Raw genomic sequence first — 55,617 nt, 5'->3', positions numbered from 1 at the left:
AAAGTCCGCGTGGGGTTTTTTTACGCTAATTTGGCTACCGCTGTTTTCTTCCTCACGACCCCGTCCTAACGCAGGACAGCACTGCTACGAAACTTGCACACATTTAAAAGTCTCACATTTAACTCAGCCATGTTAATAAATCAGTTTGTAACAAATGGACAAGGTTACCTGTGTGCCACTTCATTACTCATGACGGTGTGTACAATTAAATTGAAGGCTGAATGGCTCTAACAATTACCAGGAGTTTCAACAGGACCATTTGTTTTGTTTTTGCCAAAAGTCAGGCATAACGTTATCATTTATAAGTATGTAATTATGAATTTTGGATTTATTAAAGTACTCTTAGTGGTTTTCATTTGATAAAACAAGTACTTGTTTTGATTAGTATTTTGAGTATTTTAACTGCACTAAAATTACGCAGCTGCTCAAATGACTGAGTACTGTTATGCTATTATAGTACTGGACTATTATAACTTTTATGCCCTGTGCCCTCTTTCCTTTGCATTCTGCTTTCAAGGAGCCAGACTGTCTTTTAATTTTGCAGTTATCCGAGAAATAGTTCTGCAAGATTTTCAATGTTTTTCTTTTGAAATTGTTTATTTTTTTCACTCTTTTCCAATCCAGTTGGTGCACCTGAGCATTTTCAGAGAGATGCTGTTTTTGTTTGTTTGGTTGGTTGTTTAAACCACTTGACTATGACTCATTCAAGCATAAAAAAGGCTCTTAACTCAATGGATGAACCGGTTTCATATCTACACATAACAATTTAGCAAAGAACTGTTTTTAAATTGTTAAAATGTTATTTGTTACTAGCAGTCTGTTGCAGAATCACATAATTTGTTGTCATTTCTTTAATTTAATTCACAAAAAAATCCCAAACATAACAGAGTTTGACAGGTGATTGCTAACGAGAGGTTAGTTGACAACTTGGCATATCTTGGTGTGGTGTGCAGTGTATCCAAAAAACAAAAACAAATGTGAGGAAATTGGACAAGTAGAGGTTGAAAAAAATGATGAAAAAGCCTAACACAGGACCTGTGAAATGCATCTGACCTTCAGCTGAATCATCTGTTGTTCAGAGAAGCCTCATTAGAAATGGTCTCAGTCGTAGGTAAGGAAGGAAAACAAGGAGAAAGAGGGAGAGCAAGAACTGGACTGAAAATCAGTGGCAACAGGTCTGATGGAGTGCCAAATCCAAATTTGAAATTTCTGGTTCAGTTATGAGAGAGAGGTATGACAGCGAGGATTTATAGCCATCTGTAAAATACAATGGAGGCTCTGTCATGGTTTGGTGCTGCATTTCAGTTGGTGGTGTTGTCATGCATGGAAGCTGTCTGACTGTCAACAGCTTCATTTTTCAGTATGGCAATGATCCCAAAACAAACTGCCAATGCGATAAAAGCATACCTGGATAGAAAAACACTATCAGTCATGGATTGTCCTCCCAAGAGCCCAGACCTCAACATTATTAGAGCACTGTGGGATGGTCTTGACAGAACAGAACAAAAAGCAGCCAACAAGCAAAGAATAGGTTTGAATGCCCTTCAGGAAGCCTGGAAAACTATTCCTTAAGACTACCTGAAGAAATGACAAGAAAGTTTGGCTCAGGGAGTCCAGGCTGTGCTGAATAATGAAGGTGGTTGCACCAAGTATTGGCTTTAAAGCTGTACCTCTGTCTTTGCCTTATATACTGTATTTATATAGTTATATAAGGTGAACCATATGTGTTTCAGTTAATCACTGCACTTATTTCCTATTTTCCGAGCAAAATATAAAGAAACGAGTGGTGGCTCAAGACTTTTTTGTTACGTATATAGGTGTGTGTGATAAAAGTGATTTCATTTCTGGGGCTTTTTTTGTCAATCCACACTGCTAAATGGAGTAATGTTTTTTTTTCCTTTTCTTTTACTATTTATACTCTTTGTTTACACTTTGCAAGAAGGTGTTGTCTGCTTTGCTTTCTCCTCAGCCACACTACCCAGCGGCACGTCGGGTACACTGAGACAAAATGGGCACAAACAAAATAGTGCAAATGTAGAAATACGGAGGTTTCGCTTTGATCTGCATGGCTGCCCCGTTCCCCTCCAGCAGTAGAATGGATGCGTGGCCACAAAGGCGTGGCCTGCAGACGGTGAGTACATCAAGAGTTTCTGTTGGTTTTAGCCAAAGAAAGAAAATTCCATAATTAAATAATTAAAATTTCCGCGAGCTGGGACTTAGTAGTAGTAATTATCTTTCCTTTTCCCCTAAGATGAACCTGCGGTCAGTATTTACGGCTGAGCAGCAGAGGATCCTGGAACGTTACTATGAGAATGGGATGACCAATCAGAGCAAGTCTTGCTTCCAGCTAATACTGCAGTGTGCTCAGGAGGCCAAATTGGACTTCAGTGTTGTCCGGGTAGGCCCATAAAATGTGCTTGTGCGTGTGAACGAGCAGTAGGGAACCCTTTGCTATGATTTATGCTCTGTTTCGTTTTTATTAAGGAATGTTCATGTAATGCCGCAGCAGGTAATCAAGGCAGTGAGTCAGATCTATACTATGCGAGCTCTTCATCTAGTGTAGAGTCATGAGTTATTGCCCTCACTTAGCAGAATTAGTTCCCCTAATGTTTTGCAGAATGCTTTTTTAAGTGATGTTACTGAGCTGATTGCTCTCTCCCTGCAGACATGGGTTGGCAACAAAAGGCGTAAGCTCGCCTCCAAGGTTCCCCAGAATGGAGGGGTGTCTCATTCCTTATCTAGTCATGGACTAGCTGGGGGAATGCTCTCCAATCACACATTGGCCGGAGGTGCTTTGTCCAATCACAGCCTAGCAGTAGGAGCGCTGCTTCCTGCTGACATGACTGCAGCGCGGAGCATCCAGAACCGCGTGCACCTTCTCCCTCCATCCTCGTCCTTCCCTTCTGTGTCGTCGACACCTTCCCCGCCCTCATCTTCCTCACCCCTAAGCAGTGGAAGCAACAACAACAATGATGTAATACTAACAGGGATCTACTCTCTGAACCCTGGCCCTCAGTCCCGACCGAGAGCCGCGGCCCCACCGCCTCAGTCAGACTCTGACCTCTCTGCGCACACATCCTCATCTCTGATGAACCAGGTGCTGCAGATCAGGAACAGTTCCTCCTCCTCCTCACCCGTCCACTCCAAGTTAGTGTCACTTTCTCAGAATCTCCCATCCCTCACTTCTGCCTCAGGGCCTTTAGTCTACACTGCAGTCAGAAAAGGCGCTTTATCCCTTGGGGAGGGGGGGGTAAGCGCAGGAGCAGGGGTAGTACCTCACAGCTGGACTAGACAATACGGTACAGCGCAAATTCGCCCTTGGTCCTCTTCCTCACAATCCCAGACTCAGCTTCAGCCCAGACCTCACTCCAACCCACAACCTCAGCCGCCTGCTCCGCAGAAAACTCGGGTCTCCTTGCCAGTTCACAACGCCGGCCCCTCCTCTGATCAGACACCTCGTATTCAGCAGGTTTTCACCTTGTCAGAAAAGGGCGACAGGGACCGCCTCAGACCCGGACCAAAATCAGCTCGTAAAAGCCAGGAAACCCACAGGTCAGCACCTCTGGACACCAGTCATAACTTCTCCATTGCCATGGAAACTGGAGATGAAGAAGATGAGTGGCAAAGGGAAGAAGAGTTGGCAAATATGGCCGCTCAAACACACATCCGCAGGGAGCAGACGTCAGCCAGCCCAATCGGGGCCGAAGTGTCTGTCGTGCGAGGAAACCACACACCTCCGATGACGAGCTCCAGACCCGCATTGCTTCAGGGCAGCTACTCCCTCACAGCACAGACCTCACTTACAGGGGAATCCAGCTCACAAGTAGGAGCGGTTTTATTGCTGGTACATTCGTCCCTTTAAGTGAGTTGACAGATTTAACCTGCGTGTCTTTGTGTGCAGACTGCAGTTGGTGTATCTGCTGCCCCCTGGGTTATTAGCAACTCCAGAAAGAGAACAGTAAGCGCTCTAAAGCACCACATTTATGCACGCATGTAGCATGCTGGAAATAAGTAATACAATTATAGATGCGAGACATGTAGTCAGACAGGTGTTTGTGTTTTCAGCTGCAGGATCGGACCCAGTTCAGTGATGGGGATCTTATCCAGCTAAAGCGCTACTGGGACCGAGGCATGACCAGCCTGGGCTCAGTGTGCAGGGAGAAGATCAGCGCTGCAGCAAACCAACTCAATGTAGACACTGAAATAGTCAAGGTAGCCAACTCAACAAGAAAGAAATAGCTTAATGTATTCTAGGTTTGGAAGAATCAAAAAAGAGACATGGCATTGCATACGCTACAAAACAAATGGTAAAGCTTTGGGTCTTCAGTTGTTCACTTATTTATGACATTTAGTGGAAACAGGACTATTTAACTTGTCTGAGCTCTTGAGGGCTGTTAGAAAGGAGAAAAGAACAACTTTTCTGGGTCAGGTTTTCTAACTTACTTGCACAATGTTGTGTAAAAGTCATGCTGTTATATATCAGGGGCACAGCAGGAATGCTGGTAGACTAAATATAGTCTCTAAGTCCTGACACACACACATGACCCTGTGCCATCTCACTTACAAGGATATTTATTGCAAGGAATAAAACTTTTGCCTTCAGAGTTACAGTAAATTAGGACTATCTTCAGATCACTGCAAAATAATTTCCTTGCTGCAACTGGTGCAGTTCACCATCTGACCTTGCCTTCTGACTTTGGTGATTGGATGAATCAGTGTTAGAGAATCTTGTTACAGATCAAAGAGGCAGTCCATTTGTTTAATAAGCGCACTCATAGAAAATCCGGGTATGGAAATATACCGGACACCTGCTGATACTTATCCCGGTCTCCCATTTGTTCTCACATGATTTACAGACATGGATCAGTAACAGACGGAGGAAGTACCGTCTGATGGGTATTGAAATCCCTCCACCCAAAGGTGGGCCTGCTGTATTCACAACCTCATCGCCAGGAAACCAATCGCCAGTGTCCCTCAGCCCTAACGAGGAGCGCCTCAGAACCCCTGAAATCGGAGATGACATGAACGATGGCGGCTCTGTGTGCCTGTCTGAGGGTGAGGCCGCTGATGCCGTCCGCACATTAACACATCCTGTGTACAAACCGGCATTTACGCAGTATCTATCTCAAACCTAGATGGCACCATCGATTCACAACACAGGGATGGAGAGGATGGAAACGATCTGTCCAATGCTGCTCCAATGGCCAATAATGTGGTACTTTATGAGTTCTTCTTTATATTAGAGCCTCATTAGCTTTTGTGATTTGTAGAATTCATATTAACATGTAATGATATGAGTTTAGCAATTAGGCTGAGAGTTGTCTGCTAAAACTGAAGCTAGTTTGGTTGACAGCAACTATAATTCACTGCAGTATTAAAGGGGATGCTTGGAGTGCAGTCTGTTTACCAGAAAGACTAAACCGCTAACTCCTTATAATGTGTTTCAGTACAAGCTTTAAAAATGTTGGAGATCTTAACATGCAAGTCTGTGGATGTCAACTCACTTTTAGAAACAGCCTCAGGTCTCCATTAAAGGAACTGCACATAGCAGTGGCTACATTTTTCTGAGTCTTCAAGGTTGCTACCCGGTGACTCGCAAACTTACATCACAATGTGCAATGTGCTTAGTCAGCCTTTTTTCAAAGGGGACTTTTCAACATTATAGTAGAGCTAATATTATGTTCATACATTAAGCTTTAGAGGATTTTAATTAGTACCCAGGAGAAATGTAGCAGTGTATAAAATCAAAAGCAACCTAGTGACAAATACAATGCTTACGAATACATTTCTTGACCAATCGCAGGCACATTTTTTTTTATCTTAGCTTGTTGTGATTAAAGGGTCACCATGTAGCCAATAATTGTATTTATTTTTCTCTGCCTCAGCTCATTTTTCTAAATAATAGTTCTAGAGCACTGATTAAGATGACTGTTGGGTTATTAGGTTTTAAATGAATTAGTTTTAAATAATTGTAAAAGCCTTTTCATTCTCATTCTCTGGATTATTTATTGACGAGGATGATGGTGATGTATTGTTTACTTAATTGAGGAGAGGCTTCATGTAATGTGTATAAGGGTATAATTATCACCGAAACTGTTGGAAATCATTTTTCTTTGCTCGTTTCCAGAGTTTAAAGTGATTTGATGTCTGTGTTTTTTAACAGAAGATCGAAGTGATCGATGAGGACGAGGAAGCCGATGAGGATGAATTAGTGGCTTCGGACCTTGAGCAAATGCAGAACCTGCTGGAATTCAAGGTGAAAACACCCACACAGACTGTGACACATTCACAAAGCATTGCTCACGGTGCTGTAAAAGCGGCAAGGATAAAATGCACGATGCTAAATGTGCTGTAACCTGAATTAGCATTATTTTAAATTCTGAATGGATTCTTTGCCTTGTTTGGATCCTTCTGTTTCAGCATGAGGAAGTCCAGTTCTTGGAGAATGAGCTAGAGAACCAAAAACAAAAGTACCAGGATCTTGCAAGCTTCACAAAAAGCCTGCTCAGTGCTGTGAGGAACAATGACCTGGAGAGGCAGCAGGTATGTTCACAGTCTTGTTTATATGTTAAATGAGAAAAGCTTATTATCAGTGTCTAAGCTGAGTTGTGCCGTGCATGTTTAGGAACTCATGGCCAGTCTACCTCAGCCTTCAGACCAGGAATGGGACATGACCGTGGACAGAGGAGCCCAGTCTCCTGCTGAGTCAGCAGATGAATCCTCCAACCACAGTAACCCCCAGGCAGCCTGCGCGAGCTTCAGAGACCCTCAGCTGGCCCAGGCAAACGAAGTCCCGCTGGTCACCATGATCAAAGATGATACTGATGTTGCCGAGCCCTCTGCATCAGAGGAGCAAATGCAGGAAGCAGAAGCAGAACCAGAGTGACACAGACACACTTATAGAGATGTTTCCTCACTCCAAAAAGAGGCTTATTTCAAACTATAGAGACTGTAGTGTCTAACAATTACAAAAACACTCTTGGAAAAGTCACACTCCACGCCCAGTGCCTGTGGATTGACGCTTCACTTATGACTGTTGGGCTTTTTTACTGCATATCATTCGCCTTGAGAGAACAATAAATGACCTCTAACTTAACTTTGTCTCGTGTTTTGTTTTTCTCATGTATTACTGAGTATGAGTAGGAAATTATGTAGGAATTTAAGCTGTAAAAATACAACTTCTTAAAAACATTAACAAACTTGTAACTGCAATGATCGCAGCTGCATACACACACACTGCTACTGGAGCGCCATCAGTATGAGTTCAGTTAATCAACTTCAGTGCATCCAGAATGCTGCAGTGAAAGTACTGACGGGGACTCCAAGCATACAGGCTTGAATAATCAGGCCCCATCTATCTTCATCTTATCTCACCCCAGTAGAGCACTTTGCTCTCAGGCTTTTGGCTTACTACTGGTTTCTAGGGTATTTAAAAGTAGAATGGGAGCTTCAGCTTTCAGGCCCATTTTCTGTGGACGTAACTCCCAGTTTGGAATCGGGACACAGACATCCTCTCTAATTTCAAGATTAGGCTTAAAACTTTATTTTTTTGATTAAGCTTATAGTGATGGTTGAATCAGGTGACCTCAAACCCTTCCTTAGTTACACTGCTGTAATAGTTGCAGGCTGCTCAGAGTTGGGTTGAGCCTGGTTCTGCCAGATATTTCTTCCTGTTAAAATGGAGATTTTCCTTACCACTGTCGCCAAGTGCTTCCTCAGGTTTGATTGTTAAAATACAGTTAGTCTTATTGCGAATACTGGTATTTATTAACAGATTGGCACGTAAGTTTTGACCTACTGTATCTTGACTTGTACAAGGAAGTATTAATGGCCAAATATGTACACGAATATATATTTAAATAATTAAGCTGTATTGTTTAGACTGAAGAAATGCGTGTGCCAAATCAAATAGACAAATCCACGCATGTAGTCGTTCACTACAGAAACACGGAGCATTTGTGGGTGGGAGAAAGCTGCAGAGAAAGCGGAGAGCGTTAAGCCTCTTATATGCACTTAAACCAGGGATGGAAAGGCTTATGAAACAGTGGTTTTAAAACGTACAGCTCGCACTGTTAAGATCGCTAACTTACAAATCGTTTGCGCTTTAATTTCATCATGCGTCAACAGCAAGAAAAAAGCAAAAAAAAAAAAAAAATAACTCCCTGCCTGCCACAGTCACGGTGACTAACTATTTCGGTCGCTAGCAAATAGTCCATCAACCGGATGTGTGCATGTCACACACAGCATCAGGTCCCCGCGCCACCACGTCCACTCTCCCTCCTCTCTATCTCGAGACCTGCTGCTTTGGTTTGGACGGGGGAAATCCTTAACTGAATTGCGTCATAAATACGTCAATAAAGTCCCATTCACTGACGATCAGGTACCACGGTAGCCGCCATATTCGCATCTATGGTAGGGTAGCGGTGCTTTCGGCGAGCGTGTGATCCAGTCATCAACATCGACTGTTCCCTGCGCCGACCCTCCAAACCTTTCCTCGGAGCGGCCCGCGGTTCCACAGCCTGCATCGGAGCATCGAGGCAGAAAAAAGCCGGACTTCCACAGAGGGTGGTTGGGGGGAAAGACATGCAACGTGGAGCGGGGGTCTAGGTGGACTACGATGCCTTAGACTTGGAGAGGAATCCTGGTACAAGATGGAGGTAAACAGCGTTAGTAGTGAGGTGAGTTGACAAATGCGTGTTTTGCATGTTAATCTCGCCGCGTTGCTTCTGGTTTCGTGGTGTCCCGTTAAGTTATCTCGCCCCGCTCGTCTCGGCAGAGCTTAAATTCGCATCACGACCTGCAGCGCACCGTGATGCATGCTAACGCACTAGCTAATGCTAACAGCTGGTTAGATGTTTGTTTTTATTGCACTGCCCTGATTTTTTTTTTCTTATTAGTTTAACACTTACCCGTCCCGTCTTTCGCAACGGCTCATCATTCCGCACCGACACTGGTGTTTTTACCCAATGACAGGTGCCCGTCGCGCATCTTTTTCTTGTTATTTACACTTCTCAGGAGGAGTTTACCTCCTAGCTAGCTTAGCGCTTGTAGCATTAGCAGCAGCTAGCTTGATAGCTGACAGCTTGCAGGCTTGAAAACTTGGGAGCCAAGTTGTTATCCAACCTCTACTGTTTAAGTAATAAAAGGTTGCTAAAGTATTTTAGTCTGTGTGTGTAGTAGTTAGGCAGCGCATGAATCCAGCCACTGCAGTTTTTTGTTTGTTTTTTTTGTTTAAAGTTTGTCATTAGCTGCGCTAAATCGGTCAGTCGTGTTTACTGCTGAAGGTTGGCTTGTCAGCAGTACTTGTGAATTAGTGATGCTGTTAATAACTTAATAACAAAAACGTCTGTGCGCAGCTTTATAAGTTATAATTTGACCAAAAAAGTGCACTACGCGTTTAACAATGGACTGACAGCGGCAATAAAGTGACGACGCTGTGACTGAAAATTGCGCAATATGGAGCTGTACTATTTATCACTGTTAGTACAAACCAGTGATACCTTTTTGCAATGACATCCAGAAACAGTCTTGTGATAGCTGTGGGAAGGATTCAATTTGCTTTTGCACGGGCTCGGTAATAAGGTTTTCCAGTTGCAGCAAAGCCAACTTGACATCCTAAACCTGATTTCTGGGATTCTTTGCGGTCCTTTCACATTTACACACTGAAAAAGTCCGTCTGGCAGACTTCTGTGACTTTCGTAAAGTCAACAGAAAGTTACTGAAACATCCCGGGGTTGTTTGAACTGACCCTTCCATTTTTATTGAGGTTTCTCTTGGAAACTTTTAAAGCTTTTTGTTAATCTTTCATATAATACCTTTTATAATAACTTAATCAGCTTCATGGCCCAAATATTACAATGCTTTTAATAACAATAATAATGGATTGCATTTTTATATAGCGCTTTTTCGGGACCCCTCAAAGTGCTTTACAATACCACTATTCATTCACTCTCACATTCACACACTGGTGGAGGCAAGCTACAGTTGTAGCCACAGCTGCCCTGGGGCAGACTGACAGAGGCGAGGCTGCCATGGCGCGCCATCGGCCCCTCTGGCCATCACCAGTAGGCGGTAGGTGAAATGTCTTGCCCAAGGACACAACGACCGAGACTGGGGCTCGAACCGGCAACCTTCCGATTACAAGACGAACACCCAACTCTTGAGCCATGATCGCCACTTTTAAAAAGTTTTACTGCAGACAAACACTTGAATTTGCTGTTTACTGTAAGCTGCAGCTTTGAAGACTGTGAGATTACAGAAGTAAATATCAGCTGAGCTACCTAAACCAGAGCAGTGGTGATGCTGGCTGTTTAATCAACACTGTATCAGTTCTCACATAAAAGACTTCTTTTTTCTCAGGCCAAACCCTTGTATGCCGGTATAAGTGTATGCAAAATGATATTATGTAGGATTGTCAGACATCAGATGGCTGCAAAAGGCTGGCCTGGTTGCGCTGAGTGTAGGCTGCACTCCCATTACAAGCTGTGATGAGCCACAGCAAAGGTGGGAGTGAAAAAAATCTATGTGTGAATTATGACACAAGCTCTGCCCTGGCTTCGGCCAAGCTTGGATGTTACCCTTCACAGATGCACCGAGGCGTTTGCTTTCAGCTTTATTCTGCGTTGTTTCGGCCTTTGCGGTGTCTATCTTGTCAGATTTTTTTTTTTCTTTTAAATATGTTTTTCTTGCCAGTGTTGCGCTGCTGCAGCAGCAGTAGCAAGATATTGGAAAGTGGTTTTGCTGGCCTCCGTTGTGTGGATGTACACGAGTGTATGTTGGTGGCTCCACCCACTGAGTGGGTTTGCGTAGTGCTATGACTCATACCCCTCTTCAGAGGCTTGATGGAATTCAACACACACAAACACAGTGGACTGAATACATAATGCAGGCTGCGCTTCAGCCTGTAACTGAAATATTCAGACCTGGATAATGTTTTTGTGGTCAGTCGTTTGATTTGCAGATGCCGAGATATCTGACATTCCTCCTCTGACAATGTCATTTCAGCGTGCGTGGCTGTTACAGTAAACAAAGAGGGTGTGTGTGTGGGGGGGGGGGGGGGGGGGGGGCGCTTCTTAAACGTGGTCTGCGGTCATTTAAAGTATGCATTTACCAGCATCATCAGCTAGAAGCTCTAAAAGAAACAGGCCCTATTATGTCTTGAATGCTGACTGTAGCTCCAGCAAATATCTGACTCTTGGAGCTTGTTTTTTGCTCTCACTGGGGATTAAGCTAGAATGCTAATAATGGGGGGGCTTTATAGGGACAGGATAAGGGCTGGACAGCTGGACGGGATTAAAGTATGGACTCCATACTGTTTGACAACACGCAGAGAACTACAGTTGGAAAAGGGACAGTGCCGTATTATTGCATGTGTGACTCATCGAATTCATCTGTTGAATCTTCCATCATACATGTGGGCGTGCAGCTGCTGCTGCAGTCATAGTCCTGCTCAGCTAAAAACAAGGATGAATAAGCTTTGTGAAAGTGCTTACTGCTGTTGACAACAACTCTGATCAGATTTGTTGCTTTGGCTGCAGGTCAATGGGCATCAGATCATGGATGAGCCCATGGAGGAGGGAGAGTCTTTCTCACACTGTGTAAGTAAGGCTGCGCTTTTAAGTCTTCATGTCTGTGTGCGTGAAGCGGTGACCTAACCCCACCGCCTCGTGTTTCTGTCTCATTCTGCTAATGTTTGTGTAGGATGATGGGACATATAAGGAGATTCCTATCACCCACCATGTAAAAGAGGGCTGCGAGAAAGCCGATCCGTCTCAGTTCGAACTGCTAAAAGTCCTCGGCCAGGGCTCTTTCGGCAAGGTGAGGGAACTCTGGAGATGAGTCGAGTGGTTTGTTTGTGCCGGCGCTTATATCTGTCTAAAATCCTCTCATTCGCCTTCTGTCAGGTGTTTCTTGTCAGGAAGATCCTGGGTCCAGATGCTGGTCAGTTATATGCAATGAAAGTTCTAAAAAAGGCATCTTTGAAAGGTAATGCCACTGTTGTTTTTGGCCATCTCTGCATAAAACAGCACCAGTACTGTCTGTCCAAAGTGCTGGATTTCTTTCTGAATGGCTCCATCTGTCTCCTTTGTCTCCAGTCAGGGACAGAGTTCGCACTAAGATGGAAAGAGACATTTTAGTGGAAGTCAATCATCCCTTCATAGTGAAATTGCACTACGGTAAGACAAACACTGTTTGTTTGTTTGTTTGTTTGTTTGTTTATTTATTTATTTATTTATTTATTTATTTTTAATACACATAGCATGGCTATTACACAGTTTTGAACATTTAGATGCACTCATGGACTAAAACGTCATGGAAACATCAGGATTTCATTTATTTCTTTTTCTGGGACGGAAACTTTTACATCAAGTAAAAATAAAAATTTAAAAATAAGTGAAATGTACTGCACACATTTTAAATCTTTTTTTTTTAAAACACAATGGGGTCCAGAATTTTACATAAACAAGCTTTTGGCGTAATTCTGGTAATCATTCATTTGTTTTTGGCCGAATTGGTAGAGTTCAATAAAGTTTGTTGTCCTGGCATGGAACTGGCTTTAAAGCCGAGTCAACAGATTTCAGTAGTGTTGAGGCTTTAGAGAAGCTTAATATTAGGCAATTTATCTGTTCCCCAACCAGCTTTCCTCTCTTTAAGGGCGTCACTGTCCTGTTGGAAATATAGTTGTTTTTAAGTTTCAAGAGTCTAGCTAATAGCTTGAGGTTGTGCTGAAGTTCTGCAGCCTGTCAGTGTGTGGTGATGTGAAACATGATTGGTGGTAGACTGACACTGGTGTTCCAGTAGGGGTGGGGGAAATGATCAGTGTGTCATAGTATCAGAGTGTTTTATGTGGTGATAATGTATCAATAGAGAAACACCAAATATGTGCATTTTATGAAGTGTATAAAATGTTCTGGCTCATCTCATGCACCACCATCCACCACAGCAGTAAAAATGGGAAAAGAACCTCTTTGCAAAAAATCAGTGTCAGTCTGATGATTTTCTTTCATATTCTCTGACCGACTGCAACTGCAACTTATTGTGACTATTATGGTTGCTTCGAGCTTGAGGCTGTCGCACATTCACGACCACTTTTGATCGCAACGTGATTGCGCAGGCTGGTCAATCAGCGGCAACCCTGCAGAACGGTGGTATTCCTGAAGAACAGGAAGTTTGCTGAGTGCAGTGGTAATAGTTAAATATGCATTTCGTCCAAATGTGAATTTCTTTCTATGTAGCAAGCAACAGACTTTCAATGATTGATCACAGTTAAAAAGATTGCTTGCAATAGCCAACTTGACCCCATTCAATTGATGGCAGGCTAACTCCCATCTTATGGCAACATTTATGGCAGGTTTTAGTGACAGTGCTGGTGTGTTTGGCTCATTTTACAGCAAGAAAAACTTGACGTGAGATGACTTTGTCTTATTGGATTAAACAGGCACTGTTAAAGATAATCTTTGAGGACATAATTTGCAGTTGGAAAAGGTGATAAATTACAATATATGTTGCAATACTCTGCACATTGCAAAATGTTAGAAATGGCAGTAATATTGTATTCATGGGGTGTCTGCTCATTCCCACTTCTGCCTTCTAGCCGCTTCTACTTCAATGCAGACCTGTGCTTTGGTGATTTCTGGATAATTTCTCCAACTTTGTGTCAGCCGAGCCGAATGTTGTTGTCGTTTTTAACGTGTAAACGTCGGACAATTTCAGAAAAAACGGTCAGGACATTTTCTACAGTTGCCCTTTCTCCTTAGCACAAAGAATGAAAGGTTCTACTTCAGGTGCTTTTAACACAACTGGAACTACTCAGTGTTGTTTATACGAGGGTGCTGCCTTGATAGAGCACGCTGAAAGCGGTAAACATGACGCCCACTCAGTAGGTGAACGCACCTGACAGATAGCTGCGCTGCTCACACATCTGCATAATTCGACATCGCAGACTTTATAGTAGGGAGCTATCAGGTTAAAGACCGGCTAATGTTCAGTCTGACTGCATTTGTGTTCCCCCGTGCACGTCTGTTGGGTGATGTCTGGAGGAGTTCAGGGCTGTAGTGCACGCATCAAAGCTTTTGAGTCCTTTTCAGACTCTGACAAAGTGGCTGCACTTCATTTAAACTGATAATCTTAGACTATAAAAGTCTTTAGAAATGGCTTCAAGAGATGTCCCCGACTTGTGCAAAATCGTCTTTCTCAGACGTGCTCTGAGCTCCTTGGACTTGCTGGTGAGTCTAGTCATTCACCAGCATTTGGAACTTGCAGCAGCGCTGAATTAATACGCGGATGTAAAGTTTTGAGCCTCTACATGGGATCAGAACCATGTGTTCATTTCAGGGTTTTTTTGCTTTCTGCTCCAGAAAAAAACAGTTTGCAGAACTGATTGAAATCAGATGTTGCTGTAACGTCTCATGTGCGTGTAACTGTATGATCATACAGAATGAATTCAGGGTGGGTTTAACATGGCGTAAGCTGTTTATCCGCATCGTGTTTCAGTCAGAAATGCCTTTAACCTCATTTAACAAAATATTTTTGAATGCTTTAGTTATTTAACAGGATTTGACATTTCATCTCGACATCTCTGTTAAATCACAATACTGTTGGCTTGTGGATAAATTGTCAGTTTCCTGTCTCCGCAGCCTTTCAGACAGAAGGGAAACTGTATTTAATACTGGACTTTCTCAGGGGAGGGGATGTATTCACTCGCTTATCCAAAGAGGTAAGCTGGCATTCTGTTGTCTTACATGTTGTTGTGTCTTCAAGCTTATTTTTGTCTTTATTCTGTTTATTTTGTACTTCGGTTAAAAAAAAAAAAAAAAAATCTGAGATGTTCTTAAAAATAAAAATCCTGTTAGTGCCCATGTTTGTGAAACTCAGAGCTACAGATGCCAAAATGTTAATTTATAAACCCTAAGGAAATGTAAATATGACGGCAACTAATGGAGCAGGTGCAATTTTAGTATGCAAGAGTATTTTATTTATTTTAAAAGCGCATAAATGTGCCAAGTCATTTGTCTCTGATATCTTCTGTTTGTTTTTTATTCAAATTCCGACTTGAATTCCTCATGAAAAGGCAAGTGCTTTTCCTCGGAATCTTTATTCCCCCTTTTTCATCATCAGCTGCTTGTCAGTCAGATTCCCGGCTCAGCTTTTCTCAGATGCTTTCAGGGCACTCAGACAATGTGTGATTGTTCTCTGGATAGACCTATTGTTGAAAGCATGTCTCAGAACCAAAGCGATAGCTGCCAGCGGCGTCAGATCAACAGCTTGCCGAATCCTGAAACGTATTTGAAATGTTGATGTTGTTGTGACAATAACGATAATACTCTTTTTCTCTGTTTTGGTAACTGAAGCTTAATATTCAAGTTTGGTTTTGTTTTTTTGTTTGTTTGGTTTTTTTTTGTTTCCTTTGCTGCTGCTGAATTTCTCTTCAGAGTTCAAAGAGTAAATTTGTCCAGTTCTTATCAGGTTATGTTTACAGAGGAAGATGTGAAATTCTACCTTGCAGAGCTGGCCCTGGCCCTCGACCATCTGCACAACCTGGGCATAGTTTACAGAGATCTCAAGCCAGAGAAGTAAGAATCACAGACCTCATCTTCCCCTTTCAGCCTGTCGTAGCAAAGCCCTGCGCAATGGCACAGAACGGAGTACAGAAGGGAACTGCAAAAGCCGATTGCTTTTGGTTTCATTACAAACATTTTCAAGTACAAAACCACTTTGATCTTTCACCTATATTGCTGCAAACTATATTGTGTGTGTGTGTGTGTGTGTGTGTGTGTGTGTGTGTGTGTGTGTGTGTGTGTGTGTGTGTGTGTGTGTGTGTGTGTGTGTGTGTGTGTGTGTGTGTGTGTGTGTGTGTGTGTGTGTGTGTGTGTGTGTGTGTGTTGTTAGCAGCTAATACAATTAACATATAGTCTGAATTAAAACAATAGCTGTAAAAACAATAGACCTATTGATTACACAGCCACGTAAAATAAAATGTGACTAATCAATATATATGTATGCATAAATTCAAATAGTTAAAGTTTTTTTTTTTTTTTTTTAAATCTGACTTAAAAAAAAAGATAAAGATCTCTGCTCAGTTTGAGTCTGCGTTAGTTTCCCCACGGTGTGCGGCCCTCACACACACGGAGTGGAGCAGAGTAAAGCTGACAACATGCCAGGTCACTGTAAATGCAAGGCAGCGTTTGACGCTTGTTGGGAGGCTAACATAGCAGTTGGAATGGAGAAAGAAGCTGTATGAGGCTCTCTTATTGTCGGCTCACTCAGCCAAAACGAGTCGCAAAAAAAAGTCAGAAACTGCTGAACGACTGCGAAACAAACAACTTATTGGTGAGAGAGGGTGAGATACCTCCAGACAGCACCTGCCTTTGCTGTCATGCACTTTAAAAAAAGAAAAACCATAATTATCAGTATTGGATCACAGTTCCTTACAAATACAAAATTGCTCCATCTCTAATATGATTTCATTTCTGTAAATGAAAATTTAACATAAATACATACCATAAATCTAGGAAAATTTCTCCATATCACAAGGCGGATTTGATGAAACATTCATTTTTTCAAGAAAATCAGTTGAAGGGTTATTTTTGTTTTCTAACTTACCTGCTGTATGAAAATAAATTTTGGTTTAGTTTTTCCGGCTTTTGCTCCGTTTTTCATAAAATGTCTGCAGCGTACGGATTGAACGTTTTATACAAACCTCTCAGAACTCACTCGCTTTAGTCATGCTTTATGCAGAAATCACAAAACATGAGATTCTTTGATGCTCACCTCTGTGAAATCTCTGTCTTTCAGCATCTTACTTGATGAAGCTGGACACATAAAGTTAACAGGTATGAGCTACCTTACTTTTTTTGACTATGAAGAATCAGGAAAGAGTCTAATGTAGTTAACCTGTTAAATATGACCATGCTTAAAGTGATAGATGTGCCACTACTGTTGAGTATTGAGTCCTACTAGTTTTGTTGTTTGTCAAATATCTTACACGTGTGCTCCTCACACACGACGGAGTTTCACTGCCAGAGACGCCCGATGTTGCTGTCAGAAATCAAACTAACAGTCGGAAATGTCCTCCTGCTTTCTCTCATTTGATGATGATGGATCAGTGTAGCCGTGTTTCACTTCTGCTTATTATGAGTTTCGTAATAATGATATTGATTAGATGCATCAACAAAACATTAAAAATTTTAAGATCAGTTTTTAATGCAAAGGTAAAATTATGCCTTAAACAAAAGCAAATCTGTGATCACTGAAATGAGTTAACTGTTTCTATTTATTTCCTGTTTGTTGTGGTTGCTGTTGCTGTTTTCTAACTGTTTGATTTATATTTGTGTTGCTATACTGCATCTTAAAAGCCTAACCAGGAAAAGATCTGCAAGTTAGCTTGGTTAGAAGTCGTACGTGTATTGCATTGGTTACGTTTTTATTTAAATGCAGCAACGTTAATATGCATGGTCTGTGTTTTGTATAAATAAGTAAAATCCAAATGCAAACATTTGCAGTAAATCTGTAACTTCTTGCCTAAAACTTTACTATGTTACACAGACTTTGGTTTGAGTAAAGAGTCGGTAGATGCTGATAAGAAGGCATATTCCTTCTGTGGTACGGTGGAGTATATGGCCCCTGAGGTGGTCAACAGGAGAGGACACACGCAGAGTGCAGACTGGTGGTCTCTGGGAGTACTTATGGTACGCAACCTCACACAAACCTGATTTAAATAGGAAGAAAAGACATGGGACATATGTATTCATAGGAATTTTATACATTAAAGTAAAAGGAAAAAACCTGACCTATGGTGTGTTTGCAGTTTGAAATGCTCACAGGGACGTTACCATTCCAAGGGAAAGACCGCAATGAGACTATGAACATGATTCTCAAGTGAGTCATTATGAATGACATCATTAAGGCATGTCAGACAAGTTTTGATATGTAGATGATAACAGTGACACCCCCCCATGTTCATCTGTCACTCTGTTGTCTCTCTCCCTGCAGAGCTAAGTTGGGAATGCCCCAGTTCCTTAGTTTGGAAGCCCAGAGTTTGCTGAGAATGCTGTTTAAACGTAACCCTGCTAACAGGCTAGGTAAGGAAACGTGATCGTCAAGTCACGCTGTTCACTAAGCCTAAGGTTGGTTAACATTTTGGCATCCGCTTCTACCTCGAAATCGGCCAAGAGGTTAATAATGTGCGGATGAGTCGATGAAAAGCAATAACGCTGGGTTAACTGAACCAGAGCCATCTGTGTCTTTAGGGGCCGGGCCCGACGGCGTGGAAGAGATCAAACGCCATGCATTCTTTTCCACCATCGACTGGAATGTGAGTGCACACACCAACACGCACTTCTCACACTCTTTTTCTTTTTTCCTCCTCTCTCCCACACACCCACACGCATAAACACACACACACAACTCCCCAGCTTCTGCTGAGGATTCACACCTAACAAATGCTTGGCGTGGTGACTACTGGCCATCAGTCTTGGCCACGGGATCTGTGTTTGTGTGTGTGTGCGCGTATGTGTGTGTGCATGAGTCTGGGCAGAGGTCCAATTCTCACTGTGTGTGCACTAATAGCCCTGCATGAGCGTTTAAGAGCCGGCAGGATGCTATTGGCCGGACCAAGCGGTGGTGGGATTTCAGGGGGTTAATCTGGGAGGGGGTCTTGGCCTCTCCTGCACATATGTTCACACGCTCCAGACGGCCTGTGATAGTTTGATTCCTCACACGTTTACGTGTCTCCTGCATTTTTGTACCTGCAGAAACTGTACAGGAGAGAGCTCCAGCCCCCGTTCAAGCCCGCAGCAGGTAAACCAGATGACACGTTCTGCTTTGACCCAGAGTTCACCGCTAAAACGCCGAAAGGTACACCTACACACACACACACACACAAGCACGCACGCACGTTCTGCTCACATGTTTTTAAGCTTACAAGCAACAGCTAGTCCTGCAGCCATGGAAACAGCAACTGCAAAATGTTAGTGGGTGTTTATGTTAGTCTGTTTATATTCTGAATTATCTTGGTTTATTTAGACTCCCCAGGTATCCCGCCCAGTGCTAATGCACACCAGCTCTTCAAAGGCTTCAGTTTTGTTGCGCCGACCCCCATGGATGAGAACAAGGGCTCCCCGCTGCTCAGCATCCTCCCCATAGTTCAGGTGAAGATGCATTATCGTAACCTTGTATTCGCTCACTCTTTACACGAGGTACTTAATGGTACTTGAAGTATTGTCTTGCATGCACGAAGCTCACACAGACTTTTTTTTTCTCTTTTCATGAAGCAGCGTTCATGAGAAACTATTGTAATCTCTAGAAATTCAGCAGTTTCTCCTCCTGTTTTGGAGCCATGCATAAATTTCATGATGCAGTTGCAGCTCTGTTCAGAACACAGTAAGACAGATCGGTCACTGAAACATTGTAACTAATACCTGAGTGCTGCTGACACGGTTTCTTTCTGTTGCCTGCTGATTGTAATTACAGTGGAATAGTTTGGATTGGTGGCAGAGGTCTAGGATCCAAATTAAATGATCTTGTAATGACTGTTCTGCTGCTGACCGACACAAACAAACAGGCACATTACAAAGTTGATGGCAGGTTTGCTGCGGAGCACCTGTGTAAATGTGCAGCAATAGTTTCACTCTGGACAGTTTGGTGCAGATGTCCACCTGAACTTTAGGTTGACCTGCTAAACATTTGGTGGTTAAAGGTCAAACTATTAGATAAAATGATGAAGTACTCAGTCTTTTTATTTTTTTTCTTCTCCAAAGGTCAACTTCACTGACATTATGTTCTTTGTTGTGGGACTCAAATTACCAGGATGCTCTAACATTTGATACACGTTGTTGACTTGCATAGACAAGCTGAAGTGTTACTTGCATCCTTCAGCGTCGCTCGTGAAGGACACGAGGTGATGCTGTGCTGGAACTTTTTTTTTTTTTTTTTTTGTAATGTCACAGGACACTGTATAAATGTTAATGATTCCTGCCCTTTCCAGCTGCACGGAGGCTCAGCCAAGTTCTCCGACATGTACGAGCTGCAGGAGGACATCGGGGTCGGCTCCTACTCTATTTGTAAACGCTGTGTACACCGAGTCTCTGCCATGGACTATGCTGTGAAGGTAACCGGCTGTTTCCTTGTGACCTCTGAACATGTTAAAGAATCTATACCAGAGGACAGAAGTGTTTTGTTTTTTTTAGATGGCTTGTTTTCTCATAACTGCATCTCGATCATGTTGGGAAATTTCATTATGTTTATGTAAATTACATTTACATTACAGCACAAATGTGCACTCGGAGTCAGGCGTGAGCTGTTTAGAATTTGGGTTCTTTCAAAATCACTGCATCTTCACTGCCAGTCCTCAAGAACTGACACTGATTATAGCAAAAGTTCATAAAAATGTCTAAAAGTAGAAGTTCTTTAAAAACATATGTGAATGTCAGACGCTTGAATTGGTGACACAAATCTGTGGAGCCTGCTTTATTCCTCCAAAGCCTTTCCTGTGTGCGTTCTCATGCTTGGACAGGCATGGATGTAAACTGCAGCTTCTTTAGCTTGCAGTGTCCTGCAGCTGCAGGTTAATAGATCGCTAAGTGGCACGACTGGTTCGTTTTATTACACATGCTTTGCACCTCTTGGTAGAGCCAATGAAAGTACAGTTGATGTGTGTAGAATAAGAGTTTGTGGACATCAGCGTCTTTAACTATCGATACATTTAAAACAGAGCGACTCAAATGGAATTTGGTTATTCATAAAGCACCAGCAGATGGCAGCACAGCTTCAGTTTGCTTTTAGTGTCTCAAGTCTCTGATAGAAGTTAGAGTTGTTTGATCACTAATACTGTGTTTGTGTTTCACTCAGATTATAGACAAAAGTAAGAGGGACCCCTCTGAAGAGATTGAAATCCTGATGCGATATGGACAGCACCCCAACATCATCACTCTGAAAGACGTCAGTGACATTTATGTGTGAGCTTTCCGACACAGTCGGCTTTTGGCGGGTATATTCTGACGGGTTGTGTTGTCTCTGTGTCAGGTGTATGACGAGGGCAGGTATGTATACCTGGTGACGGAGCTGATGAAGGGAGGGGAGCTGCTGGATCGAATCCTCAGGCAGAAGTTTTTCTCCGAGAGAGAAGCAAGTGCTGTTCTTTACACCATTACAAAGACTGTTGACTACCTCCACTGCCAAGGGGTGAGGAAACGCTTACACGCGCGTGCACAGCAGAGTTAATTTGGACACGTTTTCTGAATATCTTCTCCTTCTCCTCAGGTAGTACACCGAGACCTGAAGCCCAGCAACATCCTGTACATGGACGACTCGGGGAATCCCGACTCCATCAGGATCTGTGATTTTGGATTCGCTAAACAGCTCCGGGGAGGCAACGGCCTCCTTCTAACCCCCTGTTACACCGCCAACTTTGTGGCACCAGAGGTGAGCAGGAAGCAAGGCAAAAAAAGAGAATCCATGATCTGCTTTGTTTCTGAGTCTGATGGCTTGTGTTGTTCTTTGTTTCCGTAGGTACTAATGCGACAAGGTTATGATGCAGCCTGTGATATATGGAGCCTTGGAGTCTTGCTGTATACCATGTTAGCAGGGTAAGACTGCACACAGAACTCTCAGGAGTCGTTTGGATGATTAATAGCAAACTGCATGTGATGCGATTATGCATTTCATAATCTGCGCTTTGTTTTCATCGCTGTCAGGTACACACCGTTCGCTAATGGGCCAAACGACACACCGGAAGAGATTCTTCTCCGGATAGGATCTGGGAAGTTCTCTTTGACGGGTGGCAACTGGGATACTGTGTCAGACAGCTCGAAGGTACACACTGACACATTGTTCTAAATCCTTTTGTTCAGGCTTCCTTTTAAGCAGCTGTGATGTTTCCTTTTGTAAACCTAGCGTTGTAAAGTTTAATGAAGACGACCCGCTTTTCCCATGTACTTAAAAGTTTGATACAAATTATGCCGTTGACTTAAAATTGGCCAGAATTAAACCTTTATACCCGTATGAATTCATAGTGGCTTTTTAAAATGTGCCCTTTAATCTTTAGAAATCTGTATTTGTGTATTCCAGGACTTGCTGTCCCATATGCTCCATGTGGACCCTCACCAGCGATACACAGCAGAGCAGGTTCTAAAGCATTCCTGGATCACGTGCAGAGATACGCTACCGCACTTCCAGCTCACACGCCATGATGCACCGCACCTCGTCAAGGTGAGTAGATCCAACCGTATCCCGCTAACAAAGACCTCAATTTACAGGAACAATTATTATTATCTACTACAGTTAAATGATTAGTAACACCTCAACATGTGTGCTGGACTTAAGACCTGTAAGAGTTTTCTCATTTACCTCAGAAGATTTGTGCCCTGTGTGCACAGATGGACAGTGATAACGTTGTATTTAGAAGGAAGTTGTTGTGTTTTTTTTTTTTTTGTTTTTTTTTTTATTTATGGAGCGATGTGCGGTGGAAACGAGCAGATTTGTGAGCAGATGAGGAGGCTGAGGAAGAGTAAACGGTTTAGTGGAGGCTATTTGTGGAGCCACTGCTGGTACTTGTGTACGGAGGCGCGTGTGGGCGCAAAGTTGGAGCTAAAAGTGTTCAGATCGTGATGTCGGTGGCTTCAGTGAAACAGATTTCCTCCAAAACGTCAGGATTTTGAGGACTTTTTTTATTTATTTTTTGTCCACTGCTGCCAAATGAAAGGGCCAGTTTGGGGACGTAATTCTTCAGCAGATGCTTTAAAACAAACCACAGACTGAGCAGATCCTGTATACTGCCGAAGGTTGTTTCAAAGTTTAGGCGTCACAAATTGAAAAGCACAGTAATGCCTGTATTTAAGACTGGAGCCAGAAATGGGTCTAAGGCAAATGAGTGGAGAGGTCAATCATTTCTGCCCTCACTCTGCTGGAATACGGACACCCTAATGTAGCTGGACACACGGGGGCCAGGTCAGGTTGTCTGGGTATCATTTGTGCTAAGCACTCGACCCAGCTGAGCTGACCTCTCTTAATCTCAGAGAGCAGCAGCTGTATAAAAGGCCAGAGTCATGCACAGGATTTTGCTTCTGACTTTTTACACTTCCTGATCCGGTGATAATGTCGCCATTAAAGGAAGGACCAGATTAACAGCAGGTTTCAGTCCTAAAAATCCAAGAATTCTTTGTTAATCCTTGTGTCTCCAGACTGCTCAGTTAACATTAGGTAGCCTGGACTAGAGCAGGGCGATATGACCAAAAATATTTATCACCATATACATTTGAAAATTTGCGATAACGATATAACTGACGATATAATTGACACTAGACAAAATACTTTACAACTCCACAACTTTATTAGTGAAAAAAAACATCAATGTATTTTCGCTTAAACAAGCAGCTGTTTTTTATGTGCATTAAAGTTATCTAAAAATTTAACAGTGCAAATGCAAATTTCTTGCTGACAGTTTAACCAAAAGGCATTTCCAGTGGGAATTGGCCGACATATCCTCAGCATAACCACGTATAATATCCACAAAACTTAGAAAGAGGTTATACACATACAATACGGTAACATTATGTTGAAGCACAGTACGTATCACTCTGCGAGGCTCCTCCCTATGATAGCCATAATGCTCCGACAATCCATCAAGCGGTGCGGGTTCGTAGCTTAGCAAAGTCGTACTAAAACATTCGACAGATTTTCGAGCGCCGTGTACATAAAATCATTTCGAGGTCAGTAAACAACCAGAATTCATACATAAGGCACACGGGATTATAAGGGGCACTGTCGATTTTCAGAAAAATCAAAGGATTGATTTTAAGTGTGCCGTATTTTCCAAAAAACACGGTAATAACGACGGCCCGCTAGCATGCTCTACCAAAAATAGTGCTTTGTTGTGTATCTGACGGATGAAAGCCAAACCAGTTCCACACCACTGAAGTTGCAGCATTTTTACAAACCAGTTCTGGTTCATTCGTTTTATTCAACGATCCGCTTTCGCTCTTCTCATTCTCCGTCGCAGGCACGCTTTTTCCTACATGTGTGTATGAAAACAAAGGCACTGCGCATGCGCGTTTTACCCAAATTCTATTGCGATATTTCATTTTCTTATCGTTGCCCAACATTATACCGGTATTACCGTGAACGGTATGATATGACCCAGCCCTAGCCTGGACTGCACCGTAACCTCTGCTGGTCATGTCAGAATTCTGCCTAATGTCTACTTTCAATAATTAACTGTATCCACACAGAAAAGCTCATTAAACTGTAAACCGCAGAAACATTAGATGCCTAATCAAGGACTCTTAGACTGTGTGGCAGAGTAGCTGCTTGTCATGTTTTTATTTTTCTTACTGGGGGGGAAGGGAAAACAATTCGATGTGGATCACAGAGGATTACTAAAAGAGGAGGAAGTTACCCAAAGACATTTTCAAATCACCTTTCAGCCTTGGTTGTCAGTATATTGGCCCCTACCTGTCACTCAAATGTATCATATCCATTATAACAGCGGTCTCCGTCCTCTTTTGCGCCTCGGATCGGTTTAATGTCAGACAGTATTTTCACGGACCGGCCTTTAAGGTGTCTCTGATAAATACAACAAAATAAAATGATACGGCCGAGACAAAAACTGTGGTATTTTGTAAATATAATAATAAATGTGAATTCACTGTGTAATTGTAATTTTATTAGCAGCGTCCTCCTGAAATGCGTCAACAACGTTGAGAGTAACATCCTCCTCTCTGCCCCTTAGTGCTCTGGTCGCTATGGTAATGCGTAAATATTTCTTTCAAAATAAGACTCACAACTACAACACTGGGAAAGACCCAGGGAAACGGAGTTAACGATAAAAACCTTGAAAACCACAAATTTTACACCCGAGCCTCAACTCTCACGGTCCAGTACCAAACGACTCACGGACCGGTGAGCCATTAAACAAAAAATAGTTTAGATATTTTAATTTTTACTGTAAAGTTAGATTTTCAAACTTTTTGGGAGTCTTAAACAGCCATTTGAGGAACTGCGGTTGGTTGGACAAAACATGTGACCATCTCATTTACCAAATCTGGGAAAATGTGATCGACACAGATGGGAAAATATGACAATTTACAGTGGCTTGCAAAAGTATTCGGCCCCCTTGAAGTTTTCCACATTTTGTCACATTACAGCCACAAACATGAATCAATTTTATTGGAATCCCACGTGAAAGACCAACACAAAGTGGTGTACACGTGAGAAGTGGAAGGAAAATCATACATGATTCCAAACATTTTTCACAAATAAATAACTGCAAAGTGGGGTGTGCGTAATTATTCAGCCCCCTGAGTCAATACTTTGTAGAACCACCTTTTGCTGCAATTCCAGCTGCCAGTCTTTTAGGGTATGTCTCTACCAGCTTTGCACATCTAGAGACTGAAATGCTTGCCCATTCTTCTTTGCAAAACAGCTCCAGCTCAGATTAGATGGACAGCGTTTGTGAACAGCAGTTTTCAGATCTTGCCACAGATTATCGATTGGATTTAGACACCAGACAGGTCAGGGATAAAGTTATTGAGAAATTTAAAGCAGGCTTAGGCTACAAAAAGATTTCCCAAGCCTTGAACATCCCACAGAGCACTGTTCAAGCGATCATTCAGAAATGGAAGGAGTATGGCACAACTGTAAACCTACCAAGACAAGGCCGTCCACCTAAACTCACAGGCCGAACAATGAGCGCGCTGATCAGAAATGCAGCCAAGAGGCCCATGGTGACTGTGGATGAGCTGCAGAGATCTACAGCTCAGGTGGGGGAATATGTCCATTTTTGGCCAAAATGCAAAACACTATGTGTGGCGGAAAACTAACACTACACATCACTCTGAACACACCATCCCCACTGTCAAATATGGTGGTGGCAGCATCATGCTCTGGGGGTGCTTCTCTTCAGCAGGGACAGGGAAGCTGGTCAGAGTTGATGGGAAGATGGATGGAGCCAAATACAGGGCAATCTTGGAAGAAAACCTCTTGGAGTCTGCAAAAGACTTGAGACTGGGGCGGAGGTTCACCTTCCAGCAGGACAACGACCCTAAACATAAAGCCAGGGCAACAATGGAATGGTTTAAAACAAAACATATCCATGTGTTAGAACGGCCCAGTCAAAGTCCAGATCTAAATCCAATCGAGAATCTGTGGCAAGATCTGAAAACTGCTGTTCACAAACGCTGTCCATCTAATCTGACTGAGCTGGAGCTGTTTTGCAAAGAAGAATGGGCAAGGATTTCAGTCTCTAGATGTGCAAAGCTGGTAGAGACAAACCCTAAAAGACTGGCAGCTGGAATTGCAGCAAAAGGTGGTTCTACAAAGTATTGACTCAGGGGGCTGAATAATTACGCACACCCCACTTTGCAATTATTTATTTGTGAAAAATGTTTGGAATCATGTATGATTTTCATTCCACTTCTCACGTGTACACCACTTTGTGTTGGTCTTTCACGTGGAATTCCAATAAAATTGATTCATGTTTGTGGCTGTAATGTGACAAAATGTGGAAAAGGTCAAGGGGGCTGAATACTTTTGCAAGCCACTGTATATGCAAAACATTCATTGGTTACTAAAACACTGTAACTTTAACAATATTTCGTCAGCTTCTGTTACATTATTGAAACTATATTATCTTTTTCCCAGCCAGTAAGAAACAATTTAATTATATATTTATACAGTAGCAGTGGTGGTGAGGCCAGCTGAAACATTAAAGCCACGTGTCTTTGTTTCATCAGGGAGCGATGGCTGCCACCTATTCAGCTCTGAGCCAGAAGACGAGTCAGCCAGTGTTGGAGCCTGTGGCGGCATCCAGTTTAGCCCAGAGACGCAGCATGAAGAAACTCACCTCAACGGACATGTAGACCCATGTTTCTCACCCACCAGTTTTGATCTCACTCTGTCAGACTCATACGCAAACAAGAAAAAGCAAAAAGTACGCGCACACCCACAGCCCCAAGTCTTGGCCAGTCAGAACTACTGTCTCCCAGGTTTTCTTTTTTTAAAAAAAAAAAAAATCTATTTATTTGAAACACCGGAACATCTGCAATCACACACACACACACACACAGGACGAGGTTGCGTTGCAGAAGTCAGCCGAAGACGAACAGAGGAACCTCGTATCTGTTACTGCTGGGGAGACAGACTTGTATTTATTTCCACAGCTTCTCATATGCACTTACCCTCCTCGCCTTTCATTCTTTCTTCCTTTTTATGTGAGGAAGAAACGCACCAGCTGATGTTTTCCTTCACTGTGATTGGCTGATTAAAAAGCTGCTTTGGTTAAACTGTGCTCCCCCCCCACACACTGCTCTTCATCTTCGCTCCGCCATCCTCCTCTCCCCTCATTTGCTTTTACTCTTTTTTTTTTTTTTTTCTTTTTTTTTTTTTTTCAACGTGAAGTAATGATTTATGTGTGAGAGTGCTGGCAAGTTGGTATTGACTGAGGTACTTTGCATAACCGTTTCCTTTCTGAGACAAAAATAAAAAAATAAATGTATTAAAAAAAATCAGATACTGCTTGAAGCGGGTTTGAAGGTTCTTCAGAACCAAAATCACTTCCCAGCACTTTTGGTAACATAAACGCATGTGTGGACAGATCCTGTATTGCTTTTCCCTTGAAACTCAGTCGGATTTGTTTTACTTGTGTATCAAAAGACGTAAACATGCTGCAGACGGACAAAAGATACTGTCTCGCTACTGAAGGTGAACCTATGTGGTAACAAGAAATCGTTTGCAAAAATGATATAACTATATAGAACATAATGAAGATGAAGAGCATGTGGGGGGAGCTGTCGGGATTTCTCTGGGGGGGATGGGACGCACCCTGTCGAACCAGAGAGGCTGAATTTAAAAGAATAAATAAATGAATAACAAAAAAACATTTCCATGGAAATCTCTTCAAAAGACATTGTGGAAATTGTATGATACTGTATTTATTTCATTTGATTTTTAAGATTCTATTTTTCTTTCAAGTTCTGTATATATTGACATTAAAGATCATTATTGACATGCATCCACTGTGGTCTGTGCTGCTTTGTTACATAGCGCTGAGGCAGATTTAACACATGAGTGTGACAGAGCCAGCGTTCATGTGAAGAGGTAACTTCAGTTTTAGTGATCCTTCTGATTTACTTGGTTAGAATATGTGAAGAGCAGAAACAACGGGTACTGTTGAACCCACTTTTGTACCATCTAATAATTCTTTGTAGCACAGATTCAACAAAGTTCTGGAAACACTCATGAGATTTTGTTCAATGTTGATATGATGCAATCACACAGTTAGCTGCACATCCATGATGTGAATCTCCTGTTCCGCCACATCCCAAAGGTGCTCTACTATATTGAACTGGTGACTGTGCAGGACATTTGAGTACACTGATCTCATGTTTGAGATGATCTAAACTATATGACATGGTGTAGCAGTCTGCAGGAAAAACAGTCATCAGATGATGAGTACACTCTGGTCATTTAAAAAAAAAAAATTCCCCCAGGGATCAATAAAGTATTCTGATTCTGATTAAATGACGATCAGCGGCAATAGTTTAGGGTTTAAATTCTCACCTACCATACAAATGTTGCAGCGGAAATCGACTCATCAGACCAGATGATGTTGTTTTCAATCTTCTATTATCTAGTTTTTCCTCACTCACCATCGATAACTCCACAGTTTTCCCTTCTCCTCAGGTTAAGAGCCTTGGTGTCATCCTAGACAGTTCACTTTGCTATAAATCTCACATCAATAATCTCACCCGTTCTGCCTACTTCCATCTACGTAACATTAACAGATTGCTTCCTTCTCTTTCCACCCAGTCTACGTCCATTCTTGTACATAGGCTTGTTACCTCCCGTATTGACTACTGCAATTCTCTTCTGCATGGTCTCCCCCAAAAATCCCTCCATAAGCTTCAACTGGTTCAGAACTCTGCTGCTCACATTATCACCAGAACCCCCTCCTACCAGCACATCACCCCTGTTCTTCAGGAACTTCACTGGCTCCCTGTGAAATTCCGGATAATTTTCAAACTTCTTCTGCTCACCTTCAAGGCTATTCATAACCTCGCTCCTTCTTACCTTTCTGACCTGTTAACCACCACTTGTTCTGCCCGTTCACTTCGTTCTTCTTCTTCTATCCAGCTTACTGTACCTTCCTTCCACCTCACCACCATGGGAAGCAGAGCTTTCAGCTGCTCTGCTCCCAGGCTGTGGAACTCTCTGCCCCCTGAAATAAGAAATATTGGTTCTCTCCCCCAGTTTAAATCCCAACTCAAAACTCATCTGTTCAAATCTGCATATTCACTGTGAATCCACTGTTTGTTCATTTTATCTTGTGCTTTTATTTTATTGTTCTTATTCTGCCATTGTTTTACTAAGTGTTTTATCCTATTGTAAAGTGTCCTTGGGTGACTTGAAAGGCACTCATAAATAAAATTTATTATTATTATTATTATTATTATTATTAGTTTCGGTGAACCCTAGTAAATTGTTGGCTGTTTTCTATTCTTAGCTGACAGAAATGGCACCCATCATGGTCTTCTGCTACTTTAGCCTAGCTGCTTCTAGGTTAGACGTTCAGAGATGCTCTTCTGCACATCTTGGTTGTATCAACTGGTTGTTTGAATTGCTGTTGCCTTCCTATCAGCTCAACGCAGTCTGTTTTATCTTCTATCACCTGGTTATGTGGGAAAATCTCAGCAGATGAGCAGTTTCTGAAACACTCAGGCCAGCCTGAGTCTGCACCAGCAATCATGCCACAATCAAAGTCACTCAATCACCTTCTCCACTGATGTTCAATTTGAACTTCAGCACGTGGCCTTGACCTCACATGTATTGAGTCGCTGCCATGTGACTGGCTGTGTAGATATAGATGTTAATAAGCAGTTGATCCATTGTGATACTCACCCTGAGTGTAATTCTAGTGAAAAACAAACAGAAAAAGAGTTGAGGAAGGAAAAATGTCAATCACCTCCACCTGTGAAAGCATCCCTGTTTTGGAGGTTGTCTCATTGTTGCCCCTCTACTACACCTGGGGCCCGTTCTTCGTACCTCGCTAAGTAAGTTAGCTGGATTAGATTGTTGACGATTTCGCGTGATCCTGGATCAGTCGGTTCCCCGAAGCTCATCCGGGACTTGCTGTCATAGCAACAGAGCCGTAAGCGTAAACCTGCTCGGGAGCAGGTTTACTTTATGTAAACAGGATTAGATCGCGGCCACGCAGGTATGTCCGCTTCATTTATACGAAAGCAACAGCGATAAATAAATAACATCAATGTAACTGAAGATAATGCAGCACTTGATCCTTTTATTGATGTCACACAGATACATACAGGTCATATCCTAAAAAAGGGAAATGTACTATTAACATTCTATTACATGTATGTGATTATTACAGATGTAATTCATATTTCAGAGTAGTAATTGTAAATTACTTCGTGTAATCAAGATGAGAGACCACGGCTATAAAAGCGAAGGTGGATTTGGGAAGCCTGTCGCAGCCATATCCTGTCCGTTTACGCGAGCAACCCATTGCGGAAGGTGCAAGATTGATAAGGAGAGTCCTCAGAATTCAGCGTATATTGCGGGACAGACAGGATCCTTTAGCTCAGCGCGACAGTGTGCTCATAGAGAGATATCGATTTTCCCGTGAGGATATTATTTACTTAACCAACTTGTTGACGAGGGGGTGCAGGACCACCACCTGTCTTTTTTTGCTCTGCCCTTTTCTTGGTTGCTGTTATAAACAAACAAACAGATTATTTCAGGCTCTCTTTCCAAGAGACGAAAAGCAATATAAGTGATAAATATTACCATTCTGTAGAATATTCTTATATTTCACTTTTACTTGTTCCCATGTTCTAGTGGGTCCTGTTGTGGCTCTAATGTGAAAGAGGATATAATATAACAATATAATATAATGTAATATAATATTGGATAATATAGTGTAATATAATAAATCTACCCTACCGCCTACTGGTGTTGGCCAGAGGGGCCGATGGCGCAATATGGCAGCCTGGCTTCTGTCAGTCTGCCCCAGGGCAGCTGTGGCTACAACTGTAGCTGCCTCCACCAGTGTGTGAATGTGAGAGTGAATGAATAGTGGCATTGTAAAGCGCTTTGGGTGCCTTGAAAAGCGCTATATAAATCCAATATATTATTATTATTATTATTATTATTATTAAATTACTTACGAGTTTAATTTGTCAGCAACTTTCTGCCAGCCCTCTCTCCTTGCTTTTGCAGCCTTTGCAGTGTTCCCTTGCGTTCTGATTAAACTCTGAAACTCCTGAAATCCCTCACTCAGGAGTTCTTGCTCTGCTGCCGAAAAATACCGAGCCGAGCGCGCTCCTTCGACATTTTCGCCGACCAATCAGAGGGTTGCCGATCAATGTTTCTACTATCGATGCGTAGCCCCTTTTATGACACCCAGTGATCTCACATTACTGCGTCCAGCTGTACTAATCGTCAACAGCAGGTGTGTTCGGGGAACCGGATTAGCGAGCTCACGGTTAGCGCGATGGTTTGGTCTTGGATGTGTCATTTGATCTTGGATGTAGTGAGCGACGTACGAAGAACGGGCCCCTGTTGTTCATTTTATTGACACCAAAGTAATTGAAACTGATTAACAACACCCTCTGCTACACTACCAGTCAAAAAGTTTGGACACACCTTCTCATTCTTTATTTTCATGACTACTTACGTTGTAGATTCTCACTGAAGGCATCAAAACTATGAATGAGCACATGTGGAATTATGTAGTAAACAAAAACGTCTGAAATAACTCCAAACACGTTTTAGATTCTTTAAAATAGCCACTACTGCTTTGCACACTCTTCATCGCCTGCAATGGTTTCCAACACTCTTGAAGGTGTTCCCAGAGATGCTGAGCACTTGTTGGCTCTTCTGTCGGTCCATTTCATCCCAAACCATCTCGACTGGGTTTAGGTCAGGTGACCGTGGAGGCACTCCATCACTCTCCCTCTTGGTCAAATAGCCCTTACACAGCCTGGAGGTGTGTTTGGGGTCATTGTCCTGTTGAAAACTAAATGATGTTCCAACTAAAATAGCTTTAACAGTTGTGTCAGAAAAAAAAAAGTTTTTCGTTTGCGAACTTGAGTGAACCGGTTCTTTCCAAAATACCTGCGCATCTCGAGCCGCTTCTCCTTCCCTTTGTTCCCCTGCCTCCCCCAACAAACATCAATGACCTGCAGCGGGTTCTAGCCACCACTAGGTGGTATTACCTTCCAGTACATGCCAACTTCCACAAGCGTTGAACACGCAGCGTCCCAGGTTGGATCCGTGTCCTCCTACCCTGATGTAAATCATCAGTCTCGCCTGCTTCCATTTTGTCTGCCCACCCCACCAGCACCACCTCCCCACCCCGCTCCCCTGAGGATATGAGCTCATCTAAGCAGTGGCGTGTTAAAGGAGAAGCGCGCGTCTGCGTGTGAGTGTCTGCGTGTCGGAGCTGTCACGAGCAGACAGCAGAGGATGGAGGGTCTAGGCAGGAAAGCAGATGGATTGAGGCACGAGGACTGCTCCCATCACAATGCGCGCGCGCGCGCACACACACACACACACACACACACACACACACACACACACACACACACACACACACACACACACACACACACACACACACACACACACACACACACACACACACACACACTTTGGCCCAGGGACCAGCTGTTGTCCTTTTCCTGAAACTGTCTGAGCTGACTCCCTCCTTCTCTCTCTGTCCTGGATTAGATGCATTTTGCAGTCATCGTGGGAGCTAAGAGGTAAACAGTGGGGCTAATTGCTTTGACATACTGCTCTTTGTTTTGGCCTCCTGGTGCTAATCAACCACTCGGCTAATAAGTCTGCCTGGCAATGAAAACACCACCGCGCTTAGGCTGGGAGGAAGGAGGAGAGCGGGACAGGTCTCTTCTCCGCTCACTCAAACCGATGCAGTCGTATCTGCAGCCCACACTCGCGTCTCTTCCACGGCTCCCACAGTGCTGCTGTGGCTGGGTAGCGCCCCGCTCAGGTGTGAATCTATTTATCCTCATTAACGAGCGTCTCCCTAAAGTCAGCCAATTAACACGCTGCTCCTAATGAAGCCATTAGCTGTCAGATGAGGTAGAGGCAGTGGCTGTCATCGGCCCACTGTGCGCGTGTTCGCGCGCGCGCGCTCCTGCAGCTAATAAAAGCGGGAGAATTAATGGAGTGAGCGCGTGTGATAATGAGTTAATGTGGAACAAGCAGGACGAGCGGTGATCAGCCCCCTGTCTCAAATGAAGATATCAGACACAGTGATTTACTCACTGCGCCACAAACAGGCCTTTCTTCTGTGTGTGTGTTTCCACGTTCGTGGGTTCCCCTATAAACCTGGCACTTTGTACAGCTTAATCGTGGGCCACGTGTGACCACCCTAACGTCACATCAACAAAAAAGTGCAGCCTGGAAAATGTCAAGCTGTACTGTATCGCTTTGTGTTCACATGTTGCTTAATTGATGGATCACACTGCACAGCGGTAATATAGCTTTAATTGACTGCAAAGGCATGAATGACACAGCCTAGACAGAGAGGAGCAACCGGATGTCAGAGGCAGCTGTTCCACTGACACGATTTTTATTATTAATTACTGACCCGGTGTGGGGGGGGCACACTAGTGATTCTGGGATTTTAAAGGGCTTCATCAGTGACTCCACTCATGTGAGAAACCTGGAAAACTCACACATACAAAAACTAAATTTATGCTTTTGCCAGGAGAGATGGAGCAATCCTTTCTGGAAGAGTCAAACCCACCCAACCTAACAGTTAGCCGACCCTGGTGTCACAATACCAGAGCTGAGGAGGTGAAACTGATTTCAGCTTACACCTGTTTGCAGATGCGCCCCCTTTCTCCCTCCTCATCCTCACCCTGCTTGCTTTTCTTCTGTCTCTCCACCGTCCAGTTGGAAGGTATACAGAGCTGACTGTCCTCCAGTGCATCAGCACCAGCGGCGATAAAGCAGCTGTGAAGTTTGCTCTCTCTCACTGAGACATTGTGCTCCTGCAGGACCAGGAGGTTATAATCCTACAGAGGCTGAAAAATGCTGTGGTGTACATTATAATCGGCCTGCAACAAGTGTGAAACGTGCTGCTAACAAATAGGAACATAAAGACAAGACTCCAAAACAACTAAATCAATTCCCATGAGAGGAAGTTAACTTTTTTTCTTTATGCTCTGAGTCCAGAGCTTATTTATGAAGAATGAATCAAATCTTTCCCTCTTTTCTTCCTCTAGCTTCACCTGAGGCCTCTCAGACTGAACCACTTGGTCCTAACAGATTGTAAGGTGTGTTTTATTGAAGAGTTTGCTTGTCTCCTTGGAAATCTTTGGATCGTTTTCCATAAACATCCACTATAATAATAACTATTTGCTTTACTTCTTTTTATTCCTGTATCAAACGTTGTCATTTTTTAAATTTCTTTAGTCCGCGTAATAGTGGTCATGTTTACTGAACTTTATTTTAAAGTTTTGGTAGGAATATATGTTTGTCATACAAATCCTGCCAGGTCTTAGGCAGTTCGGATTAGGCAAAAGTGAAAAAAAGAGAAATAAAAATGAGGGGCTGAACTGGTCACATGTGGTTGAATACAGCAGGTATCCAGTTCTAAGCAGAAAGGACGCAGTACGATAGGTAACGCAGCAGACACAGCAAACATTAGGAGAGCGGATCATTTTATACACTTTAAGTTAAAGGAAGAGACAGGACTGGTGTCCAAAAGTGAAAGAACCACGTGGCAGACGAGCAGCCGACATTCATTACTCCCATCCTCTCATGTGGTGCTGCTGTTTGGCTCTTCTCTGTGCTCTTGCTATGGCAGATAGACTGCAGCCCTGTCTAATTAAAGAGAAATGTGATGTTGAGTGTCCTTGCTTTAACCTCCAACGTTTTACTGCAAACAGTATATCAGCCCCTTCTGCTCTTTCCTGCCTTCCCCAGAATCTTTGCACCACCTGAAGTTACTTTAATCACAACGTGTTTCAGTCGTTTCACTGAGCTTGACAGATTGTATTAATATTATTATGATTATGGGCAAAGTAACAGTATTAAAAATACAGGAAAACAGTTTATTTAATGGTTTAACTTTCAGACAGATTCTTTGAAAGAGAGAATAGATTAAAAGAGAACAAAAGGTTAGAAGAGATGTAATTATGAAAAAAAAGAAAAGGTGTGAGTCAGCTGCTCCCATTATAATCTGCACGTAAACAACTCTGCTCATCCTCCAAAACTGTTACTGCACAACTTCACCACTCCTGCCTCTCTATTGTCACTCAGTCACTCAGGATCTGATTCAGAAGCTCAATTATTTGCCAGAGCGCCGAGCCGAGCCAACCTGAAGCGTTTTTTTCTCCTTTTTTTTTTTTAAAATAATTACCTGAAGTTCATCATTCAATACCTCTGAAGTATGCTTTCATCTTGCACCTGTTATCTTTTTTCCCTTCTTCTTCTTTACTCAATATCCTTTACACAATCTCCCCAAGTCAGTCATTTTTAAAACTGGTAAGTTATTCACGCCGAGGTGCTGGTTACTCTTTAAAAACATATTTGGATGGGTTTGCATGGGGAAGGAGAGGTGGAAGAGGCTCAAGGATACCGCAGCGCCGCCGTGGACCTTGGCTTGCTTTGCTTTATTTGCTCGGCTTCTGGGTTCTTCCTTCCTTCCAGGGTCATTTTCTTCCTCCCAGAAGCTGGGGGTTATTTCAGACTAAAATAGATGGATAGAATCAATCAGCCATGGTTTTACTTTTCTCTTCTTCTACATTACCCCCCCCCCCCCCCTCCTCTTCACCTCCACCCTCACACCCTTTTCTTTCCCCTTCTCCTCCCTCTCCTCTCTCCTCTCTCTCTCTCTGTCTCCCCCACCCCCCTCTCAGGGCTGCAGACTGAGGAGATGCATAAATTCAGACACATTAGTATTCCAGTCAGGCTCCCCATTTCAAGGCAAGGCCTAGCACCCTTCCGCCTCTCCTCTCCTCCCTCTCCCTCTTTCACTTTCCCTCTCCAGATCTATTTTTGAAACATTTAAGCAGTACTGAATGCATCTACTTATTTCCAAAACCATCCCTAAATTATTTTGGGGCATTATGATGTTTTTCTTTCTTTTTTCTAAAGGGGGAGTACAGCTTTATTTTGCCCTGGCATGGCCAATTATACACAGCCATAGCCTTTGAAATGAGATTCATCTGCTTCTGATTGTGTGTGTGTGTGTGTCTGAGTATATGTGTGTCATTGTGTTTTGCTGTCAGGCCCAGCGGCCCAGGCGATAAATCACGCATGTCTGATTGAGAAGGGCAGAGGGCCCGGACAATAACATTTCAGTGGAACTGCAGGAGAAAGCATCTCAGTTTGCAGTGCAGGGTCTCTGTGAACCACTGGATATTTTACAGCTGTTAGTTGTAGAGATTTATTTATTTATTTGTTATTTATTTGGCAAAAGATGCCTCTTGACATGACATTGAGGCCAAGTGAAGGTTACGCGGCCTAACAATATAATTCACCTAAATATAAGAGTTTGAAAGCAGCATTAAGGGACTGATCTGGTGACTTTGCAGAATTAATCACAAGCTCAGCTCGAACCATTTCCCACACAGAATGCTCCACATTATATACAAGCTTTTAAAAGCAATATTTTTTTAAAGTGCTGTGATTCATTTAAATTATTGCTTTGTTTCCATAACAATAAGAGGAAGCTGTGATTTAAAAAAACAACTTCTGAATAGTCTTTACTTTTCTAAAAAAAAAAAAAAGAAAAAAGAAAATCAGAAGCTGACTTCTGCTTCGGACAGTGAGCAGTTGTAGCAAGAAATGGTTTATTACAACATACATAGTTTATTTCAAAAACATAATACAAGCTTTATACTGAAAATAAATAATTACTTGAGCTGTCATTGAAATTTGGAATAAAACCGCCGAAACAGTTCATTCAGTCTTATTGAAAATAATTTTTTTCTTTGTTTTTTGATTTTTAAATTTTTCGCGTGTTTGTTTGCTTTTTTCTTTCTCTTAAAACACTGCTAATCAAGTGCGTGAATAACTAAGATCATTTATTTAAATTAATGACTTCAAAAGGGTAATATATAAAACTGTACAATATTCGAAAAAATACTTAAGAAATAAACCAAATAACAGGAGTATTTAAGATTATAAAATTTCGATAGTGAACGTACATTAAAATTATAGGCAGGTGTATAGCGTTGCTTTCTAGACTCTCGGCTCTTTCTTGTCCTTTTTCAGAGTCCGCACAGTTTAAATGGTCGAAGATGATCGAAATAAAAAAAGAAGTAAATGAATAAATAGAGCTGCAACTGCGCGTGGCTTCGTACAACCCTCGTAAGCTACAGGCCAAAAGTAAAAGAAAGCAAAACAGTCCTCCAAGAGTCATGTAGAGTGGCTGCACAGCTGGAATGAGGGCCTAAGGTTGCAAATGCACAAAAAGAAAAAAAAAATACAGATCTTCTACGTTACAAAGTAAATGACTGTAAATATGAGGAGAACTAAGGCGTTGGAAAAGCCCGAGGGGGAAGCGTGAGGTGGAGTGTAAAAAATGGCCTCTGGTGCTGGTACAAATCAATTAAGAACAGTAACATTATTATTATTATTATTATTATTATTATTATTGTTATTATTGGTGTTGTTGTTATTATTACTGGTTCCACGCCGCCGATCGTGGGTACAACGGGAGCACGGCGTGTGTGAGGAAAGCCACGAAAACAACAATAAAAACAAAACCATCAGTCCCATCTTATCGTTATTACCGAGCTGATGTTAAAAACGGTGACACACACACGCACACGCATACACACACACGTACAAACCAAAGGCGCTGGCAGGTTATTAGGCACATTTTTTGTATGTATATCCGTGATGGAGAGAAAAAAAAGTGGCGGGCTCTCCCAAAAAAGAAAATAGAAAAAGAAAGGTGATCTGGAATGTGATGTTTGATATGCCGCTATAGGATAATGCCCTCGTGGCAGGAAAAACAATGACGAAGGCTGAACAGGTATCTCTGTTATTGTTTCAGTGCTGGAGGCATCCGGGCGAGTCTGTACCGGGACAGGTGCGGAGGGCTACAAGGTGCCACCGCGCGTCCGAGCGCTCGAGAGTCTGCACCGGGTGGAGGTGGAGGTGTGTGTCGGAGGGGGTGGGGGGCGTGGGGGGGATTCCTCCAGGTGCTTCGGTCAGAGATCATGGCACGAGGAGGCGTCTCCCGCGCTCCCGCTGTGAGAATAGGGTCCCTCGTGGGGCGGCTGCTCTCCGGGCGGTGTCATGCGCTTCTCCTTCTGCCTCCGGTTGCAGAACCACACGCGCACCACCTCCTTCTCCAACTGAAGCGAGTCCGCCAGCGACGTGATCTCCTGCGCGGAAGGCTTGGGACACTTGAGAAAGTGCGTCTCGAGAACTCCCTTCACGCTCACTTCGATGGACGTCCTCTTCTTCCTCTTTCTCCCCTGAGCTGCTATCTTGTCTATACTGCTGGAGCTGCCCGTGGACGAATCCGCCTCCTCCAGCCACTTGTTCAGCAGCGGCTTTAGTTTGCACATGTTTTTAAAGCTCAGCTGCAAAGCCTCGAACCTGCAGATAGTAGTTTGGGAAAAGACGTTACCGTACAGCGTGCCCAGAGCCAAACCCACGTCCGCCTGCGTAAAGCCCAGTTTGATTCTCCTCTGTTTGAACTGCTTGGCAAAGTGCTCCAGCTCGTCCGAAGTCGGCGTTTCCTCGTCGGAGTGGTCGTGGCAGTGGTGTCCGCCGAGGTCGCTGTGCTCGGGGCTAAGTGTGTCCCTGAGGCCCGGGTGCATGCCTTGGCCCTGCGGGTTGGGTGGAGGTGTGAGTCCCCCGTGGTCCAGCATGCCGTTGACAGTGAAGCCCGTCTGGGAGTAGATGTTGATCTGCTGCCCGCTGGTGATCGAGGAGTTGTGGGACACCGGAGTACCCCAGGCTCCCGGGTGGTTGCCATGGTTGTTGTGATGAGGAGAGTGATGCGCTACGTGCGGAGAGCGGTGATGGATGATGCCGAGCTGGAGGTCTTCTCGGCCCGGTTTCACGTCCTGCTGCTCCATGGAGGCCGACCAGGGGCTCCCCTCCGACAGGTTGCTTGCCCACTGGTGCCCGAGGGAGTGCCCGTTCTGGACACTTTGCAGGTAGTCACTCTGGAGCAGTTTCTGATGTCCTCTGTAGGGGCTAGCAGGCTGCATGGCCTGGCTCTCCGGGTGGATCATGGGACTGGAACTGAGCAGGGTGTAGGGGCTAGAGGCAGCTGTGGCCATGCTGGCTGCTCAACCCCACTAATGCTACTGAAGAGAGGGAGCAGCTCAGCCTCTGACATCTCCCTCTCTCCGGAGGCTCAGCAGCAGCTTGGGAGTGACTGACAGCCTCCACCACCACTCACAGTCCGACCGAGACGCGGTGACGACACGTCTCCGCCAATGACGGCGCACACCCGAAACCTCCGCCTCCGGCAGCAGAGCTGCGGGTAGGAAAAGGTTTACAGGCTGTCGAACCGGAAGTGTGTCGGAGTGCTGGTCCAGTGGGTCTGGCTGTGGAATGATGTGAGCGTGGAGCGCAGTTCCTGTTTATTAATTAAAGTTTCCAACTGATTTACGCACGAGTTTATTGCTGCTCCTGTCACCCTTGAGCGCGCGCAAAGAAGGAGATTAAAGCGCAATGGCATTTCTTAGACGTGCCAGCACTTAATTTAAAAGGATACAATTAAACTAAGAGCAGTTCTCACTGCTAATTATTAACTTGGAGAATATTTCCTCAGGTGTTTGTAGAATGACACGTCTGGAGAGAGTGTTTCAGGCAAAATTGCTTTACGCACGGGCTATCCATAATCCCGAGCTTGTGAAAATATAACACACATGTTTGACTTTACTCTTGCCGTCTTTCTCTCCAAAACTGGAATATTCATAAAACACATAGAGATATGAAATAATATTTCTACAAGAGCCCAAAATCCACATCTGCTCACCTGACACATTTTCCCAGAAGGAAAACGTCTCCATGTTACACACGTTCAAAGAGATAAACGCGAGCACAGCCAGTAGACACTTATCACTCCCAGTATTTAAGAATCTCATCAGGTCTTCTCAGAGTTGGGGAAAAAAAGATCTGCAAATCAGCGATCTAACTTAGCGGCGTAATTATATTTGCCATTAGAAGACTGCGTTGCAATCTCCTTATTGGTCTGAAATTCCATTAAATATATTGCTCGAGCTCCCAGGTTAAGCTTGATTTAAATTTGCATACATTTTCATACATTTAGAAGAAATAAAAGAAGGCTGCAGCCACCAGAAAGTCATTAAAGAGCGCCGAGTATAGCCGAGCTACACGCTGCTGGTGGAAGACAGAGGAGGAGGCCGGAGCAAGGTGAGCTGACCGCGGGCTATAGAACTTCGGACAGGGATGTGCTGGAGGGTGGACGGGGCCTCGATAACCGTGGTGGGGTGGGGGTGACAGACGGGCAGTTAGCTGTGAGGATGGCAGGATGTTTGCGCTCTTAACTCTTACATGGTGCAGTAGATTCGCCTGTGGATGGAAGGATAATTAATCAGATACGTTTTGTCGTGTCTTTATTCTCATTCTGCTGCGGCCTTACGTGTAAATTCCCTATGTGTCTGCGTCTGTGGAAGTTGGGTGAAAGTGGCTGAATATTTGATGTGAATGGCAGTGTTGTTCCAGTGGCCTAGTTTGCTGAATTGGGTTGCTTCGTTTGGAGCTGTTATGGGACTGGAGGTGGGGGGGAGAGAATTAAATGCAAAATATAAAGTTATTGCGCAGCGTTAGTAGCGGCTCCCGCAGTTTCATACGTGTCATATTAAATGACACGCACCGTGAAGTGATTTTGGAGGATGGGGGTCTCCATTTCAAAAGAAATAAAAAGGATCTTCCTGGGAAAAAAACAATTAATTAATTATATGTAAGACGAAAAATTGAACAAAATGTAAGATTTTAAATTCAGATTTACTCAAACTAAATTTGAATATAAAAAACATTTTTTTTCTCTTTCTTTTTCATTTTCGGGTCTTTACAAAGATGAAGTCTGCGGGTTTTTTTGTGGTGCATAAAGCAGACAGGAGAGGGACTTTGAGAGGGGGCTGTATTGCTCTCGATAGTCTAAGTTTCTAAGTGTAACAGATGCTTCTCTAGAAACTGCTCCTTGTGCCGATTCCTTTTATTCGCGTCAACATTTTTCTGCCGTCGAGCGCGTTTCCATAGCGAGGCGAATAAAAGGCAAATCCCCGCTCCGCGCCTCCAATAAAGAGCCCATTCACAGATAACCCGAGCCAGCCCTGCTACACTTACACCACGCACTAACACTGCAGACTCTATCTTAAACCAGTGCGCACTAGTGCTAAATAACTCCAACTAACTGACTTATCATTTCTTCATTTTATTTTTATTTTATGTGTGTGTCTTTGTGTGTTAGTGTTGCTTCGTGGAGCGTTTGTTCAGCGGCTTGTTTGTGTTTGCCTGGCGGCTGTAAGCGAGTCTTAACCAGTGATTATCTTCTGACTCGGGCTGTTTACTGTATAAGCAGAGAAGGAAATAAATAGATTTGTTTCACGACTTCATTTAGGCAGACTAAAATAAAATTATAAGGTAAACAAGAAAACAAAAATGGATTCAGTTTTCAGGAAAAAGGAAAAGAAAAGCAGTGTCCCTCCTTCCTCGCGTGGCACGCGTGGGACTGTAAATAAATGCTTCTATTTACACTAAAAAAAAGAAACAGATTCACTCAAAACCGAATGCGAGTAGAGTGTCATATCCACCGTCATGTTTATTAAGGTCTCTAATAAACCGCGTATTGATTGCAAGTTTGAAACATGCACTCGCGAGCGCAACATTTGTGTTCAGCACTGCTGATTAATATCTCATGTGAGGTCACTTTAATTATATATATGCCGCAGAACAGAGCAGAGAGAGACAACATGACAGGTTTCCTTTGGAGAGTCTGAGTCTTGGCTCTATGATGTTTCTAACTTTAAAGGCATTGTTACATTTTTTCCTCTTATAATAATTGACAAGTGCTTCAGTTTTATTGTTATAGTTTGGAAGCTTTTCCCCAAAAAAATATTATTTAAAAAAAATGACAGTGGAGTTGCGTTTCATATGCAAGGTTAGAACTGCAGCTGACAGTCGTGAAGTATTTTATATTGTTTTATTTTGTTTTATTTTGTTTTATTTTTTTTGCCTCGATCTTGGCCGTTCAGGTCACAACATTAATGCTGTAGCTTTTCTATAAATCAGACTCAGTCTGCTGTGGAGACAGCTCTGGGCCTCGGGGCGGGACCTGCCACTTGGTGTCGTGACCTTTGCAAACTTTCCCCACGAAGCTTAAATCTCTGCTCCTCGGTGTTAGAAGCGTGCATGACATAAACGTTATTTCCCGGCTTGTTTCCTATCAAAATAAGAAGGGGGATGAAAACACTTTTATTAATTTGTATTTATGAGGTTCTTGTAGTTTATTTTTCATAAGCACATTTTTTATCATCATCATCATCATTATTATTATTATTATTATTATTATTATTATTATTATTATTATTATTATTATTATTATTATTGTTGTTGTTGTTGTTGTTGTAGTTTCTTTGGTTTGGCTTCTTTTAAAGGAATCTCGATCCATCCATGTCACCTCTGAGTCTAAACTTGTGCTTGTGCTCTCATCCCTGACACCCGCCGCGCACACTTTACAAGCTCCCAGACAGTAAAATCGATATCCCCATTAACCCGTGACGTCGCTAATAAAGGATAGTGACACCGGAGGGGAGTGTGTGTTTGTGAGGGGGTGGGTGGGGTGCGTCTTTTACAGAAACACACCCGAAACTAAAATGTCTTTTAAAAATTATTTATCATTTTTTTAAAGCGCTGGTTTTGACACGGAGCTGTCAGTCACAGACTCCATTGTTACCTCTGTGTTTGTGTCCAGCAGAGGTTTTAAACACACACACACACACACACACACACACACACACACACACACACACACACACACACACACACACACACACACACACACATCGGACACGCCAGTGAGTGAGTGTAGCCGACGTGGAGCTAAAACTCATCCCCATGAGAGCACGCCGGTGTAAATGTACATTCATAATGCATGAAGCCAGGTGCGTTTGTTTGGTCTGCACTGTTCAAGAGGCAGTTTGTCTCACTGTGTGTGTGTGAGAGAGAGAGTCAGACATCTGCGCATCATGGCATAGAGAAGGTCTTCAACAGGTTTAGAATGAAGACTTTTGTGGAAACAAATCTATGTGAAGGTTATCCCATTTTCAGATTTTCCACCGGAAAAGTCCATTATGTTATTTATGGGGCGGGGGGGGGGGGGGGGGGGGGGGGGTAGATAACGGGGGTAGATAACGTCTAACATGGGCACTGGTGATCAGAGCTTTAGCACTGCAGCAACACAAAATGTGTCATTCATTAAGAACAAATTTTTATAAAATGTTACTTTTATTTTGAAAATTTCCCCCCTCAAACAGAGATTAACAAGACCTTTCCTGCTTCCTGTGACCTCTAACATTTATTTAATCTGTGAAGGAAAAGTGCAGTGAACAGATTTGGGGAGGGAGATCTTAGATTAAATTTAAAAAGCAGTGGAAAATTTCATGCAGATAGGTTCAATGAATCTATTTAGCAGTCTCAGGCTATGGGGATCAGGTTAATAGTTATTTTGTCTGTTTTTCTTGTTGTTATTATTATTATTTATATTGTTTTCCCCACATAAACAGATGTCCTAAAAATACAAAATGAAAAAGAATCAATACACAATTAATCAAGCATCATGACTATATCATTTTTAAAGTAATAAGTAAAGTAAAATACAGAAATATGCAATCAAAATAATGTTTAAATTGCAAAGTCCCTCTAAAATGAAGTCATTTAATTTTCCTGGAGGATTCAGAAGGACACAGAGTCCAGCAAAGACTTTGAATAAATGTCTAAGGTGTGGATATTAGTATTCCAACTATGATGCGAATCCCAGCGTAAAATTGTTTTTGGGTTTGTAGTTAATTAGAAAATGAATTCAGTCAAAACAACACACACAGGCCCGGGGTCAGGGAGTCTTTCAGCTCCCCGAAACGTCTTCAGTCTTTACACGCAGAGAACAAACACTCTCTGCAAAAGCAACTGTTGGAATATTATTATTATTGTTATTATTATTATTTTTTCTCTATCTGCAAGGATTTGAAACGCCCGAAAAAAATAGAAACTGTTTGTCCCTCTTGCCTTCTGTCAAACAAAGGTAATGTTTGTCAAAGAGATTATTCACTGCTCTGTGTGTGTGTCTGTGTGTGTGTGTGTTACAGGTGCTGTTTGCAGAAGAGGCTAGAATATTGTTCCTGGGTCAGTGAAGGCACCACAGCTGGTAAAAAAAAAAAGAGAAAAAGATCTACATAACATTAGCATATGTTAAACTTCAAACTGTTCACACAGACACACGTGAACATAAACACAGAATATCTTTAAAAGAGACCCATGAAGAAGAGTAAGAGTCTACAGAAATGTGATGTATGCTCTTCAGACCCTCTCCAGCTCCTCGTCCACATGCCCTTCTTCTGCTCCTCTTCTGCATTGAGAGCCGAGAGCTTGGGGAGGAGGAGTTGGGGGTGTTTCTGAGGCCTTTGATGGCACCAACGAGCAGGAGAAAAGGACTCCGGAGAAAAGAAGGGCGAGAACTTATCCACTAAAGATCTACCTTTCCTCTTGCCGAGTTTTCCTTCAAATCACCCTCAAAAGTCAAATGCAGTCTGCGTTTAATGAATGGCCCTGCTGAATTTTATGTAGAATATGAGCAAGTTCTCTGCCACAGCTAAACAACCAGCCAGCACAACATTCCTTCCCTTGTGGCCTACAAAGCCACACACACACACACACACACACACACACACACACACACACACACACACACACACACACACACACACACACACACACACACACACACAGGTCCCTCTGAAGGAGCAGGCGGAGCCGGCAGTTGTACATCTGCATTTCAAACACAGACTCTCTGGGATTCATTATTAATTAGCCTGCTGAGCCCTGGAGGACTGGTGATGCTGCCATCACACACACACACACACACACACACACACACACACACACACACACACACACACACACACACACACACACACACACACACACACCTCATGACCTCTTTGCCCCCTCTACGTGAGCGTTGCTTTCCTCCCTCAGATCCCGTCACCTCCCCCTGATTTCCCAGCTCAGTGTAACGGTAAGGATGATGAATTACAGCGGTAGATGGTTTTATTAAGCAAAGCACAGTGTATGCTGTGTTTAAACCATCATAATCAATCCAGTTGTTTATCACAGCAGAATGCTAAATGACACACAAGCCCGGAGAGCTGTCCTGGTACTTACATCACCTCAATAAACGACGCAAAACTCCCCTCTGCCTTTGTTCACCTCGTTCTTCGCCGTTCGTCGGAAATGCAAAGTTGTGCTTTTTGGGGATTTTTTTGCTTGTCTCTAATTCGGGACTGTGTTTTCTGCATGTGCAGCTCTGCGCATTAACCTCCACCAGCGGCACACAGAGGCACATCAGAAAGACGCATACGGTGATTATGCATGAGCAACGGTGTCTCCAGGGCCTATGAGAGTGAGACAGAGAGAGAGCAAGAGAGACATCAAACACATCGAAGCAAGAACACTCTGTCGACAACACACGTCCCGAGTTGGGGGCGACGCAGTTTGCGAAAATAAACACGTTGGGGAGAAACAAACACGCTGTCTTTTTGGGTTTATAGATTTCTCTGCTATTGTGTGTCCCTGCTTTGGCCCACGGTTGAATTAGCATGCAGGAGGCCGACGCTGGAGATCGTTCAAGAGCATCAGATTGCGCAGGATGGGCTGCTGACTGCTAATATCCGAACACGGAACACGTCTTTCTTTTATTAATTGAAAGGCTTTCTCGCAGCTACTGAAAATTGAAGAAGTTGGCGCAACATGTGTGTCCATCCAGCAGTCCATCATTACAGCTCAGATACTATTACCATTGCCACAGGGGCCATAAAGTGGGCAGACTGTGATCTCCCACTCCACATCATCACCTCTCCTACTGGCTCGCCCAAGGCTATAACCTGGGCTCTGATAGGGCAAGAGGCTCTGGCAGTAATCTGAACATAATAATTGAACAGGACTCTGTGATCAGCTCCTGCATCTAAAGTCTTACATTTAGGCCTCGCAGTGGCTGAAGCTGCTGCTCGGCTGTCACCTTCTATCGCTGCTCAAACTGCACGAGAGTAAATTATACCCACGTACTGCAGCATCCCTGCGAGGGTCAGCGCCTCTTGAACCAATTTGATCTGATTCAGAGCCAGCAGTGGACCTCCATGGAGCACACACACACACACACACACACACACACACACACACACACACACACACACACACACACACACACACACACACACACACACACTTACTTCCTGGATTTGTAGAGATGGCTGTGTAGCAGTGCAGCATGAGTTTGAAAGGGGAAAAGACCACTTGTGGACAACACAGCGGAGCCTTTGTTAGATGTGTAACGAAGAATGTGGGGCAATCGAAAAATCTGCACAAATGTTGTTACAAGTTCTTACTCCGAAAGGGAATTCTCGATCCCGGTTCCGAGCATTCCCCCTCGGCACCAGCGCTTTCCTTCAAAGGAATGTACATATGATTTTTGGTTTCATACCAATTCCACCTGGAGTCTCGAAGGGAAGAATAACAAATATGGGAAACATTTAATCCAGAATAATATGTTTATCCAGAGACCTGTGGACTCGGGGAGGAATGGACCCCCTCTGATGTGGTCTGCTGCCAGTGTGTGTGTGTGTGTTTGAGTTGGATGTGTAAGACCCTCCACCCCCTGGGGCCAGGAACTTTGGGTGAGGAGGAAGAGAGGCCTAACACACTCTCAGATTTCGAAAGTGTGTTTGTGTGTGAGGTTTGTTAGTGTGCATGGGATACAGGATGTGACCAAGTCGGGCAGCAAGTAAGGAGCTGGACAGAACCGCAGTAAAAACCAGAAGCGGCTCAGTGATGCTGTTGATAATGAAAACATAAATTTAAACTTGCTAACCTCCCTCTGTATTTCTGCAAGTGGGGTTAAGTGTTCAGAAAATACTCAAAACTTGAAGAAAAATCCAGTTTGATTGAAGCTGTTTTGTTTTTTCGTTTGTTTTTTGGCACCATTTTTGGGGAGATTTGTGAATTTTGCAACAAAGTCACACAATGTTGGAGGGTTAGGGTTAACCCAAAGGAGACTAAACTTTTTCCTAATTCATGCTACCCTGCCCTTTAACCTATGACAATGAAGCATTGCATACTAAAATGGTGTATTTGTCATCTTCGTTACACATATGGTTGGAGAGGAATTAGCTGAAATCTTTGGCTTCTAAAAGCTATAAAAACTTGAGGTTTTAAGATATATTCATGCAGTGTGTGAGTTTGTGAAGTTATGGCATCAGTTATGGCACTGAAAAAAAGTGTGTTGTGCAGCACTCTCCGTGCCCTTTCATATTTGGTTTCTTGAAATTTTCTTTCAAGGTTAACTTTGACTTTGGACGCTAACAGTGAAGGTCAAGGTCAAATGTTTTTCCAGCCTAGGTACACATGTTCCACAAGGCCTAGTTTATTGTTGTGAAGTTTGCAGGCCATCTGTAAGAAATTATGGGATTTCTAAGAAAATTAAATCATCTTGAGCTGATTTTGGTATCTACCATCAGACCAAATGATATCTTGAAAACTGTGAATGCTAAACTGCTAACAAATACACAGGCAAACAAACAGAACTGATTACATACTCTGTCCCTTCTGGGAAATAATAATAATAATAATATTTTATTCGATCCATTGAATAGAGTTACTTTGCATAATTCCCAGTTCAAAAGCAGTGACACAGTTCAGCCTCTGTCTTTAGCTATTAGCACGCTTTACTCTCTAAAGCTCCAGTCAGCCATTTTTTGAGGTTATTTAATTGAAAAAAAGAATGTTGTAATCATAAATATACATAGTTTAGTATGTCACTGCGTATTCCAACAAATTATGTTGATGTTCATGAACTTAGAATCAATCCATTAAAAAAACATAGGAGCAGTAACGGTAGCTAGCAGAGGCTAACAACAGCTAGCAGAGGATATTAGCAGCTAACAAAAACAGGAGCGCTTACTGAGAGGAAAGTTCAGGATATCCTCAATGACTCATCTCAGTATCACTGTCACCGGACACAAGTGAACTTCACAGACTTATCAACGTGTTCCTTTCACAAAGAATAAACAGACATGGACACCATCTGAGGTAAACATCGGACTGACAGCCTACCCTCACTACAAATAAATGATAGCCGGACTTGTTAAGATTATACACTTGATGTGGGCGAAGTAAGAAATCAGAATTTAGTTGACTGCAATCTGCAATTTAATCATGTCCAACAGTTTTACATGCTGTATCTTTAAACCAGCTTTCTTCTGATTGGAAACCCCCCAAAACACTTTTGCACTCTTACGTCGCGCTCAGATAGAAAATGCTAGACGCTGTAAGCTGGCTCCTAGCACATGCAACAACTCCGGGTGTGTTTGCATGGCAGGTGAGCCTCTAAATGATCACACTGTTCCTATCCTCCTTCTCTGTAAGTGTAAAGGCCCTTCGATCAGAATCAAAATGTTTTGCACAACCAGAAACTTGTGATGATTTAGCATCTAGCTGTGACTTACAGCCAAACTCTGCTGCAGATTATTTCATGGTCATGCAGGTCATAGCTTTGACCAACAAATGATTGAATGGCAGCACAGATTTGACCATCAATCACAAGTCACATCACAACTGTGTTTCCGCCCATGATGATCCCACTGTCATAAAAAGCCACAGCAAACTCTTTGTCAACATTTACAATACACTGTGATGGCATTTGGGATATGTAACCCAACAGCCATTTTTTACCAGCTTATGAACACTGTCTTGAGTGACCTTCCATCCTGCAATTTGTACCTGGATATATCTATTGCCACTCTAGCAACTTTTGCAGCTCTTTCACCTCAAACTTGGCAAAGTGTGAGTTTGGGAAGGCTTTCGTGACAGATCTAGGTAAACAGATTGGATGTGGGCAAGTGTGTCCCTAACAGCAGTGGCGGCTGCCATCTTGGCCTACCCTATACCCACCACAAGTCACTTTGGCCGTTTCTAGGTTTAGTTGGGTATTACAAGCTTTTATGCCATCACTTCTCAGCAGTAGTCTGGAAAGACATAAAAATTCTGTATCCTATGTATCATAAAGGCTCTGGAAGTTTGCTAATCTGTCTTTTGTGCTTCCGGCCCAGTTGGATCTCTCTGGTTGATGTGGATGAGTTGGGGAAAGGTAGAAATGGTGGTTTTAAACTCACGTAGTAGGAAGAGACTGCTAGTTAATGTGAATGCTGATGAAACGTGAGAATTTGCCTTTTACAAAAACAAACCCAACATGGCATCACCTCTGCATACTATAAACATATCAGTATGCCAAAAGTACTAAATCCGACTCTTGCTCTTTCCTTGCTGACGCTTGCTGACGGCTCCTTCCCTCTGAATGAAGGTCTTATTGTGGCAATGTCAGCTGTCTCAAGGGCATCCAGAACAAAGAAGCTTTTCAGCCCTCTGCATATCCTCCACTCATCCTTTACTCTCTCACTTCGCTCTCTTTTCGCTCAGTCTCGCCCTGTTCAGTCTGACTCCCGTATCATGCAAACGTCTCATTTGTTTGCACGTTTTCGTCTTTTTCCCCCTCCTCACAGCGTTCTCCCCTCTGCGTTTTCCTGTGAGAGGGATCGTTGCTGGTGAGCACGCGTGCAGGAGCGGGTTAATGTATATAAAATTATAAAATATTAAAGGATTAATCCCTTGGCAGGTTTTGTGATTTTTAGATCCCAGATGCAGACTGGGCTTCCACTGTTGTGTGAGTGCGCGTGCGTGTCTTTCGGTGCTCGCGTAAATGTCCTGCATGTATCTGTGCCTGGCAGAGTGTGGAGGCAGGAGGAGAGGGATGCACGGAGGCAGCAGCAGCTGGTGGAGATACACAGTGTCAAGAGAGCTCGCAGATACACAGAGAGAGAGGACAACAGAGGATGCCTCCTTGGCCGACTGTGTGGAAGGGGGGGACAGTGGAGCATAACAAACAGGATCCACCTTTCTGCTTGGCTAATTTTCTCCATTAAAACAGCCCAGCAGGGGCCTCAGCAGTCCACCAGCTGGAACAGAGGTTATTTTAGTGCCTGTCTTTCACCAGGGTGTGTGTGTCACTTGCATCTATTCTGGCATATGAATCTGCAGATTGGGGAAGCATAAAGATCTTCCATAGGAACAGTTTCAATACACCAATGTTAATTTCCTTCCCTGCAGTCGTGCATAAACAAATAAAATCTTCACAGTTGTCTGCTGGATGTTTTTTTCTCTCTCCCTGCTGGGTGTAGCTATAATATGTTCACTGCTGATATTGATGCACATGCTCATATTTGCCCAGTCATCTCTTTATGTGGCTAAAGTCATCAGCCCTCCTTTTCCTATGTCTCAGTCAGATCCTAAACTAATCCCCAACCCTGCTACTCTGACAAGAAAATCCTCTGTTTTAATGCATGCACACACACACGGCGTCTTCCTCTTTCACCTCCCTGCCCTCGCACCCCCCATCATTCAAACGCACACACATGCCACACACTTTCAGGTTTATCCCTCTGTGTACCTGTGCACAGCATCTCTCTATACGTTTTCGTGATTTGCACACATATTAGCATTTCTAATACCTGTTATGCTAATATCTTCACAGTGTGGTGGCATTTTTGCAAATTCATACGGTGATGAAATTTCTCCTTTTGTTCACACAAAGTAGAGTTTGGCTGCGTGCTATCATTATGGAAGAGACTGTCGGGAAATGTTATCCAAATTCTGCTACGGTCCATTGAATGTCAGCAAATATAATCACATAAGAGACATTTCAGATTTAGGGAAAATATGTGTTGTTACTGAAACAAAGCATTAGAAATGCTAAATGTGCTTGAAAAGGATCATAATGGTTCTAGATGAGCGGGACTGTGTTTTGAAAATGATCTAATAAAATTAGGAAAAACATGGTTTGTGCACGCATGCTGACAATTTTGCTTTGGATTGCATTCGTGAAATACGAAGGAGAAATACCGTCTCAATTACAAAAAAATGTCTGCCAAGTTTTACTCACCAAGGCTTGGATACATTTTTTCTTCACAGTCTAGATTCCCCTCTGTCCTCTCTCTCTTCTTCTTCTTTTTTGGAGTTATTAGCCTTCATTAAATTTGCATCCATGACCCTGACTCCTACTGGCTGGGGCTATACTCCTCCAGCCAATCAAAATTCTGTTGATATGAATAACTTTGCTATGCTGTAGTGACAGTCATGGCTTCAGCTGTAAGTGAAGCTGTACAGGCTAGTAGTCTTTTAACCAGAGTTTCTAGAACTGGAAGGGAAAAACCTGTCCTCGCCGGCTTGATCTCTGAAATGACCACAAACTCTTACGAATGCATTATGTGGTGATGAGGCTCCAGCTATTCCAGAAACCAGAGAGCCTCTATTCAAAAGCGGAGGGAAGATTTGTACTGGCTTTACTGAAAGATGGCTCTCAGTAAGGAGACTTGAGTTTGCCTTCTCTTTTCAGATTTTAGGAAAGCACTTTTTTTTTACCTTTTTCATGCTTTGGTTTGGTTTAAGCACCAGAGCCACTTGGTTGGGATTACGAAGGCATGGTCATTATGTATAAATAAATAAACACATGTAAGATCTCCAACATGTTAACAAATGTGGTGGACGTTGAATTGAGTAGGACGGATCTCCCTGAGATGAGGAGAATCTTGTTGGACAGTCAAAGTTAGTGTGAAGACATCATAGCCATTTCATATTTGGGTGAGATTGGACTTTCTGTTGCACTGCTGAGAACTGATCAGGAGTTAGAGCATTAGCTAACAAATGAAAACGTTTTCTTTTATATTCTAACCATGTAACCTGAGTTGGCTAGCTTTGTTATAGTACCACATAGAATATTCCCTAACCTTAGGCGTTAGCCTGCGTGCGCTAGTTGCTAAACATAATGAGTGTCTGTATCTCAGTGGAGACAGAAATACACCATTAATTTGTGTAACAGCTGAAGAGGTTTGCAAACAAACAAACACTGAAATGACTATTTTTGTGATTTTGTATTTGATTTCTGATATAAATTTACTAAACCATACACAAGAGCCAATGCTTATATGGTAGAACAGTAAGACTTTTTCTCTGCTAAGCTAGCTACCTCTAGCAGGGCTTAAGCTATATTTGTGGTGAATCAGTATTTAGTTTACTGAATTACTGTTGCAGTTACAGTTATGTTGTTACTTGTATTACAAGGTTCTACAAACGGTGAACAAACAAAAGAAAAAAAAAAAGCAAACAGACATGTTTTTTTCTTCCTGGACACTCAAGCTACAATAATTTCAGTTTGTGTACCAGAGAAAGAAAATGATGGCGCGATTTTTGAGGGGTGGTGATATGGACATTATGTTTATTTTATTTTTTTGCAACAACAAGCATAATGGTGAAACACAAATGGCATCCAGGAAAGAAACAACTGCATTTATTGCTAACACAATTTGGCTCTGCAAGTATCTGCACTAAAACCATGCTAACACTAAGCTAGCCAAAAACCCAGAATGACGTTAAAACTGAGTGAATCCTGACCACAGCCTCACGGCCAGAATCTGAACTTTAACAAGTAACAAAGGGACTTGTTAAAGTTAAAGTTTAACAAGTCTGACTACAAGCAGTCAGACTTGTAGCCTCTGTTTCTATTTGTACATGGTTCTTATATTACATCACTTTGAAGTAGCTTTGGGCTGGTTTTCAACTTTGCTTTCTGTTGTTAGTTTTGGGTTTATTCATAAAAACTAAAAGAATGTCCTTATCAGGATTTCTGTTGGTGTGTGGAACTGTAGGGGCATTTTAATGGGGTAGTGTGAAAGTAATAGTAATAGTGTAACTTTCTTTGGTGAGCAAGTAGCGTACTGCTTTACCTTTAAGAACAGTAACAACTAATGTGTAATACATCTTTTTTTGCGTATGGACCCCACCACTGATCATTATTAGACTTTACACCTGCTCAATCCAATTGATTTATAAAGCACATTTTAATAAACACAAGTCTGACAAGGCTCCAAAACAGGTAATAATAATAAGTAGAAGGTAAGAAGACACGACTCTCTGTCTTAAAAACAAAAAATAAATAAATAAAAATCCACGAGTAGCTTTAGCTTGTACATTACAAGAGCAGCTCTCATGCATTAGCTGCCTACGTGGCTGATTCTCATATAAGAGAAATGATAATTAATTATTATGATTACATTGTTATCATTGTTATATTTACTATAACAATCCATATATTGATATATAGATATAATCCATATGTCTCTCTCTCTCTCTCTCTCTCTCTCTATATATATATATATAGAGAGAGAGAGAGAGAGAGAAAGAGATAAAGCACATTTAGGTGGCAAAACATTTTGTACATTGTTTACATAAACAAAAATAAAAATAAAATATGACTCCTTGAACATTCACAGAATTTGCAGCAAAGGGTTAATTTATGACCTCGCTGCCCTGTCTGGAGGTTTATGCCGACTCAACTCGGCCCATTTGTATTTCCAACTGTTGTTTCCTAGGCAATAAAACCTTTCACTTCTAATCTTTGTATATTACAGCATATTAACCCTCATAATAAAAAAATACTATCAAGCCTTATTTATATTTCTTTGCAATAAATTCAAACTAAATTCCTGTCCAGATGACCTTTTACTGCTTAGCAGCCTGCACCTGTAGATATATGGCTCACAAGCGATGCATAAATATAACTTCGTAGATTTTTGTGAGCAAAAGGAAGGATTTCATCTGTGGAATACCCGCTTTATATTTAACAAGTAAAAAGGGTTATCTGCATTTACCAGCCAGCAGCGCTCAGGTGCAGCAGACCCTATCATGTGTGAGAACAACATATGCACACACAAACACACACACACATACACACCATGCAGGGCAAAACTGACAAATGGCAGTGCAGCAGCTCAGTTAGGTGGTAAATGTGTGTTTAAGGAATGCAGTGTCGCTTGCACGCACAACACTTAGTGGCCGGTCAATGACATAAGATTGATTTGGTTCTCTCTATTTTACGCACACACACACACACACACACACACACACACACACACACACACACACACACACACACACACACACACACACACGTAAAGGAATATGAGTGATGTGATTCAGCGCACCTCTCGGCAACCACTCTGCTTTCCATCCTAACGCCTGAGCAGAATACTAATCACTGGATCACATTACAGAAAGAGAGAAAGGAAAAGGGATGGAGAGACAGGGCGAGAGAGTGAATAGGACGAAGAAGAGAAAGAGGAAAGAAAGGAAAGAGAAGGAAAAGAAAAGGCAGACGGAGAATGGCAAGGTTTATATCAGATAAGTGAAATATAAAGGTGGGCTCCACAAGACGCGGTGTAGTTCTACATCTACACCTTCCTGTGAGCAGCATGCAAATACTGCAGGGTTAGTGATGAAAAAGTAATGTCATGCGCAGGTGAGAGCAAAGCTAAACAGCAGGGTGGGAAACAGAGATGAGATCAGAGAAAGCCAAAGATTTTCTATCCTTCTGACCAAAGTCACCCACAGAAGGAGCTGGAAATATAAAGAAATATCACAAGACATCGTAAACCTGAGTACATCACAGTGTGCTGTCACTTTAAAAATGAATCTAGCTCCTGCACAGTTTCTGTACATGCAATTACTTTACAATAACATAATTAAATAATTGTACTGCATTGTATAACATTAAGGATATATTTAAGGAATCATATATTCAGTGGAGTTTATCCAGCCTTTCCTAATATTTGTTTTTTAAATACCCATCAGATCAAATGCTCTCACAAAAAAAGAAAACCAACACAATTATGTGAAGATTCAGTTTCATTCAGAATTCTGAATAACTGCACACTTGATTCCTTTTATATACACTGTGAAATATTTTACTCTCTGTTCTTATTATTATCTGTGATCATAATTGCGATTGTAGTTTTGTTTTCAAACAAGAAGCACTCCAAAAGTACAAACCTCCACCACGGTGCTCACCCTCTGGGCAGTAGTTACTTTTAAGCATATATTCATAATTTTTTTCTTTGTTCTTTTTAAAATACTTTAAGAGTGGATTAAAAATCAAATAAGTGTAGCATGACAGATGTTTGACTGAACAAACATTATTAAAGACATTTTATGAAAATTTGACCTTATTTGACCTTGAAGAAGACGTCCAAGGTGAGGTGATATTTGAATCCCCGCATATCATTCGCTGTATATGTTCTCAGTACAAACAAAGGCAGTAAGAAGTATAGTTTCAAATACCTCTGTATAACATTATTAGCACTTAGTGCCTAACATCAATCTGTTGACCTTGAAGGAGAGGTCAGAGTTCTTTTTCACCAATAAATCATTAAGTTGGCCTTGAAGACCTTGGTGGATGTCAGCTAAATTTTAATGGATTGACCC

General features: G+C 42.6%; 3 protein-coding genes and 1 long non-coding RNA gene across 4 annotated transcripts; 3 read left to right on the top strand and 1 right to left on the bottom strand.

Annotated features, from left to right (window-relative positions):
* The first annotated feature begins 2,050 nt into the window (after positions 1-2,050).
* hdx (highly divergent homeobox) lies at positions 2,051-7,096 on the top strand. The gene is made up of 10 exons (XM_085420507.1): positions 2,051-2,131; positions 2,252-2,398; positions 2,666-3,823; positions 3,902-3,958; positions 4,066-4,212; positions 4,857-5,055; positions 5,136-5,215; positions 6,164-6,256; positions 6,421-6,543; positions 6,626-7,096. Exons 1-10 carry the CDS (start codon positions 2,066-2,068, stop codon positions 6,884-6,886), a joined length of 2,331 nt encoding a protein of 776 aa, XP_085276633.1. The 5' UTR covers positions 2,051-2,065; the 3' UTR covers positions 6,887-7,096.
* Positions 7,097-8,169: 1,073 nt separating this feature from the next.
* Positions 8,170-26,987, top strand: LOC146677312 (ribosomal protein S6 kinase alpha-6). The gene is made up of 22 exons (XM_085420498.1): positions 8,170-8,678; positions 11,538-11,597; positions 11,701-11,817; positions 11,904-11,985; positions 12,096-12,176; positions 14,637-14,716; positions 15,466-15,572; positions 16,795-16,832; positions 17,545-17,687; positions 17,807-17,877; positions 17,992-18,080; positions 18,249-18,313; positions 18,753-18,855; positions 19,024-19,148; positions 19,985-20,107; positions 20,848-20,937; positions 21,022-21,180; positions 21,259-21,420; positions 21,508-21,584; positions 21,693-21,810; positions 22,066-22,206; positions 26,727-26,987. The coding sequence occupies exons 1-22, from the start codon at positions 8,652-8,654 to the stop codon at positions 26,850-26,852; spliced, it is 2,184 nt and encodes a 727-aa protein (XP_085276624.1). The 5' UTR covers positions 8,170-8,651; the 3' UTR covers positions 26,853-26,987.
* Positions 26,988-36,803: 9,816 nt separating this feature from the next.
* Positions 36,804-39,400, bottom strand: LOC146677311 (POU domain, class 3, transcription factor 4-like). Its single transcript, XM_085420485.1, has one exon. The coding sequence runs from the start codon at positions 39,288-39,290 to the stop codon at positions 38,205-38,207; it is 1,086 nt and encodes a 361-aa protein (XP_085276611.1). The 5' UTR covers positions 39,291-39,400; the 3' UTR covers positions 36,804-38,204.
* Positions 39,401-40,344: 944 nt separating this feature from the next.
* LOC146677310 (uncharacterized) lies at positions 40,345-45,179 on the top strand. Its single transcript, XR_014907549.1, has 2 exons — positions 40,345-40,392; positions 44,346-45,179. It is a non-coding gene; the product is annotated as an uncharacterized LOC146677310 (long non-coding RNA).
* The last annotated feature ends 10,438 nt before the right edge of the window (positions 45,180-55,617 follow it).

The sequence above is a fragment of the Rhamphochromis longiceps genome, linkage group LG2 (assembly GCF_057381845.1).
Source record: "Rhamphochromis longiceps isolate RC_006_pf linkage group LG2, R_longiceps_female_GT1.1, whole genome shotgun sequence".
Lineage (NCBI taxonomy): Eukaryota > Metazoa > Chordata > Actinopteri > Cichliformes > Cichlidae > Rhamphochromis > Rhamphochromis longiceps.
This window is presented reverse-complemented; position numbering and strand designations above follow the sequence as displayed.

What these genes read in the sequence shown, in the direction of transcription:
- LOC146677312 (XM_085420498.1), top strand. Translation starts at nt 8,652, where the DNA reads ATGGAGGTAAACAGCGTTAGTAGTGAG. An exon ending in CATAGTGAAATTGCACTACG is followed by an intron (nt 12,177 to 14,636) that starts GTAAGACAAACA and finishes CTGTCTCCGCAG; the next exon opens with CCTTTCAGACAGAAGGGAAA. An exon ending in AGAGATCTCAAGCCAGAGAA is followed by an intron (nt 15,573 to 16,794) that starts GTAAGAATCACA and finishes TCTGTCTTTCAG; the next exon opens with CATCTTACTTGATGAAGCTG.
- LOC146677311 (XM_085420485.1), bottom strand. Translation starts at nt 39,290, where the DNA reads ATGGCCACAGCTGCCTCTAGCCCCTACACCCTGCTCAGTTCCAGTCCC.
- hdx (XM_085420507.1), top strand. Translation starts at nt 2,066, where the DNA reads ATGGCTGCCCCGTTCCCCTCCAGCAGTAGAATGGATGCGTGGCCACAA. An exon ending in CAGGGGAATCCAGCTCACAA is followed by an intron (nt 3,824 to 3,901) that starts GTAGGAGCGGTT and finishes CTTTGTGTGCAG; the next exon opens with ACTGCAGTTGGTGTATCTGC. An exon ending in ATGACCTGGAGAGGCAGCAG is followed by an intron (nt 6,544 to 6,625) that starts GTATGTTCACAG and finishes GTGCATGTTTAG; the next exon opens with GAACTCATGGCCAGTCTACC.